Source organism: Aotus nancymaae, unplaced genomic scaffold (assembly GCF_030222135.1).
Source record: "Aotus nancymaae isolate 86718 unplaced genomic scaffold, 86718_ANA_hifiasm-v0.15.2.pri h1tg000067l, whole genome shotgun sequence".
NCBI classification, from domain to species: Eukaryota; Metazoa; Chordata; class Mammalia; order Primates; family Aotidae; genus Aotus; species Aotus nancymaae.
In genome coordinates this window covers 17,449,548-17,508,045 of record NW_026988482.1, presented here as the reverse complement: position 1 = coordinate 17,508,045, position 58,498 = coordinate 17,449,548, and the positions used below count along the sequence as shown (strand labels likewise).

Here is a 58,498-nt window from a genome sequence, read left to right as displayed (position 1 = left end):
GGAGCAGGCCTGGTGCGGTGGCTCAGGCCTGTAATCCCAGCACTTTGGGAAGCTGCGGCAGGCGGATCATGAAGTCAGGAGATCGAGACCATCCTGGCCATGGTGAAACCCCATCTCTACTAAAATGCAAAAAATTAACTGGGCGTGGTGGCGTGCACCTGTAGTCCCAACTACTCAGGCGGCTGAGGCAGGGGAATCACTTGAATCTGGGAGATGGAGGTTGCAGTGAGCAGAAATTGTGCCACCGCACCCCAGCCTGGCGAAAGAGCAAGACTCTGTCTCAAAAAAAAAAAGAAAGAATGAAGAAAAAAAGAAGAAAAAGAAAGAAAGAAAGAAAGAGCAATATGGAGGTGTTTGGTTTGCCAGTGGCCCAGAGATGTTGATAAAGCAAGTTTTCCTTCCCGTCCCCACAACCTTTATCTGATTGTTTAGAACTGTGAGCTTCTAGTCTGTGAGAACACCTATATGAATTTTGTTTGTTATCTCTGAGGGTTTCAGCTAACTCACACCCACAAAGTCCAACAGCCCTCTGAGATTGGCATGTCTCAGCTCTCTCTTTCTCATCCAGGTTCCAGCATCTACCTGTGAGATACTGACCAGGAATCTCTTTCCTAACACCCCTACAATAGGTTGGATCTGCCCCTCACCCCTCGAGTGAGCTGACAGCAACACCAGGACAAGGTTAAATGTTACTAAGCTGACAAAAGATACTCTGCTAGGGGACTGCCCACTGGTTTCTTGATATCAGTCAACTAGAGCTTCACCACCCACCCCCACAGCCTCAAATCTGATGCCCTAATCAGGGAATTACAGCTCAGTCTTCCCTTATGATTTCAACATCGTAAACCTTTTAGGTCTGTTCATTTTTAGAAAAATGCATTTATTTGCCTGGGACTTATTTCAAGTTCAAATATATAAAAATCTTATTCCTTGTTTGAGCAAATCCCTAAGACATTCATTCATTCAGCAAATATTTATCAAGCTGCTGCTCTGTGCCAGGCACTAATTAGCTCTGGGGATACATACAAAGCTATATTTTTAATTCATTGGTTGTACTTACAAGTTACTTTAATTTAATGTGCTCCTGAAAAAGGAATCAGTTTCTCTTCCTGTGTCACCCATGCATTTGCCACATAATATAACACAATAGGCTATTTCTGTTCTTAATTCCAAAGCTGGATGACACGGAACATCAATTTGCCACATATCCAGTCATCCAACACACACATAATTCCAGGCTCTGGGATCAGAATCTCAAAGAAACTAGAAAACAAGTAATATGGCCGGGCGCAGTGGCTCGCGCCTATAATCCCAGCATTTTGGGAGGCCGAGGTGGGTGGATCACCTGAGGTCAGGAGTTCGAGACTAGCCTAGCCAACATGGTGACTCTCTGTCTCTACTAAAAATACAAAAATTAGCTGGGCTTGATGGCACACGCCTGTAATCTCACTTATTTTGGAGGCTGAGGCAGGAGAATCACTTGAACCCAAAAGGCAGAGGTTGCAGGGAGCCGAGATTGTGCCACTGCACTTAGATGGATCACCTGAGGTCAACTCAATCTGAAATACATTCCACAAAATATCTGACCAGTCCTCTTCAAAACGGTCAAGGTCACAAAACACAAGGAAAGCCTAAGAAAGTAATAACTAAACACAGTGCAGTATTCTGGATTGGATCCTGGAAGAAACAAAGATCACTAACGAAAATATCTGGTGAAATGTGAGTGAAGTCTGGAGTTTATTAATAGTGACATATCAGTGTTGATTTCTTAGTTTTGACAAATGTATTGAGTAAACAAATTGGGTGAGAGGTATATGGAAACGTTTTGTACTATCTTCAGAACTTTTCTGTGACTCTGAAATTATTCTAAAATAAAAAAAATTAATAAACTCTCAAGAGAAAAAAGGAATTACCAATATCAGGAATCAAAATGAGAATATGGATATAAATTGTACAACATTAAGAAAATAATAAGATGTTGTAACTATCTTGGTGCAATAATTTGAATAGTTTAGATGAAATTAGCAAATTCTTTGGAAAATACAAGTAAATAAATCTGAGACAAGAAGAATAAAATCTGATAGTCCTATAAGTTGGATTTGTAATTAAAACCTTCCTACAAAGAAAACTCCATGTCTAGATGGCTTTGCTAGTGAATTACTCAAAATATTTAAGAAAGAAAAAATATTAATGTTCTTCAAAATTTTTTTAAACAATAGAGGTTAATGACCAGCCTGACCAACATAATGAAACCCTGTCTCTACTAACAATACAAAAATTAGCCAGACATGGTGGCTCATGCCTATAATCCAAGCTAACTTATGAGGCTGAGGCAGGAGAATCACTTGAACCCAGGAGATGGAAGTTGCAGTGACTTGAGATCAAACTCTTGCACTCCAGCCTGGGTGATAGAGCAAGACTCTGTCTACAAAAAAAAAAAAAAAAAAAAAAAAAAGAGGAAAAGGTAATATATTCCAGCGTGTTTTATGAGGTGGGCAAAATCCTGATATTGAGACTCAAAAACAGACATTGCAAAAAGAGAAAATTGTTGGACAACTTCTTTAATGAACTTGGATATAAATATCCTAAACAAAATATTAACAAATCAAATCTGGCAATACACCAAAAAAAGACTTCACACCTTGCTCAGTAATGCCAGCTTTATTCTAGTAATGTAAGATTAGTATAACATTTGAACATCCATCAGTACAAATTTGACATGAACAGACTAAAAAAAAAAACATGTAATCATCTCAATATGCAAAAAAAAGCACCTGAAAAAAATTCAATACCTGTTAATGTAATAACACTCAGGAAACCAATAATAGAGAGAAAATTTTTTAATCCACTAAATTGTTTCCATCTGCACTGGGCACAGTGGCTCATGCTGGTAATCCCAGCACTTTGGGAGGCCAAGGCGGGTGGATCATGCGGTCAGGAGTTCAAGACCAGCCTGACCGAGATGGTGAAACCCCATCTCTACTAAAAATACAAAAATTAGCCAGGCATAGTGGCAGGCACCTGTAATCCCAGCTACTCGGGAGGCTGAGGCAGGAGATTCACTTGAACCCGGGAGGCAGAGGTTGCAGTGAGCCAAGATCATGCCACTGCACTCCAGCCTGGGTGACAGAGAGAGACTCCGTCTCAAAAAACAACAAAAAAAAATCCATCTTCAAAAAGCCTATAGGTATCATCAAACTTAATGCTGAAATACTGAATACTTTCCCCTGACATCAGAAGCATGGCAATGATACGTAGCATCGCCATGAATACTCAACAGTATACTGGAAGTTCTAGCCATTACTATAAAGAAAGGGGGGAAAGGAATAAAAACTGGAAACAAAAAAACCTGTCATTAATCACAAACGCCATGATATACATAGAAAGTCTGAAAGAATCTGCAAGTAAACTGTTAGATTTTATAAATGAATTTATTAGCAAGTTGTTAGAAAGAAGGTCAATATACAAAAACCGACTGTATTTGTTCATGCTGCTACAATCAACTAGAAAATAAAAATCTTTAAGACATCATTTATAGTAACGCCCAGAGATTCCACATTTTTAGCGGCTTTATCACAACAACCCAAAACTGACAACCACCTAAAAGTCCATCCACAGAGGGCTGAATAACCAAACTGTAATATATTCATATAATGGAATACCACACAGCAATACAAAAGAGTAAGTTACTGTTTATGCCACAGAGTCAATGAATCTCACTGCCCTATGTTGAACAAAGAAACCAGGTGCCAAAAAGTATGTATCATTTTATTCAATTACATTCAAGATGACAAAAGCAGTCGAAGGTGGTAGAAGTTAGAGTAGTTCATCGTTTTGGGGGTTTGGTGTTGACAAGGAAGGGGATGACGCAGGCTTTTGGAGGTGCTGGAGATGTGTGGTGGTGCTCACAGGGGTGTGCATCCAAGCCCACATTCATGGAACTGTACATTTAGAATCGGTGCACTTTGCAGTACCTCCATTGAATAAAAAGAACTGTGGATCAACAGTAGAAACCAATCTAGACAGTGATAATACTGTAGACAGCATACGACGAAAACCTGGACCAAAGCAGGTGAGGGCAGGGATCGTAATTTCTGCGACTGATTCTTCAGGACTTAGAATCTCCTTGGAAAGAAAGATACATGTAAAAGTTACCACCCTATAATGATAAAATAGATTTCTTTGCAATTTTTATCTTGTATTTTAAAGGACACTGTTTTTGTTTGTTTGTTTGTTTTTGAGATGGAGTGTTGCTCTGTCACCCAAACTGGAGTTCAGTGGCGTGATCTCAGATCACTGCAGCCTCTGCCTCACAGGTTCAAGCGATTTTCCTGCCTCAGCCTCCCGAGTAGTTGGGATCACAGGCGCCCACAACCATGCCAGGCTAATTTTTGTATTTTGGGTAGAGATGGGGTTTCACCATGCTGCCCAGGCTGGTCTTGAACTCCTGACCTCGTGATCTGCCCGCCTCGGCCTCCCAAAGTGCTGGGATTACAGGCATGAGCCACTGCGCCTGGCCCACTGTTGCTTTAAACATTTGATATCAGTGGTTTTCAAAAAGTGAATTCCCTATGTGTTACAGCCTAGCTGGGGAGAACTTGCAGGTCTTGTTAATTAGCGAACACACATTGTGTGGAAAACATGCTACTCTCTGTGAGAAAGCAAAAAAGGAGTCTCAGGAAACGAACCTGTAAATTTAAGAAAGCGGGGAAAGATGTTTCCTCCAGGTAGTGGGAAACCTGGAGAGAGGATATAGGTGGCTCTTCCCCAATTCCCACACCCCTGGACTTTTCCCTCAAGGAGGAAGGAAGGAAATGCACATATATTTGCTGGGGGGATTTTCTCTGAAGCAGGATGTAAACAAAATATCGTGAACCAACCTAAGGTAATTTGTTCCTTTATAATCATTGGTAGATAACAGATGAGGTCCACAGATGTCCTGACTCACAACATCATGGCCACAATGGAAGCAAGTCTCAGCCCAGATATGGCCACATACACATAATGTTTATTATTGGGCAGGTACAGAAACAGTTTCAAATGTGTTCTGTGGACATGACGAAGCCCCAGATTTCACGCTTTTTAAGTACTGCTCCGTTTCACTTGAAACAAATGAAGCGCTAGTCTCCAGTGAGGATTCAGCGAGCATCTTGTCAAACTCAAAGGGCCAAGACTCTTTTGAATCAGTGGCTGGATTACAAGAGCAGTTAGGAGTCAAACCTACAGTGTTGTTCTAAGGGTCACTAGGTGTGGGATCCTGGTCCTGCAATGGCAGGGAAAGCTTTTCAGTATTTCCAGAGAATCCACACATCTTGGACACTGCTAACTTCATCAGTGAAACACCTCTAACATCCATCGTGCTGGTTAAAACCTCCCATGTAACCGAACACAGAGCTATCTGAAGCATTTGACTTGCTTCACTACCCGCCCCTAGAGTGTGTGCTCTCGCTTAGGGCATCTGGCCCTGGCTTGCAGCCCCAATCTGATTAACACATACATTTATTATTACAGTGATTCTGCTGAAGTCTTTCCTTTTTTTTTTTTTTCTGAGACCGAGTTTCACTCTTGCCCAGGCTGGAGTTCAGTGGTGCGATCTCAGCTCACTGCAACCTCCGCCTCCTGGGTTCAAGTGATTCTCCTGCCTCAGCCTCCTAAGTAGCTGAGATTACAGGCATGCACCACCATGCCCAGCTAATTTTTGTATTTTTAGTCGAGATAGGGTTTCGCCATGTTGGCTAGGCTGTTCTCAAACTCCTGATCTCATGATTCACCCGCCTCAGCCTCCCAAGTGTTGGGATTACAGGCTTGAGCCACCATACGGGGCCATGAAGTCTTTCAATTATAGACAACGGAACAGAAACCATCACAGAAAGGTTTTCTTAATGGAGGGACATAAAGTCAAGATTAGTGGAAAGGGACAAGGCTCTCTCTTTGACAATGGACACAGAGCTGAAAGGACAATGAGTGACAAAAATTAACAATAAGGGAAAAACAAAACAGGAAAATAGGAGTTACAGTAACATTGTTTGAAGTATTTTGTTTTTGTTTGAGATGGAGTCTTATTCTGTCACCCAGGCTGGAGTGCAGTGGCGTGATCTTGGCTCACTGCAACCTCCATCTCCTGGGTTCAAGTGATTCTCCCGCCTCAGCCTCTCGAGTAGCTGGGCCTACAGGCACCCACCACGATGTCTGTATTTTTGTATTTTTAGTAAAGACGGAGTTCCACCACAGTGGCCAGGCTGATCTTGAACTCCTGACCTCAAGTAGTCTGCCTGCCTCTGCCTCCCAAAGTGTTGGGATCACAGGCAGAAGCCACTGTGTCCAGCCTGTTTGAAGTTTTCATAATGTATTGCATTTAATCAAAGAGGGTTGTAAAATGTTTTTAAACTCAGGTGATCTCTGAAATTGCCTAGCCCTTGGATTTACCCAAACCAGTGTTTAACTCCTACCTCTGCCACTCACGATATGCTAGGTTGCCTACTATTTACTTTCTGCTCCTTAGCTTCTTAATATGCATAATAGGATCAGAAATTATGCTGTGAGGAAATTTGGAAAGGAAAACCCAAACCTGGCAGACAATTGACATTGGCACCCTTCTGCCCCCTGGCGGTAATTTTTAGAACCATGTGGGCAATGGCGAGGGCAAAAATTAAATGTGGAAAGTGTCAAACAAAAACCACGTGTCTTCCTTGTAATGCACAGCAGCGTTTGAATTGGTCATTTTCTTGCCTCCTCAGTGCTCTCTCTCTTCTACTACTATCAGTAGTCCAACCACGCATTGCAGGACGTCTCAGGAGTCATCCACTTAACCTAGAGCAAACTTGTCCAACCTCTGCCCGCGGGCCGCATGTGACCCAGGTGGCTTTGAATGCAGCCCAACACAAGTTTGTAAGCTTTCTAAAATTATGAGATTTTTTTTGTGACTTTTTTTTCCTAGCTCATCAGCTAACATTAGTGTTAGTGTAATTTTTTTTTTTTAGACGGAGTCTTGCTCTGTCTCCCAGGTTGCTGTTCAGTGGCATGATCTCGGCTCACTACAACCTCCGCCTCCCAAGTTCAAGCGGTTCTCCTGCCTCAGCCTCCCGAGTAGCTGAAATTATAGGCATGCACCACCACACCTGGCTAATTTTTTGTATTTTTAGTAGAGCTGGGTTCCACCATGTTGGCCAGGCTAGTCTCTAAACTCCTGATCCACCCTCCTTAGTCTCCCACAGTGCTGGGATTACAGATATGAGCCACCCGCCCAACAGTTTTAGTGTGTTTTTTATGTGTGGCCCAAGACAATTTTTCTTCTTTTAATGTGGGAAGAAAAAAGTTTGGACATCCCTACCCTAGAGGAATTATAGTGTATAGTATTTATTTTCAGTCTTATTTTTCCTTCTCCTCTACTTAACATGGATTTGTGGAGCATATCCGTGTCCTCGGGTCATTAGCATGGCTTTTTAGGGGATGTGATCACAGAGTCAAACCCATGGGAGACGTACAGAATTCAGCTGAAGATCACTTAAATATCTAGCACTGCTGTAGCACTAGTGATAGAAAGAATATGAAGAGAATTCAAGATTGGACAAAGTAGCCAGGCACAATGGCTCATGCCTGTTATTCCAGCACTTTGGGAGGCTGAGGCGGGTGGATCACTTGTGGTCAGGAGTTCAAGACCAGCCTGGTCAACATGGTGAAACCCCATCTCTACTAAAAACACAAAAAGTGAGCCAGGTGTAGTGGTGCATGTCTGTAATCCCAGCTACTCAGGAGGCTGAGGCAGGAGAATCACTTGAACCTGGGAGGCGGAGGTTGCAGTAAGCCGAGCTCACGCCAGTGCACTCCAACCTGGGTGACAGAGCAAGACTCTGTCTTGAAAAAGAAAACAAGGAAAAAGGATTTAACAAAGCAGTGAATAGATTAATTGGATTTAATTGATGAAAGAATTGAGTAATGGAACTTCACTCATTCTAATCAGGTGATAAAGTAGAAAAAAATTCAAAGATTTATTAGGAGTTTAAATTGAGTTTAAGGGAATGGGATTACAATTCCAATCCCATTGGTAAGAGAAGTTTCATTTTTAAAAATTCATATATTTCCCTTCTTTATACAACTGTAATTGTGAGTTTGGAGTTGGAGTGGGAGATGAAAGCAAAGAATGAAGGGAAAGAAGTAGGAGGAAGATTCTAGGAATGGGGGCAGCGTGGGGGAAGTGGTGGGAACGAACTCCTGGCATATAGATGCCAAAATCAAAACTTCTGCCCTGTTTCCTAGCTGCTTGGTATCAGCGCTGGGGCCTTTCCCCCAGCCTGTGACCTTGGCACCCTCTATGTCAACCTGGACTCTGCTCTGTTACTCCACCTGGACGTCCTTTAGAGGGTACTAGCCAGAGTCCTATTGCTCCCTTTAATCTCTGGAGCTTCTGCCTGCTACATTTTCTTCCACTGATGCTGACTCAGGCCTAATCCTGGGTAAAGTCGTGATGTGGCTGAGGTGTCTGGGTGTAATTCAAGAATCCTTGAGGGAGAATCAGAAGTTTTGGGTTCCAGCTCCAACTTGGTAATTTACCAAGTCACAACCTCCTAGAGCCTGGGTTTCTTTGTAAATAAAATGAAGAAATCTGTCTTCTCTAGTTCATAAGTTGCAAAGATCAAATGTGTAAATGCATAGGCAAATGCTTATGAAAGATAAGGTTTCTATCACTGTGAAGAAGTATCATTGATAACTGGTATATGATAATCTGCTACCATCTGCCTTCCCTGTGTGAACCCTATGATGCTCTCAGAATCGCTCCTTCCTGCCTCTTCCCCATCTCCTATCACAACCTGCTTTTTGTATGTGATTGCTCTTTATACCTTGATCATATTAAATCAGAGATTTATACAATTAAATTTGAGATAGTTACCCCTTGTCCAGAAATAGTCACATATTAAGCCTTATCTCTATTTGGGTGGTAAAAGCATTTAGTCCTTGTTCAAGAAACGTTAACCTACAGTTTGGGTTAGGAGGGAGAAGTGAGGCTCATCTTGCATTCTGAAATCACTATATTTCATGCCTGAATTAGCATGTCTGAGCTGGAATTCAGTGAATCTTTGGATCAATGTTTTAAAGGGACAACTATAGAGACTTCCATTGCTCTTTCTATGCACATATTTTTTGTTTTGTTCTTACTGGAATCATATTACAGTTACAGTTACCATTCAATGGACCAACATGGTCCATCGAGGGCCATAGTAGTGAGAGGGTCAGTCAGTACACAGATGCTGGAGCCAGATGATGTGGGCTCAAATCTCAGCTCTCCCACTTACTACCATGTGACCTTGGACAGGCTGCTTCACTGCTCCCAGACTCAGTTTTCTAATTTGCAAAATGGGGGAAATTAATAATACCGTCTCCAGAGGTTCATTGGGAGGATGAAATAATAGGTCTAATGTTAGGTCTAATAATAGACACTTTAGAGCAGTGTCTGGCACTGAGTCCACATTAACTAGAATTTATATCAATTGCATGTTTGAAAAAAGTTTAAACCATTCAGAAATTTAATTTTAAAAATAAAAACTAAAAACTCACTTAAGTTCTCTAGCTCCCACTTTAACTCCACTCCCCTTTCCACAGGCAAACGGTTAACGGTCACTTTGCAAACATCATTCAAGAGTGTTTACTGATGTATTTTGTTGTCGTTTGTTTGTATCTCAGACAGAGTCTCGCTCTGTCCCCCAGGCTGGAGTGCAGAGGCACGATCTCAGCTCACTGCAACCTCCACCTCCCAGGTTCAAGCAGTTCTCCTGCCTCAGCTTCATGAGTAGCTGGGATTACAGGCTCGCACCACCACACCCGGCTAATTTTTGTATTTTTAGTAGAGATGAGGTTTCACCATGTTAGCCGGACTGGTCTCGAACTCCTGACCTGTCTGATCCACCCACCTTGGCCTTCCAAAGTGCTGGAGTTACAGGCATGAGCCACCACGCCCAGTCTATTGATGTATTTTTTAAATCAGGGGATTATAATATACTGCTTGGCAACTTGTTTTCCTCACTTAGCCATGTAGCTAGGAATTATTTCCAGGTCACTGTGCCCAGTGCTACCTTCTTCTTCCTATCGGTTTCATAGTGTGCCGCAGCATGAACACCACACAGTTCATTTAACCAATGTCTTTTTGATGGATATTTGGAGTGTTTCCAGTTTTCCACTATCGTATTCGCTTTTTACACATTCTTTTATTTTTATAATTCAAAACCATCAAGCTGAAGCCCAGCAGGGCTTCCTCATTTCATCATGATAGCTCATTTCCTATTGAGCAAAGCTTTTTCCTCAGGTCAGCTCTTGCCACACTTCTTTCTACAGAAAGAAGAAGTGGGATTATCTGTCCTGGGCTTTGGGAGTAAACACACCCATTCCCTTGATGGTGCTGCCCACGCTGCTTTGCCCACACAGCACCACTCTCCCTGAGGCTCCTGAATAATAACCTGCTGGACAAAATCAACATCCCTTTGGCTACAGCACAGCTGATTGAACTTAATAGGTCATAATAGCCCGGGCAACAGACAGCCTCCTTCCCATGATGTATTTCACCTCCTCATTGAAGAGATGTGTGTTCCAGTGTGAGTCTCTTCTTCTGTGTCATCCCAATAAATACTCCTGTGTTCAGGAGTCGCTGTCAGGATGGTTCCCTTGTCAGGAATACTCTTTCCTCTCCCTTCTAAACAGACAAATCTCCTGTTGAGGACACATTCAACTCCAACTCCTTTTGTGAAGCTTTCTGAGTTGCTCCAGCACAAATGAATCCTTCCCTCCACCAAATTTCTTCAGCAAGAACGCCTTCTAGGCTGACGCAGTGGCTCATGCCTTGTAATCTCAGCACTTTGTGAGGCCGAGGCAGGTGGATCCCCTGAGGTTGGAAGTTGGAGATCAGCCTGACCAACATGGAGAAACCCTGTCTCTACTAAAAATACAAAATTAGCCGGGCGTGGTGGTGCATACCTGTAATCCCAGCTACTCGGGAGGCTGAGGCAGGAGAATCACTTGAACCCAAGAGGTGGAGGCTGCAGTGAGCTGAGATCGCACCGTTGTACTCCAGCCTGAGCAACAAGAGCAAAACTCCATCTCAAAGAAAAAAAAAAAAAAAGAGGCCAAGCGTGGTGGCTTATGCTTGTAATCCCAGCACTTTGGGAGGCCAAGGTGGGCAGATCATGAGGTCACTAGTTCAAGACCAGTCTGGCCATCACGGTGAAACCCTCTCTCTACTAAAAATACAAAAATTAGCTGGGCATGGTGGCGCATGCCTGTAATCCCAGCTACTCAGGAGGCTGAGGTAGGAGAACTGCTTGAACCTAGGAGGCGGAGGTTGCAGTGAGCTGAGACTGTGCCGCTGCACTCCAGCCTGGGCAATAGAGCTAGACTTTGTCTCAAAAAAGAAAAACTAGAATGTCTTCTAAGTGTATAGTACCTGTATGAGGGTGAAACCCTGGCCCACAGAGCCAGTGGTTGTAGAAACATTTAAAATAGAAGGCCATAGTATACCGCAATTGCATAGAAACAAGAAGCCTATAGGCAGAGAGACGCTATGGAATATACTGAAGCTAATATGAGCAGAAGGGAATTGTGTAATGGAACACCAACACCGACAGTAACAATGAAGGGAAGCAAAAGCCTAGCACGGTTTTTCTCAAAGTATTGTCTGGGAGCTTGTTAGAAATGCAAATTCTTGTCCAGGCACAGTATCTCACACCTGTAATCCTAGCACTTAGGGAGGCCAAGACGGGCAGATCACCTGAGGTCAGGAGTTTGAGACCAGCCTGGCTCGTCTCTACTAAAAATATAAAAATAAGCTGGGTATGGTGGCACATGTCTATAATCCCAGCTACTCAGGAGGCTGAGGCAGGAGAATCACTTAAACCCAGGAGGCAGAGGTTGCAGTGAGCTGAGATCACACCACTGCACTCCAGCCTGGGTGACAAGAGTGAGACTCTGTCTCAAAAAAAAAAAAAAAAAGAGCTATGCAAATTCTTAGGCACCAACCCAGACTTACTGAATCAGAAATTCTGGGGTGGGATGCAGCAGCCTGCGTTATCGCAAGTCCTCCAGGTGAGTCTGATGCATGTTGATGTCTAAGAACCACTAGCTTGAGTAGAGATTTAAAGTTGGTGTCTCTAGCACAGAAAGACTTTTGCAACCATGAGTCTCAGGAGGTGTAAAGAAAGTAGAGAGGACTGCAGGTGTTACTCATGCTGCACCCACTGTCCGCTGAGAACATTAGGAGCACCTGCTGCATTCTGGGCTGTGTGGGAAGAAATAGAGACAAAAGCAAGTGACACGTGGCCTTGCACTTTGAGAGAAGACAGGATGCATCAATAGGACAATAATCATACAAGGTAAGATGGCCTTGGTGCCAAAGTGAATGCTAGAAACTAGTAGTTTCCAAATGGGGCCCCTGGGTAATCTCATTTGTTACAAATAAGATTCCTGGCTCCCATCCTGGGAGATTCTGATTCAGGAGATCTGAGGAGTGGCTGAGGCTATCCTTTAAAAAAGCTGCTTAGGTGACATGTTTAAAGAGAAGTCTGATTTGGGAAGCACTGGTATAAAGAGTAGTCTTAAGAAGATTCCAAGTAAGAGAATTCAAGTGTGGGGGTCTGGGAAGCTCCAGCAGGCAGGGAGAGGTCCTAGCAGGTGAGCTACCCACAAGGGCCTGCCCTGGTCAAGTGTATCCTGGAGGGTCTGCTCCAAGAAGGAGAAATACAGGTGTCCAGGGCTAGCGTTCTGACTGATACTTGGCCCTAGATTTCTCTCCTGGGACCACTTGGAGAGGCAAGCCTTGGCTGCCAGAGGAAAAGGCTGATGGAGGCAGCTGGACAGGAGGAAGGCCTGTGGGAGAAGGGTGCCAAAGTGGGAAGAGAGCATGTGAGGAGAGTCTTGAAGGTTAATGCCAATTATCTCTTTTTTTTTTGAGAGGGAGTTTCACTCTTGTTACCCAGGCTGGAGTGCAATGGCGTGATCTCAGCTCACCACAACCTCCGCCTCCTGGGTTCAAGCAATTCTCCTGCCTCAGCCTCCCGAGTAGCTGGGACTACAGGCATGCGCCACCATGCCCAGCTAATTTTTTTGCATTTTTAGTAGAGACGGGGTTTCACCATGTTGACCAGGATGGTCCCGATCTCTTGACCTCGTGATCCACCCGCCTCAGCCTCCCAAAGTGCTGGGATTATAGGCGTAAGCCACCACGCCCAGCCAATGCCAATTATCACTACAAAATTGCCAGGCTTTACAGACTCAAGAGCTACTAACCAAAAGATTGAAAAAACTGCCTTAAAGCTGGGTGCAGTGGCTCACGCCTGTAATCCCAGCACTTTGGGTGGATCACAAGGTCAGGAGTTCAAGACCAGCCTGACCAATATGGTGAAACCCTGTCTCTACTAAAAATACAAAAATTAGCCAGGTGCGGTGGCAGGCGCCTGTAATCCCAGCTACTCAGGAGGCTGAGGCAGGAGAATCGCTTGAACTCGGGCAGCAGAGGTTGCAGTGAGCCAAGATTGCGCCACTGCACTCTAGCCTGGGCGACAGAGCGAGACTCCATCTAAAAATAAATAAATAAATAAAAAGAGATGGTGAAGAAATCCATTATCTCTGGTGGTTTGCAAGTTTGATTTTAGCAGTAGAACCCTTAATGAAGATCTCAGTGGAACTCTGAAATAGGAAACACTTAAACACATAAGAATTGAGCTGCTATGGAGAAATTAGGAGTCCAGTTCCTACCTCCTTATTCTTTTTATCACTCAAGAACAATGAGCATTTTTACATCCCGACCTCAACCCTAGCTCCCCAGGATGGTGCTCCACAGAGGGAGCTTGAAAAACACTGAAGCTAACCTCTCTGGCGCCTCACTGGGCTGCTTTAGGGACAGCCGGGCCACTACTTCACAAAGTCATACTTCTCATTGCTGGCAGTTTTGATCTTCAGAAAGTTCTGTCTTTTCTTTTTCTTTTTCCTTTTTTTAGACGGAGTTTCACGCTTGTCCCCCAGGCTGGAGAGCAGTGGCGCAATCTCTGCTCACTGCAACCTTCACTCCTGGGTTGAAGTAATTCTCGTGCCTCAGCCTCCTGAGTAGCTGGGATTACAAGTACTTGCCACATGGCTGGCTAATTTTTGGAGTTTTAGTAGAGACGGGGGTTTCACCATGTTAGCCAGGGTGGTCTCAAACTCCTGACCTCAAGGGTTTCACCCGCCTTGGCATCCCAAAATGCTATGATTATAGGTGTGAGCCACCACACCCAGCCAGAAAGTTTTGTCTTTTCTTGAGGTGAGAGCTGCCCCCTAAATTTCCGATCACTGTGCCTGGTTTTTCCCTCTAGAAGCACTAATATTCTTCTATATGAAAGATCGTTAAATAACTAAAGAGCTTTAAGAGCAATCTTTTAATTTTTGACTTTTCCAGGCAAAAATCTCATCACTTCTTCCAAAGGATTCTCATATGACATGGCCACCCTCTGTGGGACATACTCCAGTTTGTCAACATCTTTTAAAATGAGGCTCCTGGAAGAAAACATGGCTCCAGACAAGCTCTGACCAGGACAGTGTAAAATGGAGTCATTCCTTTCCCTGATCTGAGCATTAAACCTCAATTAATGCAGCTTAGGCTTACATTAGCTTTCTGGGCAGCCACTCCACAGAGTGTTCATACTGCATCTGCTGCCAATTCGATGCCCTCTGTCTGTTTCACACTGATTGCTTTCAGGTTAATTATTTCCTATCCTGTGCTCGTGCAGTTGATATTTCTTAATGCGAATGCTGGACTTTACGTTTGTCTCCATAATATTTCATCCTGTTGATGATAGTCCGGTCACTCAAAATATTATAAAATATAGATATTGTTTTTCTTTTTTGAGATGGAGTCTCACTCTTGTCACCCAGGCTGGAGTGCAATGGTGCAGTCTTGGCTCACTGCAACTTCTGCCTCCTGGATTCAAGCCATTCTCCTGCCTCAGCCTCCCCAGTAGCTGGGATTACAGGCACCCGCTACCACACCCGGCTAATTTTTGTATTTTTAGAACAGATGGGGTTTTTCCATGTTGGTCAGGCTGGTCTCCAACTCCTGACCTCAGGTGATCCACCTGCCTCAGCCTCCCAAAGTGCTGGGATTACAGGTGTGAGCCACCGCGCCTGGCTGATCTTGTTTTTCCATGAACTGTTACTTCCTAGCTTTAGCTGCCTAGAATTTTAATAAGTGTCACTATGTACACTTGTAAGACAGCTAACATGCTTCTGGAGCTAAGGAGTGGGGAGAGGCAAGAGACTTTTTGTTTTTTCTTTTTTTTGGGACAGAATCTTTCTCTATCGCCCAGGCTGGAGTGCAGGTCCAGGCTGGTCTCAAACTTCTGACCTCGTGATCTGCCCGCCTCAGCCTCCCAAAGTGCTGGGATTACAGGCGTGAGTCACCATGCCCAGCTGGCAAGAGACTTTTTAAAAAAACTTTCACGTATTGAAAATACTTACTCCATGACAGACACTGTCCTATGCATACAGTATCTAACTTCTTTTTTACACCTGCCCAGTGAAAATGGGTATTAACATCCCATTTTACAAATGAGAAAACTGGGGAAAGGAACAAAAATGAAGGCATCATGATTTCTGAGTTTTTCCGCTGTCAGTCTCAGTGATGACTGAGCATGCAGATGTTCCTACACACATAGTCACTGAAGCCCCACCCAGCAATCCTAAGGGAAGAGTTGGGCTCAGCAATGGATGAAAGACTTGAACCACAGGGAGGGAGAGTAGAAGAAAAATCACTCTTGATTCCTTCTCCCTAGGGTGACATCACATCAACCTTTTGAAGAAAGTGAGGCCAGGCACAGGAATGGACAAAAAAATGAAAAAGAGTTAAAGCTGGATTTTTTTTTTTTTTTTTTTTTTTGAGAAGGAGTTTCGCTCTTGTTACCCAGGCTGGAGTGCAATGGCGCGATCTCGGCTCACTGCAACCTCCGCCTCCCGGGTTTAGGCAATTCTCCTGCCTCAGCCTCCCGAGTAGCTGGGATTACAGGCACGCGCCACCATGCCCAGCTAATTTTTTGTATTTTTAGTAGAAACGGGGTTTCACCATGTTGACCAGGATGGTCTCGATCTCTTGACCTCGTGATCCACCCGCCTTGGCCTCCCAAAGTGCTGGGATTACAGGCGTGAGCCACCACGCCTGGCCAAAGCTGGATTTTTAAATAAAGCTTATTGAGCATATAATGTTATGAAATGTGCTTGCTCATGCAGTTGTCTTGGATATAAGATCCTGATATGTGGGAAGTAAAAAAGTTCCTCTTTAAAGTTTCCTAGGCCGGGCGTGGTGGCTCATGCCTGTAATCCCAGCACTTTGGAAGGCTGAGGCAGGTAGATCACTAGGCCAGGAGTTCAAGACCAGCCTGGCCAAGATGCTGAAATTCCGTCTCTACTAAAAATACAAAAATTAGCGAGGCATGGTGGCGGGCACCTGTAATCTCAGCTACTCGAGAGGCTGAGGCAGGGAACTGCTTGAACCCGGGAGGCAGAGATTGCAGTGAGCCGAGATTGTGCCACTGCACTCCAGTCCGGGCGACAGAGCGAGACTTGGGCTCAAAAAAAAAAAAAGTTTCCTTTCTTGTTAAAAAAATAAGTGTGTTAATAACTTTGTTAAGCCCTATCCTGTGTAGCTGTTAAACATGCCAGGCGTATAAGCATGTAGTACGCTTTATGTCCTTGTACTTTAACCAAGATATCTGTACTGGATGTACTCACAGGCATGTCCCAACTCTCCATTGCTTTTACCTGTTTGGAAAAGTTTTGAGTTGTTAGCCAATCGGGTTTTAGTTTAGATTGTGAAGTCTGGCTCCAGCCAACGGAGGTCAGACACAGTAGTAAAGATGATCCCAAATGCGTAAGGGATAAATGTGTCTGTTTTCCTTTGTTCATTGTACTCTCCTGGCAAGATGGCTAGTGAGAGTACCCATCCTGCAGTCCAGGAAGTAAAAACTGCATTGCTGAAAGATCCTTTGTCTCAGTGCTAATTTTTTTTTCTGGGACTGAGCATCTATTTCCAACATGATAGTTGCATACAGTGTCTTTATCAGGCTGAAATTTCTTCTTCCTTGACTTCCTTTTTATTATGTGTTTATTTATTTATTTATTTAGAGACAGAGTCTCGCTCTGTTGCCCAGGCTGGAGTGCAGTGGGGCCATCTTGGTTCACTGCAACCTCTGCCTCCCGGGTTCAAGTGATTCTCCCGCCTCAGCCTCCCGAGTAGCTGGGATTACAGGCACCTGCCACCACGCCTGGCTAATTTTTGTATTTTTGATAGAGAAGGGGTTTCACCACATTGGCCAGGCTGTTCTCCAACTCCTGACCTCAGGTGATCCACCTGCCTTGGCCTCCTAAAGTGCTGGGATTACAAGCATGAACCACCTTGCCTGGCCTTAACTTCCTTTTTAGATTTTGCAGGAGGGAATGGCGATTGAGTGAAGGAGTAACCCCACATAGTCTACTTTATCTACACAGCATTTATGACCACATCATATTTTTCTTTTTCTTTTCTTTTTACCTATAGTTTCTTGTTGGAAAAAGATATTTTTTCTCATTGACTGTTGCTCCCCCATGGAAATGTGAGCTCCATGAAAGAAAAGTCCTGGCTGCCTTGTCCTCCTCTGTATCCCTCTGTATCCCTCTTACCTAGAATAGAGCTTGGCACATATGAAATGCTTTAGACATATTAGATGAATAATTAAATAATGGTTCTATGTATGGCACAGACAACCTAGCATTTTAAAAAGATTAATTAAAAATAATGTAAATTCTGAGCAAGGCTCACTCTAGATGTAGAGGTAGTCACATTTAAATTATGAGAAAAAATGGCAGCCAGTCACGGTGGCTCACACCTGTAATCCTAGCACTTTGGGAGGCCAATGCGGGCAGTTCACTTGAGGTCAGGAGTTCCAGACCAACCTGGCCAACACTGTGAAACCCCGTCTCTACTAAAAATGCAAAAATTAGCCAGGTGTGGTGGCACATGCCTCTAATTCCAGCTAGTCAGGAGGCTGAGTCAGGAGAATCGCTTGAACCCGGGAGTTGGAGGTTGCAGTGAGCCGAGATAGCACCACAACTCTCCAGCCTGGGCAACAGAGCAAGATATTATCTCAAAAAAAAGAAAAATAAATAGAAAAAGAAAAAATTGCTAATACCCAGTCCCAAGCCAGAGCTACCTTTTGATAAGTTAAAGAACAAATACTGCCCTCTGATGGTAGTAGTTTTTTAATTTTTAATTTTAGCAGCAATAAACGTCCTCATTTCCTTCATACCAAACTCTGGCTACCCACAGTGGCAGAGCCATTGGGAGGGACTTGAAGACGCACAATGTGCTTGCTATCTATGTCCAAGATAATTCTCCTAGCCACTACCCACACACGCCAACCTTTCCAACTAGATTGCTGCCCCAGCCTCTCCTATACAGAAATTCTAGCACCCCACTGATTAACTTGGCAGTGCTAGTGTAGGCCTCCCCAGAAGCAGTGACAGGAAGATAGTGACACAGCTTACTTGCTTGGGCCAGCTGGAATCCAGAGGTGGGTAACCCATAACATGGCAATTATTCTTTATTCTGTCTGGCTTTTCAACTTGGCCTCTTCTGTTTTTGCCTCCAGCTTTCTACTCTTTTCCTGCTTCCTGTTCTCAGCTCCTCTCATAGTTAGAAATGTGGAAAGTCTAAAATATATTAGTCCATTACATCAAAAGCATACTCCAAAAGGGGGTCCAGGCACAGTGGCTCACACCTGTAATCCCAGCACTTTGGGAGACCATGGCAGGCCAATTACCTGAGCTCAGGAATTCGAAACCAGCCTGACCAACATGGTGAAACCCCATCTCTACTGAAAATACAAAAATTAGCTGGGCGTGGTGGTGCTTGCCTGTAGTCCCAGCTACTTGGGAGGCCAAGGCAGGAGAATTGCTTAAACCTGGGAGGTGGAAGTTGCAGTGAACTGAGATCGTGCCACTGCACTCCAGCCTGAGTGACAGAGTGAGACTCCGTCTCAAAAAAAAAAAAAGCACAAAAGTATCCAAGCATGCACCAAAAAACTAAAAGATTTTTTTTTACATCTATTATTTATTTATTTTTGAGATAAGGTATTGCTCTGTCACCTAGGCTGGAGTGCTATGGCTTGATCTCAGCTCCTTGCAGCCTTCACTTCCTGGGCTCAAGTGATCCTCTCACCTCAGCCTCCCTAGTAGTTGGCAACCACAGGTGCACACCACCACATCCAGCGAATGTTTTTTGTATTTTTTGCAGAAATGAGGTTCTCACTATTTTGCCCAGGCTGGTCTTGAACTCCTGGACTCACTGATCCTCCTTCCTCAGCTTCCCAAAGTGCTGGGACCATAGGCATTAGCCCTGTACCTGGCCCTAAAAAGATGTTAATCTCTTTATCATACAGGCTATCAGTGCCAAGGTATAATTTTCAAAATTCAAAAAAGCATATTTCTCATATAAATAGAAAATGAATCCATGTTTAAGACTTATTAACTCATTGGGGAAGAAGACCAGTAAGATGTAAAGCTAGTTTGAAGAGTATTTACAGCTATTCACAAAGGGATGTTAAAATAAGACTGTTAGGTTAGCTTTAAAAGGGGTTAATGAACTGGACATGGTGGCTCACGACTATAATCCTTTGGGAGGCCAAGGCAGGCAGATCACTTCAGGTTAGGAGTTTGAGACCATCCTGGCCAACATAGTGAAACCCCGTCTCTACTAAAAATACAAAAATTCAGTGGTTGTGGCAGTGTGCACTTTTAATCCCAGCTACTTGGGAGGCTGAGGCAGAAGGATCGCTTGAGCCCGGAAGGCAGAGGGTGCAGTGAGCCAGGATCAGGCCATTGGATTGTATCCTGGGCAAGGAAGTGAGATGCTGTCTCAGGGAGGGGGGCGGGGAATGGGTTAATGTCCTATAGGGAAATGAACCATAACATTCACAGTTATATTTTTTACTGGGCAGAAATCTTCAAGTTAATATGTAGCTGCACTACGTCTAGGCTCTAATCAAATTGTAAATAGCAAAGTCAAACAGTTACATTTTTCTAGAAAATTAAATAAACCTTGTGCAAGCTTTTAAATAATGCACTAGTATGACATTGAAAAGACATGTGGCCCTCATTTTTGCCTTATTTGTAAGTTTCAGATAGTTAACACGCTTATATATTTTTCTTTTATTATTATTATTTTTTTGAGATGGAGTCTCGCTCTGTCACCAGTCTGAAGTGCAATGGTTGCAATCTAAACCTCCGCCTCTTGGGTTCAAGAGATTCTCCTGCCTCAGCCTCCCAAGTAGCTGGGACTACAGGTGCGTGCCACCATGCTCAGCTAATTTTGTATTTTTAGTAGAGACGGGGTTTCACCATGTTGGCCAGGCTGGTCTCTAACTCTTGGCATCAGGTGATCCACCCGCCTCAGCCTTCCAAAGTGCTGGGATTACAGGCGTGAGCCATCACAACCAGCCAAATTTGTATATTTTCCAAGGTCTTACCTTCTTCTATTAGTCTTTCCATTTGGAAGTATGTTAGTACTTCTCAAATTAAACAGTGGATATGAAAAACAGAAAATGTAAATATCCCAAAACTACTTTTGTTACTAGTTCACAATTCTAATTTCAGGGAGGGGAGGAAAAAGGAAAAGTGAGAGAAGAGATTAAAGTTTTGGGTTAAATGGATTTTTTTTTTTTTTTCGAGATGGAGTTTTCTTCTGTCACACAGGCTGGAGTGCCGTGGCACAGTCTTGGCTCACTGTAACATCTGCCTCCTGGGTTCAAGCAATTCTCCTGTCTCAGCCTCCCGAGTAGCTGGGATTATGGGCACCCACCACGCCTGGCTAATTTTTTTATTTTTAGTAGAGATGAGGTTTCACCATGTTGGCCAGGCTGATCTTGAACTCCTGACTTCGTGATCTACCCACCTTGGCCTCCCAAAATACTGGGATTACAGGCGTGAGCCACCTTGCCCAGCCATAAATTTTGAGGATTATATGTAATGAGTTTCAATGTATCCATTCTATTTCTATGGTTCATTATTAGAGATAACAGATACCTCTAAGTTTCTTGAGGGTAGAGAAGGCCTCTGGCCAAAAATGTGAAAATTACCTAGTATCCAATATATAATATCAGGGAATAGGGACAATGGAATCAAGAAATATTTAATAGTAGTGATGACAGATGTCTTGGCTCTGGCTAGAGACATACGGCAATCTTATTGGCCCAACTACACAAGACTACAATTAATTAGGCCACAGGTGGAGAAGAAGGCAGCCCTAAAATGTTCCTGGATTAGGTGTCCATGTTTAAGTTAGGCCCAAGGAACATCATTCCATTTGAAGAATACGCTATCTGTCTTGAACATGTACTACCATGTTTTTTTCCTTTTGGTGGAGCATGTAGAGATATATGTAGAAATTTTTGATATACATGTATTTATATTCTGATTAGATCTTTAAATATATATATATTTTAAATCTAACCTTCCTAATCTTTTATTGCTTCTCTCCTCTGTACTGTTTCTTTTCCTAAACATCTATTATAATTCCATCTTTTTACATTTTCTTCTTCAAGTTGGTGCAGTTGCCGAAACCATAATAAGCGTTTTGTACCCACCCAAGTGACTTTAGGATCTGGCTGATTTTTTTTTTTTTTTTTTTTTTTTGAGACAGAGTCTTATCTGTCACCAGGCTGGAGTACAGTGGCGTGATCTCGGCTCACTGCAACCTCCACCTCCTGGGTTCAAGTGATTCCCCTGCCTCACCCTCCTGAGTAGCTGGGACTACAGGCACCCGCCACCACGCCCGGCTAAGTTTTTGTATTTTAATAGAGACGGGGTTTCTGAGATCATGCCACTGCACTCCAGCCTGGGTGACGAAGTAGACTCCGCCTCAAAAACAATTTTTTTTTTAACTTCTGGATTATCCGTTTTTGTTTGACCCCCTAGAATCTACTTTCTCCATCTATGTTGAACACATCCAACCTTAGCCTTCCATCTGAAAAAAGGTCCTCTGCTCACCTCTACCTTTTACCCTAACTACTCCCTCTCTCCTATGCTTCTCCCCAGTCTCGCTCTAATCACATGGCTCTGCTTGTGCTATTTAAGAGAAAGCAGAAATCGTTAACCTCTTATCCAGCTCTTGGCATCATAACTGACCTGACCATAACTACGTCAGTCTTTTGTCTTGTTCTTCCCTCTCCTTGAAAGTTATCTTTCTCCAGACATCCTGGGGAATTTTCACAGAGTAAATACTCGAAAGTGTTTACTGAATAAATGCATTTATTCTGTCCCTTCTCCAGCCTTTTTTAACCTGCACCTCTGTGTGGGCTCAAGGAGGTTTTAAATGTATCTTTGGTCCCCCTTGCTCAGTCTTAAAACAATGGTCTGCAGATATTTGTTTCCTATTTTTTTTTTTTTTTTTTTTTGAGGCGGAGTTTCGCTCTTGATACCCAGGCTGGAGTGCAATGGCGCGATCTCGGCTCACCGCAACCTCCGCCTCCTGGGTTCAGGCAATTCTCCTGCCTCAGCCTCCTGAGTAGCTGGGATTACAGGCACGCGCCACCGTGCCCAGCTAATTTTTTGTATTAGTAGAGACGGGGTTTCACCATGTTGACCAGGATGGTCTCGATCTCTTGACCTCGTGATCCACCCGCCTCGGCCTCCCAAAGTGCTGGGATTACAGGCTTGAGCCACCGCGCCCGGCCTGTTTCCTATTTTTTAACAGCTTTACCGAGACATAATTTACATAGCTCAATATATGCCATAACATTTACCTGTTTCTAAGTGCACAAATCAATTACTTACAGTGAATTTATACAATTGTGAGAACAAGACACAATCCAGTTTTAAAGTGTTTTCATCAACCCCCCAAATATCATCTCCCATGTCTACTTGCAGTCAATTCCCATTCCTTAGCCCCAGGCAGCCGTAATCTGCTTTCTGTCTCTACCGAGTTGCCTTTAAAAAATATTTCATATAAATGGACCATATAATATAGTCTTTTCTGTCTGGCTTCTTTCTTTTTTAATTTTTTAAGATGGGGTTTTACCATGTTGGCCAGGATGGTCTCTATCTCCTGACCTCATGATCAGCCCACCTTGGCCTCCCAAAGTGCTGGTATTACAGGCAAGAGCCACCGCGCCCGGCTTTTCTTTCTTTTTTTTTGAGATGGAGTCTCCCTCTGTTGCCCAGGCTGGAGTGCAATGGTGTGATCTTGGCTCACTGCAACCTCCACCTCCTGAGTTCAAGCAATTCTCCTGCTTCATCCTTCCGAGTAGCTGGGATTACAGATGTGCACCACCACACCCAGCTAATTTTTGTATTTTTAGTAGAGACAGGATTTCACTGTGTTGGCCAGGATGGTCTCCATCTCCTGACCTTGCGATCCGCTGGCCTTGGCCTTCTAAAGTGCTGGGATTACAGGCGTGAGCCACCACGCCCAACCTGTCTGGCTTCTTTCACTTAGCATAGCGTTTTTGAGGATCACCCTGTATTGCTAGTTCATTTTTCTTTTTTTTTGAGATGGAGTCACAGAGTCACTATTTCTTTTCTTTTTTTTTTTTTTTTGAGACAGAGTCTCACTCTATTGCCCAGGCTGGAGTGTGGAGTGCAGTGGCACGATCTTGGCTCACTGCAACCTCCGCCTCCCCATTCAGGCCATTCTCCTGCCTCAGCCTCCCGAGTAGCTGAAACTACACATGCACATCACCACGCCTGACTAACTTTTGTATTTTTTTGGTAGAGACAGAGTTTTGCCATGTTGGACAGGCTGGTCTTGAACTCCTGACCTCAGGTGATCCACCCGTCTTGCCCTCCCAAAGTGTTGGGATTACAGGCATGAGTCACCGCACCCTGCCAGCTTCTTATTATTGCTGAATAATATTCTATTATATGGCTATCCAACATTTTGTTTCTCCATTCACCAATCAATGGACATTTGTATTGTTTTCATTCTTTGCCTACTTTGCTGTTATAAATAATACTGTTATGAACAGTCACATACAAGTCTGTGTGTGGACATATGTTTTCATTTCTCTGTGGCAGATTCCTACAGGTGGAATTTCTAGATAGTACAGGAATTGGGGGAAGAAGGGAAAGGGTGAATTTCCTCATTTTACTTTTACATTTTGGTATTTGTTTAAAATTTTTAAATAATGAATATGTATTAATTTTATAATGAAAAAAGTAAAAACAGCTCAGCTTAACTTTGGAAAGAGCAAGATACATGGAGGAGGCCACGCATGGTGGCTCGTATCTATAATCCCGGCACTTTGGGAGGCCGAAGTGGGAGGATTATTTGAGCCCTGGGGCTTGACTAGCCTGAGCAACACAGAGAGCCCCCATCTCGACAAATATAATAAAAAATATTAGCTGGGTGTGGTAATGCACACTTGTTGTTGAAGCTACTTAGAAGGCTGAGGTGGGAGGATCACTAGAGCCTGGGAGGTCAAGGCTGCAATGAGCTGTGATCTTGCCACTGCACTCCAGCAAAAACAAAACTCCTCAACTCATTCATATGATCTCCCCATCCTGTTTTGGCTAAGCTATGTAACACCTTGAAGGCAAAAGTTAAGATGATTTTGTAGCTTTCTTTTGCTCCTAACCTAGCAGACAAATGGGATGTGCTCAATAAACATCAAAAAACATTAATTTGGGCCAGGAGTGGTGGTTCATACCTGTATTTCTAGCACTTTGGGAGGCCAAGCTGGGCAGATCACCTGAGGTCAGGAGTTCGAGACCAGCCTGGCCAACATGGTGAAACCCTGTCTCTACTAAAAATACACAAAATTAGCCGGAAGTTGGGGCATGTGCCTGTAATCTCAGCTACTTCTGAAGCTGAGGCAGGAGAATTGCATGAACCAGAGAGAGAGAGAGGTTGCAATGAGCCACAATCACGCCACTGCACTCCAGCCTGGGCGACAAAGTGAGACTCGGTCTCTTAAAAAAAGAAAAGAAAAAAACATGAATTGGGAAGTCTGCTACAGATGATATTAACATCATCAAAAGATAACTACTTTGATACATATGGGAATTTAGTATATGATAAAAATGACATTTCAAATCAAATGGGGAAAAGATAAGTTATTCAATCGATAGTGGTGTTGGGACAATTGAATAGGCATCTGGACAAAAAAGTTGGATTCACATCTCACATCGTATTCCAAAATAAATTTGTATATAGAAAAAGAGACACTTAAAAAATAATCTTGGCAGGGCTCAGTGGCTGCCCTTTGGGAGGCCAAGGCAGGTGGATCACCTGAGGTCAGGAGTTTGAGACCAGCCTGGTCAACATGGCAAAACCCTGTCTCTACTAAAAATGTAAAAATTAGCCAGGCATGGTGGCGGGCACCTGTAGTCCCAGCTACTGAAGAGGCTGAGGCAGGAGAATCACTTGAACCTGGGAGGCAGAAGTTGCAGTGACCCAAGATCACATCACTACACTCCAGTCTCAGTGACAGGGCGAGACTCCATCTCAAAAAAGAAAAAAGAAAAAAAAAGAAAAATCTTGTAAGGAATGGCTTTCTATATATGACCAAAGGTGCAGAAGTGTAGAGAAAAATATTCATCAATTTTACCACATTAAAAAATCTACCTGAAAAATATATTCAATTTTTTAAAATGACAAGGTGGAAATATTTGCAACTTATATCATAGACTAAGGACTATTTTCCTTAATAAACAACTTATATATATCTGTAAGAAAAAGACCAGCAACCCAATAGAAAAATGAACAAAGGACTTATTTCATTAAAAATGGCTGTTGGCCAGCTTTGGTGCCTTATGCCAATAATCCCAGCACTTTAGGAGGCCAAGGAGGGTGGATCACGAGATCAAGACCATCCTGGCCAACATGGTGAAAACCCATCTCTACTAAAAATACAAAAATTGGCCGGGCATGGTGGTGCTTGCCTATAGTCTCAGCTACTTGGCAGGCTGAGGCAGGAAAATCGCTTGAACCCGAGGCGGACGTTGCAGTGAGCCAAGATCACGCCACTGTTCTCCAGCCTGGACTACAGAGCGAAACTCCATCTTTAAACAAAAAAAAAAAAAAAAAAAAGGGCTCTTAAATGCATGATACGCATCCCCCTCAAAATAAGGGAAATGCAAATCAAAACTATAAGATACCACTTTTATATTGAAAAATTGGCAAAACTCAAAAAGTTTTATAAACATTCTCCATTGATGAGTATTTGGGGATGGGTATCGAATGTATTGCTGATAGTTTAAGTTGGTACAACCTTCATGATAAGTACTATGCCTTGGTAAAATACACTCCAACCTCATCTACCATTTCTTCTCTTGCATAATTTGTATTAGCCACATTGGCCTCCTGTTCCTCCTCAAATGTGCAAGGCACACTCCAGTGGCAAGGCTAATGCACTTGCCTTTCCCTGCTAACCCTGAAATGCATACCAATTTTTCCTTACCTCCTCGGGACTTTGCTCAAATGTCAGTGAAGCCTTCTCTGATCACCTGATCTAAAACAGCGGCTCCCATCCCCTCTATCATTCTCCTTTGCACCCCATTTTTTTCCTTTGAGCACTTATCATCTGACAACATTATTCTATGCATTTATGTTTACTGTCTCTGCTTTCCAATTGTAAACCTAGGACTTTGTTGTATATACTGCTGTAACCCCAAACTCCAGAACATTACAGGCTTAGAATGTAGTAGGTGCTCATTAAGTACAAATAATGAATGAATGAACGTCTATTGAGGACAACTTAATATCTATTAAAACTTAGAATGCACATACTTAGTAAGCCTCCTTTAGGCATTTATCTAACAGATATCCTTGAACATGTGTAAAACAGAGAATGTAAAGGTTATTTGTTGTAGCACTGTTTGTAGTAATGAAAGAAGAAAACAACCTAAGGACATTTTTTTCTTTTTTGATACAGAGTCTCACTCTGTCGCCCAGGCTGGAGTGCAATAGTGCGATCTTGGCTCACTGCAAACTTGCCCCCCAGTTTCAAGCGATTCTCCTGCCTCAGCCTCCCGAGTAGCTGGGACTACAGGCGCATACCACCATGCCCAGCTAACTTTTTATATTTTTAGTAGAGATGGGGTTTCACTGTGTTAGCCAGGATGGTCTCAATCTCCTGACCTCGTGATCTGCCCACCTCAGCCTTCCAAAGTGCTAGGATTACAAGTGTGAGTCGCCAAGCCTGGCCGGACAAATTTTAAAATAAGTTACGTATATATAGCCAGGCATGGTGACTGATGTCTGTAATCCTAGCACTTTGGGAGGCTGAGGCAGGCGAATTGCTTGAGCCCAGGAATTTGAGACCAGCCCAGTCAACATGCTGAAACCCCATCTCTACAAAAAATACAAAAATTAGCCAGGTGTGGTGGCGGGCACCTGTAATCCCAGCTACATAGGAGGCTGAAGTGCGAGGATCACTTGAGCCCAGGAGGTTGAGGCTGGGGTGAGCCGTGATCATGCCACTGCTCTCCAGCCTGGGTGACAGAGTGAGACCCTGTCTCAAATAAAAAATAAGCTACCTATACAATAGAATAAAGACATACTATGTAGATATGAAAAGATCTCTAATTGAGAAAATTATTTGGCTCTCTTTGTCAACTGTACTATCTCAAAACTCTGGTGATATCACTACAAGAATGAGCTCCCTTATAATGAAGTGCTTAATGGTAAGGAGAGTGGAAGTGAACAGGTAGAAACAGCGAGTAATTATTTTCACTATAGTTTTATTTAATAAGCATCAGTTTCCTTGTAGAAAACATAGAATTGCTACCAATTAAACAATATTCTAATAAGAATAAATGTATCAAATCACAGATAATGTTGTTAAACAAAGATGCTCTCTTGCAGATCCAGTCACGAATAGGCCTAAACTGGCAGTGCCTATTGTTCATTTATTATGGGTGGATTTCCCATTTTACAGGCAAACCTTTATTTATGGGAAGAGGTTCAGCATTTCACAATGTCTTTAGTATGTATTTCCTGATGCCGGAGGGGCAGAATTCCCCTTTTGTCCATCAAGTGACATCTACTTGCAGCTGCAGGGCATTTTGCAGGGATACTCTTTTCCAGAGTTAAATACATACAAAGACATAACACACACAATTCCCTAGTAACCATATATGGCCCCCAATCTTGTCAAACTATAATTTGCTTATTCCTCAAAAAAAAAATTCTGCTTCTTATCCCTTTACTACCTCTCCTTTCCTTCTTTTCAGTTGCTCTTATCTGGAATCCTACACAAGCATCTACCTAAATACTACTATTTCAAGGGCCAGGCCAAGTTCTATCTCTTTACTAACAGACAAAGTCTTCTCCTACTGTTCTACTCTACGGTAATATAGGCTCTGAATTTCTTTAGCCTTTATCATGCATTTGGCTCTAATCTTTTTGTTGTTCAATACTGCCAATTAGCTTTTCACGTTTTTTACATCTTCCAGTTAGATTGACTGTAAGCTTTTCTTTTTTTGAGATGGAATTTTGCTCTTGTTGCCCAGGCTGGAGTGCAATGGTGTGATCTCGGCTCACTGCAACCTCCGCCTCCAGGGTTCAAGTGATTCTCCTGCTTCAGTCTCTTGAGTAGTTGGGATTACAGGTGCCCACCACCATGCCCGGCTAATTTTTGTATTTTTAGGAGAGACAGGGTTTCGCCACACTGGCCAGGCTGGTCTCAAACTCCTGACCTCAGGTGATCTGCCTGCCTCAGCCTCCCAAAGTGCTGGGATTAAGGCGTGAGCCACTGTGCCCAGCATGATTGCAAGCTCCTTAAAGACAGATTCCTTTATTCTGTTTTTCCCATATTCCTCATGCACCTACATAGCACATGTTTTAAATGTCTTGGTTTGGAAAAGTAACATGGTCAATCCCCTATCACCCAACATACATATTTAGTATTCTTTAAAGCTTTTTCCAGAACCAGCCTGGTATAAATATAGGTATTCTGCTAGCCCAATACATTTTTTGAGTGTTTGGTATCAGAACTCATCAGCTGACTCTGTGTCCCAGCCACACGACTGCAGTGGTTCGTCCTGTGGGAATTCAACTTCAATGTCATAAACAAAATTTGGATCATCCTTCTTCTTCTGATTTTTCTCAAACAGTTCATCCATGATGCTCTTCCTTTTGGCAAGCTCCTTGTCATCTAGTTTGTTTAGATCTTCCTCAGGATCAATGGTTGTTTCCCGACGAATCTGTTCGATTGTTTCTGCCAAACTCTGCCCCGACAAGTAACCTCGTAAAAAACTGAATAGCTTCTCTAGCTGCCTCAGGGATACTTGTTCCAGGTAACTCTTGTGTCGTGGATTATTCTTTAATTGTTCAGCAGCCCTGGTGCAATCTAGGAGAGAGAAGAAAACTATATACCACATACACACTGCAAACATTATATACACCACAAACTACTGCAACAGCCAAAATAGAACCAAAAACTCTGAACCCTGAAAGTGTTATCTCCATTATAGTCAAACAGCTAAATGGTTTTATTGGAATGAATTATTTTGTAGAACTATTCCTTTAGATTGAGCTTTCAGTGTAGAGGGAGAGGGAGAGATATATTTTTGACTTCTTTAACTCACAAACCACTTTGTAGAGGTATTAAACACTTTCAACTGGAGAATATGTCTGAGAAGAAAAGTGATATTACAGATTTTACATAGCAGTAGTGGTATTAATAAAATATTAAGACTACAAATAAAAAACATTTGGAAGGAGAGAAGGGAATTGATATTATTAATAATTGCTGTATCATTTAACCTAGCTAGTAATCCCAAAAGGATTATTAATTCTCAAACTGGGGGAAAAAAAACCCAATTCCCTTTTATAGATTAGGAAACCAAAGCTCATTGACCGTAAGTAATTAATCCAGTGTCACACATCCAGTCCCGAACCTGTATTTAGAGAATATTTAAGACAGGAGGCAAGATAAGACATGAGGTACCTGAAAACTTTGAAAAGTTTCGAACTGGCATAATGCGCTGGCGAATTTTCCCCTTGATTTCATTCTCATAGATTAAGATAATAGCTGGAGGCTGAAATCTAATCCCACATTTCTTGGCAGTGCACATCATTCCCACATACACGTCAGGGTAAATCAGAGGAAATCTGATGACAATGTGTAAGCTGCATAATGACTTCCTGCTAAAGAGAAAAAACAACTAGGTGTTAGATAAATGTCATTCATTTCCCTCACCCCTTTTCCCCAGAAGATCTGGTTCTAGTCCAGTTCTGGCAACACATGCTCAGCCTGTGAAGCTTAATATTTTTTTCTTTTCTTTTTTTTTGAGATGGAGTTTCACTCTGTCACCCAGGCTGGAGTGCAATGGTGCAATCTCAGCTTACCACAACCTCCGCCTCCTGGATTCAAGTGATTCTCCTGACTCAGCCTCCTGAGTAGCTGGGATTATAGGCGTGAGCCACCATGCCTGGACTTCTTTTTCTTTTTTCAATTAAAATATGGAATGCTTCATGAATTTGTGTGCCATCTTTGCGCCCGGGCCATGCTAATCCTCTCCGTATCATTCCAATTTTGGTGTCTGTGCGCTGAAGCGAGCACAAAGCTCAGTTACTTTGAGAGCTGCCAGGAAAGTTCAGTTTGGCCCTGGCTTAGTTTCAATCTGTTGGACTCCTAAGACTCGGGTTCCCTCAAGAATATAGACTTGTTCATATGTGAATCTGGGGATGCAATCCAGTTTGAATCTCTTAGTCAAAGGTTGAATATGAATCCCTAAGTCAGCCCAATAGCTGACCTACAAGGTCTTTACTATTTATCAATTAAGAAAGGATGTATCAAGCATCCTCTATATCAAGGTACTATGAGCTTTTTAACCTTAATCATTTTGTCCTGAGGGGTTCACCAGTCCAGAGCTGCCTCCTTTGTACTTTCCTAATTATTTTACTAGAGTTTTTCATTATTACTTATTTAATCATCTATCTTCCCTTCTAGTCAATATGGTACATGAGGGTGGGGGGCATATTCATTTTTCACCACAATATCTCAGCATAATAACTGGAACATAGTAGGCATTCCACACATTGTTTAATGAATTAACATGATGGTCCCTGAGCACTTTCGTAAACATTTACAGTCTAGAAGCCTGATCAAAAAGCGGACCTGATGCAGAATCAGCTTCTTCATATACAAGTCAGTAACGTTTCCATGGCTTTTATTTTGGCTTATTTGTCTCACTATATGATATTTTTCTAGCTACAAGAAATATAGCTATTTGTAGATTAATACTTACTATTCTCTCTTCCTTTCCCCATCCTCAATGCCCAAATCCTCTTAATCATAAGCACTGCTTTAGACATGACTATGACATTCTCAGAAAGATTCATCAATGTCAAGAAACATTGAGGTAAAGTGACATAGGGTGATGATATCTCCGTGAACTCAGTTCTGTTGGAGAATCACTATTAGGAACATACTTTTTTTTTTTCCCCCACTCAAAAACCTAGTGTCTATATCTAAGGAACATACTTTTTATAAAACACTTAGCAGGCCGGGCGCGGTGGCTCAAGCCTGTAATCCCAGCACTTTGGGAGGCCGAGGCGGGTGGATCACGAGGTCAAGAGATCGAGACCATCCTGGTCAACATGGTGAAACCCCGTCTCTACTAATACAAAAAATTAGCTGGGCACGGTGGCGCGTGCCTGTAATCCCAGCTACTCAGGAGGCTGAGGCAGGAGAATTGCCTGAACCCAGGAGGCGGAGATTGCGGTGAGCCGAGATCGCGCCATTGCGCTCCAGCCTGGGTATCAAGAGCGAAACTCCGTCTCAAAAAAAAAAAAAAAAAAAACACTTAGCAGTGATTATACACATTCATTGTAGAATAATGGGGCAACAGACAGAAAATAATCACCCTTGATTGTGTCTTTTTTCTTTCTTCTTTTTTTTGGGGCGTGGGGCGGGGTGAGACGGAGTCTTGCTCTGTCGCCAGGCTGAGTGCAGTGGTGGGATTTCAATTCACTGCAACCTCTACCTCCCAGGTTCAAGCGATTCTCCCTGCCTCAGCCTCCCGAGTAGGTGAGGCTACAAACACGTGAGTCACTGTGCCTGGTCACAAAAACCTATTTTAAAAATTACTGTGCTCTACTTCTAATCTGATGCAATGATCTCACACCATTTTCTCCTCCTTCTCCTTTTCTTGTTTTTTAAGTGAATGCTACTCCCAATTCACCTAAAATTTGATGTTAGTAAACTAGAACCTACTGAGCACAATATAAACTCTCTACGCTAAAGCAAATGATTGTCCTCGTAAAAGATGTATGCAATTGGTATTCAAATAATGTAGTTTTACTACCCTCTTTTCTTTTTAAAATTTAACTTTAATTTTTGCTAAAATAATGGTTGTATTTGGAATATAAAATAATTCTATAAGGCTTATAACAAAAAACTACAGTCTGCACTATCCTCTTCATAGGGAGCCAGACTGAATTTTAAAAGGCATGTCTTCCAAAACTTCTCTCTCCATTTCTTAAAAAACATGCTTATACTACCATTTTCAGTGTTTTTGTTTTTGTTTTGAGACGGAGCGTTTCTCTGTCGCCCAGGCGGAGTGCAGTGACGCGATCTCGGCTCACTGCAATCTCCGCCTCCCAGGTTCAAGCTCGTGCCTCAGCCTTCTGAGTAGCTGAAATTACAGATGCCTGCCACCACCCCTGGCTAATTTTTGTATTTTTAGTAGAGAGGGGGTTTCGCCATGTTGGTCAGGCTGGTCTCGAACTCCTGACCTCAGGTGATCTGGCCAAAGTGCTGGGACCACAGGCGTGAGCCACCTTGCCAGGCTATTTTCAGTTTTAGATAGTTATCTTTTGACTTACACTCTCTTTCCTCTTTGCGACACCAGTCCTAGAGCCCTCTGTTCCACTCCAAGCCACCTGGATGCTCTCTAGGCCTGCTTACAGATTCTACTCTGTTTAGGAAGGAGGACGGCACGTTTACCGGATTATTCTTCCTGAATACTCTTCTCCCCAGAGATCAGTAACTGCCCACAATTTTGTTAGGAAGCCCCACAGCACCTAAGGCGTACGGATGTCCCCTAAGGGTAGACGATTCTCTCCCTACTCACGTCTCCACTAGTGCAAGGCTGGCTTTCTTACCCTTAGAGAAATACAGAAATGACATCTTCTGCAGGCCAACGTCTAAACAGCCAGGAATGGGTTTTTTTCCACCCAACCGCAGTGCACAGAAAGCACCTAAGCCGACTTTTGAGGGCGGGCGGAGCCTGGCGCTGCAGGAAGAGGCGACAGCCACAGCCCTACTGACGAGCCCGAGGGGTGAACTCCCCGACTGGAGGCCCGAACCCGGAAATACCGGGAAGCGGAGGTGTGGGCCGGCGGGGGGGCGCGGTCCTCCGGCTCCCACCGCTGCGTGGGGGGGGAATCCCAGGTCCCGCCCGGCGCTGGCCGAGCTGTTTCCACAGCAACAGGCCGGGCGCGCGTCCTCGCGCGTGCGCAGCTCCTCGCCCGCCCCCGGGTGGGCGGGAACGGACGCCTCTCGTCACGCGTGAACGTTTGGGGTCCGGGGCTGCAGGCAGCGAAGATCCGCCGAAGCTAGGCGCGCGCACTCAGCGCCGGATCCCGGCCGCGAAATCCGCGGTAGCGCGCTGTAGGAGCGGCGAGTGGCCAGTGCACGCCCCTTCCTGCTCCCGCAGCTGGCTCCTTGCGCCCCTCTCGGGCGTCCGGCCTCTGGCGTCCTGGCGGCTTGGGTGGCAGCGGTTCGGGCGGTCGCCTGGCTGCTCCTCGGGGCGGCGACCTGGCTCACGCGCGGGCCCGCCGCTGCCTTCACCGCCGCAAGCTCTGACGCCGGTAAGGAGGGCCGGGCTGCGGAGTGCGGGCGGGGCTCGAGGGCCAGAGCGTGGTGAGCGGTCCCGGCTCCCCTGCCTCTCCGCGGGTGGCTGGGACGTGGGGACCGGGCGCGGGACCTAGATCGATAGGGCGAGCCGGAGGAGGTCAAACACCAGAGCCACGTGCCCTCCTCCGTCCCCTTGCCCTCCCGTGCGCTTTGCTCTGCGGCGGATCCCGGGTCTCCGGAGAGTCGGGCTCGGGCTCTGTGGTTCCCAGGCTGGACTGGCCGCCGTGTTACTAAAGTACTGAGAAGGAAGGTCAGCCGTCAAGCGTCTTGGATGCTCTTGGGTTGCACGAAGCTTCTGATCACCAAGGGGCCAGCAAGGCCTTAGCGCCCTGTGAGGCATGAGAGTCCCCAAATTGAATATAGGGACTCCGTGGCAAACTGCTAGTTGTTCGTGCAAGAGTAGTTGGCAAACTGCTTGACTACTGCTGGACAAGTGCAGGAGTAATTACAATAAAGTAGTAAGGTTTGACGGGGGAAGGAAAGCACAAACCTGGCAAGTTTCTCCATCTGTAAAATGAGAATGTTTCTGTCATCCTTCGTACCATTTAGATCCATTTATTATCTGTCAATCAGCGAAGCTCTGCTTTTGTGTGTTTACATATTGGGTTTCCAAGTTTATCTAAAGAAAGGATTATGAGGCCAAGAAGAATTTTTAAACAGTTGGATTTGGTGATCTCTAGAGGCTTCAAACATTGGCATTTTATAATTAAAAAGGGGTCAGAATTAGCCGGGCATGATGGCGTGTGCTTGTACTCGGGAGGCTAAGGGTGGAGAATCGCTTGAACTCGGGAGGCAGAGGTTGCAATGAGCCTAGATCACGCCATTGCACTCTAGTCTGGGTGACAGAGTGAGACTCCGTCTCAAAAAACAAAAAATAAATACAAAGGAGTCAATTTCCAAAGCCACACCACAACCAAATTCACCACAACCAAAGTAATATTTAAGAGGAAAAATGTTGAAGGTAAATTCATGTCCAACAAATTCGTTTTCAAAATGGTACTTTTGCCTTTAAAATAATAATAGTTTTGCTATACTGTTTGTAAATATTAGCCTTTCTCCAATCCCAATGATCAACTGCTGTCTAGTGTACATACCCATAGGATTTAAGCCTGTTAATCATTTTTCTTCTAATTTGATGTATAGGTAGGTATTGGCCCTCATTTCCCACCCTACCCCCATTAAAATTAAACACGATGAAGAAAAATCTGGATTTGTGCTGGGCACAGTGGCTCACACCTGTAGTTCTTTTTTTTTTTTTTTTTTTTCTGAGACAGAGTTTCGCTCTTGTTGCTCAGGCTGGAGTGCAATTCATGATCTCTGCTCACTGCAACCTCCGCCTCCCATTCAAGCAATTCTCCTGCTTCAGCCTCCGGAGTAGCTGGGATTATAGGCATGTGTCACCATGCCTGGTCAATTTTTTGTATTTTTAGTAAAGACAGGGTTTCTCCATGTTGGTTGGGCTGGTCTCAAACTCGTGACTTCAGGTGATCCGCCTACCTCAGCCTCCCAAAGTGCTAGGATTATAGGCATGAGCCACTGTGCCCGGTCTCATATCTGTAATTCTAACACTTCGGGAGGCTCTGGTGGGAGGATTTCTTGAGAACAAGAGTTCAAGACCAGCCTGGAAAACATAGCAAGACCCTGTCTCTACAAAAAAATTTAAAAGTAGCCATGTGTGGTGGCATGGGCCTATAGTCCTAGCTACTTGGGAGGCTGATGCAAGAGGATTGCCAAGTTCAAGGCTGCAGTGAGCTGCGATCATACCAGTGCACTCAGCTTGGGTGACAGAGTAAGGCTTTGTCTCTGAAAAAACAAAACAAAACAAAAAAAATTAAAAAAGAACAAAGAGGCCAGGCACAGTGGCTCATGTCTGTAATCCCAGCACTTTGGGAGGCTGAGGCGGGCAGATCACAAGGTTGAGAGAGCGAGACCATCCTGGCTGACATGGTGAAATTCTGTCTCTACTAAAAATACAAAAATTAGCTGCATGTGACACGCACCTGTAGTCCCAGCTACTTGGGAGGCTGAGGCAGGAGAATCACTTGAACCTGGGAGGCAGAGGTTATAGTGAGCTGAGATCGAGCCACCGCACTCCAGCCTGGTAAAAGAGCGAGAGTCTGTCTCAAAAAAAAAGAACAAAAAAAATCTGGATTAGTACAAGATACATACGGGGTGTGGGGATTTGTTTTTTTGGGAAAAGATCATATACTTCTCCAAAGCAAATACAATTTCTTTTTTGAGGGTTGGAGGTTTTCCAGTGAAACATAACGAGATAAATTCTAAAAGAGCTGTAACACTAAAATTTCTTTCAATTTTATTGTTCAGAGTGGAAGTATCTTAGGCTTTAAAAGTCAGGCAAACCTTGCTTCTAATCGGTCACATAGTTAGTTGTGTGACCCAGGGTCAGTTACTGATGCTTTAGAAGTACACGTTTCCTCCTGCAAACAAATAGCAGTAATTTTGCTTACTTTACTAGATTGTGAAAATTAAAACACACATGAAAGCACCAAGCAGAGGATCTGGCATGCTAGATATTATTTAACAAATGTTATTTTTTCCTATTCTTTTTTCATTCCTTTAGATAGTTTCACCTTCACATCATTTTTCTTTTCTTTTCTTTTTCTTTTGTTTTTTTTTTGAGACAGAGTCTCACTCTGTCACCGGGGCTGGAGTGCAGTAGTGCGATCTCAGCCCACTGCAACCTACCCCTCCCAGGTTCAAGCGATTCTCCTGCCTCAGCCTCCTGAGTAGCTGGGATTACAGGCACAAGCCACGCCTGGCTAATTTTTGTATTTAGTAGAGATGGGGTTTCACCATGTTGGTCAGGCTGGTCTCGAACTCCTGACCTCTATATCTGCTGGCCTCAGCCTCCCCAAGTGCTGGGATTACAGGTGTGAGCCACTGTGCCCGGCCCCACATCATTTTTCTTAATGCATCTTTTCAGAAGCACATCCGATGGATTCAGCAATATTCAATGATAATAATAGGATTATGTAAATAATATATAGTTTTCTGTGTGTGTGTGGGTGTTTTGTTTGTTTTTGAGACAAGGTCTGGCTTTGTCACCCAGGCTGGAGTATAGTGGTGCAATACTGGCTCACTGCAGCCTCCCTCCGCCTCCTGGCTTAAGCCATCCTCTCACCTACCCTCCTCAGTAGCTAATTTTTGTTTTTTTTTTTTCATGAAGATGGAGTTTCACTATGTTGTCCAGGCTTGTGTGTTTTTTTTAATGTTCTTCCCACAGATTTACAGCTTTTGAAAGGGGACAAAGTTCCATAGCAAATGCCTCGCAGAGTTGCTGGCCAGTAGTAACTGAATTTTTAGTTTTAAGATGCTTACATTGAGTAATAGATTTTCTTTGTCTTTAGAGACAAGGTCTCTCTCTCTCTGTCACCCAGGCTTGAGTGCAGTGGTGCAACCATAGCTCACTGCAGCCTCCATCCCTTGGGTTCAAGCAATATCCCCACCTCAGATGTGAGCTAGCACATCTGACTCTGAGTAATAGCTTTAATGTCTGGATTCTTGATGAAGTCAGTATGCTGAGATTTCTGGTTATTCTAAGTTTACAGTGGAACCCATTGAACCTTTAAGTGCCTCCAGCTTTGCTTTTTTTTTTTTTTTTTCTTTCCTTAAACCTTCCAACATCTCCACAAGGCATAAATGTATCATCTTCCTGGTTTTGTAGGCATGGATGTTAGAATATAGAAGTTGCCATTATGTATCTGATAACACACTTTCCATGAACTGGGATTAAAATGGAGATTTCCTGGCTGTTTAGCCATCCTGTTCCTTTTTGGCATTTTGGGATCACCTGAATAAAGCAATATTAATAACAAACACTTACATAGAATGCTTACTATGTGGTCGGTAGGGTCTGTTCCAAGTGCTTCTACATATATTAAATTCTCATGAGAGCTAATAGAGAGATAAACTATCTTTCCCAAAGTTGACACAGCTGTTAAGTTACAGACTGGGATTTGAAATTAGGCACTCTAACTCCAGAGTCATTGTTCTCAACCACTGTGCTATATTGGAAGTAGATTTATATATATCTCTCAAATTGCTTAAATTTTGAAAGTTTTTGTTTTTAGGTTGGATAGATTTTCTAGGCAAGTAAAGCCTACTAAAATAACTGTTTTCTAATTATTTAAATATTCTTTTATTGAGTGCTTTTGTTTTTTTTTTTTTTAAATATCTTTGGTTCTTATAGGCATAAGGGCCACATGTTCTGAAATTACTTTGAGACAAGAAGTTTTGAAAGATGGTTTCCACAGGTAAGTTGCCCATTATTTCTATTCCTATTAAAATAATGTCTCATATAATTGTGTACAAAAAGTTGATAGTTGAAATATGTATAAACTGAAAAATCAAGCTGGGCGCAGTGGCTCACGCCTGTAATCCTAGTACTTTGGGAGGCCAAGGTGGGCAGATCACGAGGTCAGGAGTTCAAGATGAGCCTGGCCAATGTAGTGAAACCCCATCTCTACTAAACATGAAAAAATTATCTGGGCGTAGTGGTGTGTGCCTATAGTCCCTGCAACTCAGGAGGCTGAGGCAGGAGAATCGCTTGAACCCTGGAGGTGGAGGTTGTGGTGAACTGAGATCATGCCACTGCACTCCAGCTTGGGCAACAGAGCGAGACTTTGTCTCAAAAAAAAAAAAATAAGAAAAGAAAAGAAAAATCACTTGCTTTTTCAAAGTTATTCAGTGATGGCATATGTGGTTCACTCTTTGAAATAGTGATTAAAATAACTGAGTAGAGCAAAAAAGAAAACAAATATATATTTACCATGTACAATTGTCCCTTGGTATCTGAGGGGGATTGGTTCTTCCCGGACTTCCCCTGAAGATACCAAAATCCTCAGATGCTCAAGTCCTCTGTATCAAATGGCATAGTGTTAATATAGAACCTACACACACCTTCTCATATATAGTATATTTTTATATATACAACCAGTGCCTATATATAATATTCCACTTAATCTTCACAATGGCATGAGATAGATGATTTTTTCTTATTTTTCGGATGAAGGAGGTAGAGCTCAAAAAATTTAAATAATTTGGTAGAAATTAGAGTGATAGAGCTCTGACTCAAATTTAGTATTATATGAAAAAAAAATTTTTTTTTTGAAATGGAGTCTCGCTCAGTCATGCCCAGACTGGAGTGCAGTGGCGTGATCTTGGCTCACTGCAACCTCCACCTTCCAGGTTCAAGTGATTCTCCTGCCTCAGTCTCCCAAGTAGCTGGGATTACAGGCGTGCACCACCAAGCCCAGCTAATTATTGTATTTTTAGAACAGATGAGTTTCACCATGTTGGTCAGGTCGAACTCCTGACCTCAAATGATCCTTCCACCTTGACCTCCCAAAGTGCTGGGATAACAGGCGTGAGCCACTGCGCCCGGCCTAGACCACATTATTAAAAGGATGGTTTGTGAACACAGAAGAGTTGGTATAACCGTGCTTTTCTTGGGGTTGTGCTGCAGTCCAGTGAGTACGTAGTGAGGGCAATACTGCTAATGCTTACACAACATGTATGCATCAACTGGAGCTTAGCTTTACCTTGGTGCAATTTTTGGTAAAATGAAAAACCTCTTTTTCATGAAAAATAAATAAATAGTAGTGATCTTTGAGAATTTGCATGCATGTATTACAAATATTTTCTTTACAGAGTTACTTGATAGGTAGATCAGGGAAATGCTATAATTATAGTATCTCTATATACAGATTTTCTAGAAGACTTTTGACCAAGTTTTACATCTTACATTTGTGAACAAGATGAAGAAATGTGTATTGGAAGACAATAGAGGTGAATGACTTCATAAAGATTCACAAATATATCCAACATCTTCTGATTAATGGATTGAATGTGATCTTGGAGGGAGGTCCTGAAGGGTCTCCGTCTTTTTAAAATACATATGCTTTTTCTGATTATAAAAGTATTACCTGTTCATAAATACGTGTATAGTGTCCAGGAGAATATAGATTATAGATATATTCTGCATTTATAGAAAATATATCTATATGGCTAATGATGTGGGCCTTAGAGTAAAACTATGATAATTTGAATCTTGGCTAGATAAGTTACTTAGCCTCTCAGTGCCTTGGTTATATAAGTCCAAGGAATTATAATAGAATTATTTCATAGTTTAAAAAAATCAGCTTCATTGAGTTTTGACACATGTATACACTCATGTAACCACAACCAGACCAGAATCAAAATTTAGAACATTTCTATCCTAAAAAATACCTGTATGCTGCTTCCAATTATTCTTCCTCACATACCCACTCACAGCCAACCACTTGTCTGTTTTCTGTCACTATATAGGTTTTCTAGACTTTTATATAAATGAAATCACACAGTATATGCTTTTTTTATATCTGGCTTCTTTCAGTGTTATGTCAGTGAGATTCATACATGTTCTGTATAGAAGTAGTTTGTTCTTTTTTGTTGCTAAGTGCTGAAATGTGTTTATCCATTCACATATCAATGGCATGGGAGTAGTTTCCAGTTTGGGGCTGTTATTATAAAGCAAGCTGCCTTGAACATTTGTGTACATGTCTTTGTGTGGGCATGTTTCCATTTCTCTTGGGTAGATATTGATGAGTGGAATTTCTGAGTATATGGTAGATATATGTTGAACCTTTTAAGAAACTGTCAAACTGTTTTCCAAAGTGGTTATACCATTTTACATTTCACCAGCAGTGTGTGAGAATTCTTTCTCTCATTTCTTCAGCAACACTGGATATGATTAGTCTTAGACATTCTGGTGGCTGTGTAGTGGCATTTCATTGTAGTTTTAATTTGCATTTCCTTGATGACTAATAATGTTGAGCATCTTTCCACCATGCTTATTGTATATCTTCCTTTGGGAAGTGTTTGCTTAAATGAAAACACTCATTTTTAAGTTGGGTTGTTTATTATCTTATTAAGTTGTAAGAATTCTTCATATATGTATTTTTGATATAAGTCCTTTGGCAGATGTATGCATTGAGAATATTTTCTCCCTGTTTATGGCTTGCCATTTCATTTTCTTAGACAGGGTCCCACTCTTACCCAGGCTAGAATGCAGTGGCACAATAATTGCTCACTGCAGGGTGGAACTCTTGGGCTCAAGTGATCCTCCTGCTTCAGCCTCCTCAGTAGCTGGGACAACAGGTGCATACTATCATGCCCAGCTACATTTTTTACATTTTTAAAGATTAAAAACAAAAGTGGGCCAAGTATGGTGGTACACATCTGTAATTCCAGCACTTTGGGAGGTTGAGGTGGGCGGGTCACTTGAGCCCAGGAGTATGAGACCAGCCTGGGTGACATGGTGAAACCCCATTTCTACCAAAAAAAAAAAAAATTAGCCAGACATGGTGACATGCAGCTGTAGTCTTAGCTACTTGGGAGGCTGAAGTGAGCAGATTGCTTGAGTCCAGGAGATTGAGGTTCCAGTGAGCCAAGATCTTGCCACTGCACGACAGCTTGGGCAACAGAGTGAGACCCTTTCTCAAAAAAGAAAACCAAAGCAAAGAAAAATATGCAACAGATACTATATGTGGCTTGCAAAGCCTAAATTATTTACTGTCAGGCTCTTTACAGAAAAAGTTTTCCAACTCCTGATCTATATGACCATCTTGATAACTATCTTGACCATCAGAAAGTATGAATCCACCAACTTTGTTTTTTTTTTCCCAAAAAATTGTTCTGGTTATTGTAGATCTTTTGCATTTCCATATAAATTTTTAAATCAGGTTAATGATTGCTTCAAAAAAGCTTCATGAAATTTTGATTGAGATTGTTGAAATGCTAGATCAATTTGGAGATAATTGATGTGTTAACATTAATTAATGAATGTTTTAATCCATGAATATGGCATCTTCATTTATTTAGATTTTTTTTTCAGCTTATCTTAACCATGTATTAGGCTGGTGCAAAAGTAATTGCTGGTTTTTGCTATTAAAAGTAATTACTTGGCTGGGCACCATGGCTCACGCCTATAATCCCAGCACTTTGGGAGGCCGAGGCAGGCAGATCACCTGAGTGTCAGCAGTTTGACATCAGCCTGGCCAACATGGTGAAACCCCATCTCTACTAAAAATACAAAAAATTAGCTGGGTGTGGTGGCAGGCGCCTGTAATCCCAGCTACTTGGAAGACTGGGACAGGAGAATCCCATGAACCCGGGAGGCTGAGGTGTCAGTGAGCCAAGATCGCGCCACTGCACTCCAGCCTGGGCAACAGAGCGTTACTCTGTCTCAAAAAAGAAAAAAAAAGATAAGGGTATAGGTATTTCACCATGAAGTATATTTGTATTAGGTTTTTTGTAGTAGCTTTTATCAGTTGAGGACTTTGTCTTAATTTCTAGTTTCCTGAGAGGTTTTTTCATGATTAGGTATTAATTTTGTCAGATACTTTTTCTTCCTCTGTTTTGAGAGGATCATGCAATTTTTATACTTTATTCTGTTAATATGTTGAAGTACACTGATGTTTCCAATAGTAAACCTACCCCTTGGTCATGCAGTATTATCTTCTTGAAATATGTCTGTATTTGTTTTGCTAATAACTTGCTAAGTATTTTTACTTGTATGTTCATGAAGGCTATTGGTCCATTACTGTGTTGTGATGTCTTTTTCTGGTTTCGCTGTCAATGGCATTGTTGGCCTTATAAAATAGGTTGGGAAATACATTCTTCTCTGTTTTCTGCTTGTGTAGCATTGTTATTATTTCTTCCTTTAATATTTAATAGAATTTAACGATGACTATTTTGAAGCTCTGTTTTTGGGTGTGTATGCTACATTTAGGATTGTTCTTGATGTTCTTGATATGTTCTTGATGAATTGGCCCTTTTATCTTTGTATAATGTCTTTCTTTATGACTGACCATATTCCTTGTCCTGGAGTCTCGTTATTCTAATATTAATATAGCCATCCCATATTTATTATTAATATTTGCGTATCTTTTCTATCCTTTTACTTTAAACTTTCTGTCTTTACCTTCAGTGTGTTTCCTATAGATAGCATATGATAACATATAGTTAAGGATGGCCTTTTTTTCTTTCCAAATCCCAAGAGCCTGTGAAAGGAGTTGCTCTTTTGTCCATCTGTCAGTCTCTGCATTCTAATTGGAGTGATTAGACCATTTATTTTTCATGTAAATATTAATATGGTTGGTTTGGTTTAAATCTATCTTGCTACTTTTTTTCTGTTTTTCTATTTGTTCCATCTAGTATTTTCCTTTTTTTTTTTTTTGCCTTATTTTGGATGTATTGAGTATTTTTTAAGCATTCTATTTTATCTCAATTTTTGGCTTATTAGCTGTGCTTCTCTCTGTTTTTAGTTTGTTGCTTTAGGGTCTACAATGTGCAGTTGTTACCTATCACAGTCTACCTTCAAATAATTTTATTCCATGTCACAGATACTGTTCTATCAGAATGATTTCATTTCCTTCTTTTCTCTATGCTATTGTAATTACACATTTTACTTCATTTTTCACTTGTGTTATGAACCCCACGATATATTGTTATTGGTTTTCCTTTAAGCAGTCACTTTTTATATTATTTATTTTAATTGTGACAAAATACCCATAACATAAAATTTACAATTTTGTTTTATTTTATTTTATTTTTTTTGAGATGGAGTCTCACTCTGTCACCCAAGCTGGAATGTAGTGGCACCTTCTCAACTTACTGCAACCTCCGCCTCCTGGGTTCAAGCAATTCTCCTCCTTCAGCCTCCTGAGTAGCTGAGATTATAGCATGCACCACCACGCCGGGCTAATTTTTTGTGTTTTTAGCAGAGATGGGGTTCCACCATGTTGATCAGGCTAGTCTCAAACTCCTGACCTTGTGATCCACCCGCCTCAGCCTCCCAAAGGGCTGGGATTACAGGCATGAGCCACTGCACCCGGCCAACAACAATTTTAACTGTTTTTAAGTGTCTAATTCAGTGGCATCAAGTACATTCACATTATTGTGCTACCATCACCACTATTCATTTACAGAACTCTTCATTTTGTAAAACTGGAACTCTTTGCCTATTAAGCAATAACTACTCATTCCCCCTTCTCCCAGCTCCTGGCAACCACCATTCTACTTTCTGTCTCTGTGAATTTGACTCCTCTAGGTACTTCATAAGAATGGAGTCATATAATATTTGTGACTAGCTTATTTCACTTAGCATAATGTTCTCACAGTTCATGCATGTTTTAGGGTATGTCAGAATTTCCCTTCTTTTTAAAGCTGAATAATATTCCGTTGTATGTTAATACCACATCTTGCTTATCGATTCATTGTTGATGGGCACTTTGGTTGCTCCTGCCTTTTGGCTGTTGCAAATAATGCTGCTGTGAACAGGATTTACAATTGTCTCTTAAATGCCTGCTTTCATTTCTTTTGGGGATATACCCAGAAGTGGAATTGCTGGATCATATGATAATTCTATTTTAATTTTTTGAAAAATTGTCACACAGTTTTCCATAGTGGCCACATCATTTTACAGTCCCACCAACAATGCACAAGGGTTCCAATTTGTCTATCAATCATATTTGAAAGCAATTAAAACATGAGAGAAAAGTATTTCATTTTCTCCCACATATTTACCATTTCTGATCTCTTCTTTCTTACAGATTTATGTTTCTATCTAGTATCATTTACTTTCTGTCATTTCTTGCAGTGACAAATTCTCTTAGTTTGTACTTGTGTGAATTTTTATTTTGCCTTTATTTTTGAAGGGTTTTCCTCCTGGTTATAAAATTCTAGATTGACAGCTTCTTTTCTTTTAGTACTTTAAATAGGTTGCTCCATTATCTTCTAACTTATTCTTATCTTTGTTACTCTCTACATAATTTTTGATAGTTTTTAAGATTTTTTTTTTCCATTGACTGGATAATAATGTGCCTTGATGTGATTTTCTTTGTAGTTATCCTGCTTGGGGTTGATTGAGCTGCTTGGATTTATAGATTTATAATTTTTATGAAATTCAGAAAGTTTTCAGCCATTATATCTTCTTTTTTTTTCTGTTACATTCTCTCTTCTTATTTAGGAACTCCAATTATAGGTATACTAGACTACTTGATATTGTTCAAAAGCCATGGAGGCTGTTCCTTTTTTTCTTCCTGGTCTTTTTTCCTCTTTGTGCTTCAGTAGATAGTTTCTGTTCCTCTGTCCCCAAGTCACTGATCTTTTCTTCTTCAACATCTAATGACTTTTAATTACATTTGGGTACGCTTTTATTTCAGAAATTATATTCTCCATCTCTTAAAGTTGGATTAATTTTTTTAAAAAACATCTTCTCTCTCTCTCTCTCTCTTTTTTTTTTGAGACAAGATCTTGTCTCTGTCTCCCAAGCTGGAATATAGTGGCGCTTTCAGAGCTCACTGCAGCCTCAACCTCCCAGGCTCAAAAGATTCTCCTACCACACCCTCCCTTGTAGTTGGGACTATAGGCATACATCACCACACCTGACTAATTTTTTTATTTTTTATAGAGACAGGAGTCTCCATGTTGCTTAGGCTGGTCTCAAACTCCTGGCTTCAAACGATAATCTTGCATCGGCCTCCCAAAGTGCTGGGATTATAGGCATGACCCACCATTCCTGGCCTCTTTTTTTTAGGACGGGGTTTTGCTTTGTCACCCAGGCATGATGGGTGATCACCCAAGTACAAAGGCGTGATCTTGGCTTACCGTAACCCCTGCCTCCTGGGCTCAAGCAGTTCTCCTGCCTCAGCCTCCTGAGTAGCTGGACCACAGGCATGTGCCACCATACCCGGCTAATTTTTGTATTTTTGGTAGTGATGGCATCTTGCCATGTTACCCAGGCTGGTCTCGAACTCCTGAGCTCAGGCAATCAGCCTGCCTCGGCCTTCCAAAGTGCTAGGATTATAGGCGTGAGCCACTGTGCCCGCCCTCTGGCCTATTTTTTTCTAAGTAAATATCCAGTTGTTTCAGTACCATTTATTGAAAAGACTATCCTTTCCTCATTAAATAGCATTGGTACCTTTATTGAAAATTGTGTGTGTTATTGGATTCCATTCCTTTCCATTGGTCTTTGTCTATTTTTACAGTAATGCTATAGTGGCTTATGACATGAATTATGAAATATCTAATGGATGATTCTGACATGTTATACATATTTCATTTGACCTTATAATCTACTTTTGGAAAATGAATTTGAAATACAGTGTTTTCACTAATAGGAACATAGTATTATGTTACCTCATTTAACAATTGAATGAAGAGATTTACTTTAAATGCACTTGTCTTACAGAGACCTTTTAATAAAAGTGAAGTTTGGAGAAGGCATTGAGGACTTACAGAGGTGCCGACTCTTAATTAAACAGTACATTCCTACAGGACTTTTTGTGGATCCATATGAGTTGGCTTCGTTACGAGAGAGAAACGTAACAGAGGTACAGTTATTTGGAGATTTTTTGTGGAGAGAAATTAATTTAGAAGTGCCATGGTTTGGATTAAGGAAAAATAGTAGGTTTTCTTTTCATTTTGTTAAAATATATAAAGTGACGTTTTTAGAGATAGAATGGGCATAGTCTTTGACAAGTGAGTGACACTTGTCAGGGATAAGCCAGCTAAACTCAGCTAGTTAAATGCTTTTTAGCAAGGTGGGCTATAGTTCAGTGACTAAGAAAATTATCTGTGTATATGTGTATGTCTTGAGAAAATTAATGATTAATAAATAGTACCTCAACAGTAACTTTGTTCATGAGAATGACATATACCCCAACATCTGGATAAGTTTGATATGTGAGGAGAAAGAAACTAATATTTACTAGATGTCTATATGCCAGGTATCTTCATTTTCTTTTTAAAAGAAAGTAAGGTGGCTGGGCACAGTGGCTCACACCTGTAATCCCATCACTTTGGGAGGCTGAGGCAGGCAGATCGTGAGGTCAAGAGATTGAGACCATCCTGGCCAATGTGGTGAAACCCCGTCTCTACTAAAATAAAAAAAAATTAGCCAGGTATGGTGGTGCATGCCTGTAGTCCCAGCTACTTGGGAGGCTGAGGCAAGGGAATTGCTTGAACCCAGGAGGCAGAGATTGCAGTGAGCAAAGATCAGGCCAGTGCACTCCAGCCTGGCGGTAGAGCCAGACTCGGTCTCAAAAATAATAATAAATAAAAATAAAAGAAAGCAAGGTAAAATTAAGTATTAGAAAAAGATCCCGTCCCACACCCTTTATATAAATTAATCTATATAACTACTCTGGAGGTGTAATCGCCATTTTATATATAAGGAAACTGAGGCACAAAGAGGCCAAGTAACTTATGCAAAATCATATACCTAAATGGAAGCACCAAGAAATGAATCCAGGATTCTCTAGTTGCAATGTCGTTGCCCTTGCCAGACCTGAATCTTACTCCTTAGTTAAGAGTTTCCCCAGCTTTGATAAGAATTGCCTGGGGGCACTTTCATACAGATTATTCTCATCCCAGGAAATCCTGATTCAGTAGGTCTAGATTGGGCCCCAAAATCTGGTTTTAAGAACCCATATGACTTATTTTTATTTTTATTTTTTAAATTATTGTGGGCATGCAGTAGGTATATATAACCCAGATGATTTCTGGTAAGAAATTTTGGGAGACACTATCATATTTGATAAGATTATAATCGATTTAGGTATTTTTAATACTGTAAAATTGATGTATCTATAGTTACTCATGATGGCAGTTTCTTTCTTTCTTTTTTTTTGACAGAGTCTCACTCTGCCTCCCACGTTGGAGTGCAGTGGTGCAATCTCAGCTCACTGCAACCTTTGCCTCCCAGGTTCAAGAGATTCTTCCACCTCAGCCTCCTGAGTAGCTGGGACTACAGGTGCTTGCCACCATGCCCGACTAATTTCTACAATTTTAGTAGAGATGGGGTTTCACCATGTTGGTCAGGGTGGTCTCGAACTCCTGACCTCGTGACCCACCCTCCTCGGCCTCTCAAAGTGCTGGGATTACAGACATGAGCCACCTCGCCTGACCCGATAAAGAAAATCTTTAAAGTAGTAAGAGAAAAAAGATGTTACATACAGAGGAGCAAAGATAACAATGACAGATGGTAACTACATGGGTAAATATGTAAGACTTTTTTTTTTTTTTTTTACCATTTCAATCTCTTTACAAGATAATTGACAAAAATAATAACAATGTAGCACAGCATGTATACTATATGTAAAAGTAAGGTGTGTGACAGAAATATCACAAAGGGCTGGGCTCAGAGACTCATACCTATAATCCAAGCACTTTGGGAGACCAAGGTGGGAAGATTGCTTGAGCCCAGGCAACACAGTGAGACCCCATCTCTACCAAAAAAATTAATTTGACTGGGGATAGTGACACACACCTGTCATCCCAGCTACTCATGAGGTTGAGCCAGGAGGATTGCTTGAGCTCAGGAGTTCAAGGTACAGTGAGCTGTGATCATGCCAGTACACTTCAGCTTGGGTGACAGAGACCCTGTCTCAAAAAATAAATAAATAAATAAAATAACAATTGATAAAACAGACAGAAAATTGGTAAGGATATAGAAGATTTGGACAAAACTATCAAACCAACTTGACCTTCTGTAGTTGGCATTTATAGAATCTACACCCAATAACAGTAAAATACACTTTGTTCTTAGGTGTACATAGAACATTTACCAAGATAGACTATATTCTGCCCTTAAAGCAAAATCTCAATAAATTTTAAAGAAATTGAAGTTTTACAAAGTATGTTCTTTACCACAATAGAATTAAATTAGTAATTGATAACAGATCTCTAGAAAAACATCAAATATTTGGGAACTAAATAACATACTTTAAAATAATTCATGGGTCAAAAAAGAAATCAAAAGGGAAGTAAGAAAGTATTTTGAACTGAATGAAAATGAAAACTCACCTTGGGCAACATGGAGAAACCCTGTCTCTACAAAAAATTTTAAAAAATTAGCCAAGCCTGGTGGTGCACACCAGTAGTCCCAGCTGCTCGGAAGGCTGAGGCAGGTGGACTACTTGAGCCCAAGGGGGTTGAAGCTGCAGTGAGCTGTGATCATGCCACTGCACTCCAGCCTGGGTGACAGAGTGAGACCTTGTTTCATAAAAAGAAAAAGAAAAAGAAAAGAAAACTCAACATAGCAGAATTAGTGGGATGCTACTTAAACTGTACTTACAGGGACATTTATAGCCCTAAATGCCTATATTAGAAGGAAGAGGGCAGGGCAAGGCGTAGTGACTTATGCCTGTAATCTCAGCAGTTTGGGAGGCCAAGGCAGGCAGATCACCTGATGTCAAGAGTTCAAGACCAGCCTGACCAACATGGTGAAACCCTGTCTGTACTAAAAATAAAAAAGTTAGCTGGATATGGTGGCACATGCCTGTAATCCCAGCTATTTGGGAGCTGAGGCAGGAAAATCACTTGAACACGGTAGGCGGAGGTTGTGGTGAGCTGAGATCATGCCATTGCACTCCAGCTTGGGCAATAAAACTCTATCTCAAAAAAAAAAAAAAAGGCCAGGCACAGTGGCTCATGCCTATAATCTCAGCACTTTGGGAGACTGAGGCAGGAGGATCGGTTGAGCCCAGGAGTTTAAGATCAGCCCTGGAAATACTTTGTCTCTACAAAAAAATTTTCAAAAAAATTAGCTGGGCGTGGTAGCATATGCCTATAGTCTCAGCTACTCAGGAGGCTTAGATAGAAGGATTTCTTGAGTCTGGATGGTTGAGACTGCAGTGAGATGATCACACCACTGCATTCCAGCCAGGGTAACAGAGTGAGACCTTGTCTTAAAAAGAAAAAAGATGAGGCTAGATATGGTGGTTCATGCCTGTTATCCCAGCTCTTTGAGAGGCTGAAGTAGGAGAATTGCTTGAGCCCAGGAGGTTAAGGCTGCAGTGCACCATGATTGTGCCACTGCACTCCAGCCTGGGTGACAGAGTGAGACTCTGTCTAAAAAAATAAATAAAATAGGGCCGGGCGCGGTGGCTCAAGCCTGTAATCCCAGCACTTTGGGAGGCCGAGGCGGGTGGATCACGAGGTCGAGAGATCGAGACCATCCTGGTCAACATTGTGAAACCCCGTCTCTATTAATACAAAAAAATTGGCTGGGCACGGTGGCGCGTGCCTGTAATCCCAGCTACTCAGGAGGCTGAGGCAGGAGAATTGCCTGAACCCAGGAGGCGGAGGTTGCGGTGAGCCGAGATCGCGCCATTGCACTCCAGCCTGGGTAACAAGAGCGAGACTCCGTCTCAAAAAAATAAATAAATAAAATAAATAAATAAATAAATAAAATAAAATAAGCCTGTCGCGGTGGCTCACGTCTGTAAGGCCAAGGCGGGTGGATCATGAGGTCAGGAGATTGAGACCATCCTGGCTAACACGGTGAAACCCCGTCTCTACTAAAAATACAAAAAATTAGCCAGGCATGCTGGCACACGCCTGTAGTCCCAGCTACTTGGTAGGCTGAGGCAGGAGAATCGCTTGAACCCAGGAGGTGGAGGTTACTGTGAGCCAAGATTGCACCATTGCACTCCAGCCTGGGCCACAGAGCAAAACGATGTCTCAAAAAATAAATAAAATAGTATATATAAAGCATAGTGAGATAAGGCTGCCAAAAAGCTAATGTAAGTTTGGCTTAAAGAAAGTAATATTGCTACTATACTCTATGAGTATTTCAATGGCAGCTAATATGATGAATGATTTGGAAACTATGTCATGAGAACCCAAGAGAACTGTGAATATTTCCCTTGTTAGGAGAAGACTTAGTGGTGGTGGTTATGGTTGCCTTCAGATAACTAAAGGATCCTTATTGGAATAAGGAATGGATTTAATGCAGACATTGTAAGCAAGAACAACTGGTAAATGTTATAGGCTGGTAGATAAAGTTTCTACTTAATGAAAAAGAAATAACCTTTTAACAGTAGGCAGATCGAGATGACTCATAGTAATGAGCTTCCTTCCAGTTACTGAAAGTATTCAAGTAGTGGCTGTATACCTGAAAAATGCCTTTATTGGTACAGTGGTTTAATTTGATTACTTCTAAGGTCTTGATTATGTAATTCCTTGGCTTTTGCCAATGAGTTCTGTTACTGCTGTGATTAACTGAAAAGGAACAACATGTAATAAAAATGTAGCATTTGGTATTACTGTCACAGAAAAGTTAGGATGCTTGATGTGATGGGAAGGAGTTAATGCTGTTTGTTTCTATGAGTTATACCAGGGTTTTGCATGGACAATCTGAAGAGAAGTTGTATGTGTGTACATCCATACATATGCACATAGGTTATGTATATAATGCCTATATGTGTGTGTGCATATACATGTGTGTATACATGAATATGTATGTATATGTGGACATATATGCATAATAAATACACACATTATAACTCAGGCCTAATTTCTGTCACATGGATGTTTTCACTGTTGATGTAGAATACTATACTTTTATTTAAAATAGTTTTTACTATATTATTTTAAAAAATCATTTACTGTTTTTTCCATTAACTTTTTATACCCTCTCTAGAAAGAGTGCTGACCTTTGCTTTGACTTCCTGACCGCAGTGCTCTTACTCATTGCCATCTCACTTGCTTCTCTGAAGAACAGGAAATTATCAGATGATACCAGTCATTTTAACTCAATACAGGTTTAACCTTTTGTCATAGTTTTTAGTTACTGAATAATGCTATAGTCACAAAATTTCTCTATTCTTAGGCACCTGTTTTGTCACCTAAACAAAGACTAATAAGAAAATATCACAGAAATAATGTTTTTAAATTTTTTTATTTTTATTTTTTGAGATGGAGTCTTGCTCTGTCACCCAGGCTAGAGTGCAGTGTCGTGATCTTGGCTCACTGCAACCTCCACCTCCCAGGTTCAAGTGATTCTCCTGCCTCAGCCTCCCCAGTAGCTGGGATTACAGGTGTGTGCCACCACACCCAGCTAATTTTTGTATTTTTAGTAGAGATGGGTTTCACCATGTTTGCCAGGCTGGTCTAGAACTCCTGATCTCGTGATCTGCCCGATTCAGCCTCCCAAAGTGCTGGGATTACAGGCATGAACCACTGCAGCTGGCCAGAAATAATTTTTTATTATGGGGAAATTTGGTACCTTAGAATATAGTTTCCCCAGTTTACTTTTAGTGAGCAAACTTTTATTAAATATAGATGATCTTGTGTTTTTCTCCTTAAAATTGAGGCTGGAAGGGGAATGAAATTGTTTATAAAGAAGGCAAATTTGATACTGTTGTTTATCTGTATAGCAGTCTTCTGGTTTTAACTTTTTAAAAAATCTTCCTCATTCATTTCTTCTTGATTAATATGTATTTTCTTTTTGAACAGGCAATGATGGTTTCAGAAAATTTTGATATAGAGGCCCCTAACTATTTGTCCAAGGAATCTGAAGTTCTCGTTTATGCCAGACAAGATTCACAGTGCATTGATTGTTTTCAAGCCTTTTTGCCTGTGCACTACCGCTATCATCGGCCACATAGTAAAGATGGAGAAACCTTTACTGTGGTCAGTAACCCAGATTTGTTGATGTATTGTGACCAAGGTAAGGGTTGCAAGTGTTTTCTGAGGGTTGAAAAATAAGAATAAAGGCATGGTGGCAAGTTGCAGTCAAGGACAGGGATGGCAAAAGCATGTTTCTTTTTCTTTTAACTTTTTGATTATAAAATAAAGCACACATAAAAATCTCAAAAAAAAAAAAGAGTCACGTTCAACTTCTGCAATACTTTTGTAATTTTCTAATTTCTTAGGCATTCACATAAAAAGGATGCTAAAATAACAGTATGTGATAGATGGGTCCAAATCATATACATAATGTGTTAAAATATTTGACTACTTCTGTCTGTTGAGGTTTAATACAAGCCTAGCTTTGAGTCCAAATACAGGTTTTCTGACATCATTTTCTACCACTTTCCTCAGAGTTCCCAATTTTGAAATGCTGGGCCCACTCAGAAGTGGCAGCTCCTTGTGCTTTGGAGAATGAGGATATCTGCCAGTGGAACAAGATGAAGTATAAATCAGTAAGCTCATATTTTATGTTGCTTTTTAGATTATGCTGCCTCATTTAAACATCTTTCTATAATGTTTCTGCCACATTTAAGGGATTAACATTTTCCTTTTTTTTTTTTTTGAGCCGGTGTCTTGCTCTTGTTGCCCAAGCTGGAGTGCAATGGCACAATCTCGGTTCACTGCAACCTCCGCCTACCAAGTTCAAGTGATTCTCCTGCCTCAGCCTCCCAAGTAGCTGGGATTACAGGCAGCCATCACCACACCTGGCTAATTTTTGTATTTTTGGTAGAGAGAGGGTTTCACGCTGTTGACCAGGCTGGTCTCAAACTCCTGACCTCAGGTGATCCGCCCACCTCAGCCTCCCAAAGTGCTGGGATTACAGGAGTGAGCCACCACACCTGGCTGGGATTAGCATTTTCTAACATAAAAAGCTGTTTGTTCTTACAGCAAAGGGTTACTACAAAGCACTGCTATTTTTTTGTTAGGGAACTTTCTTTGAACAGACAGTTGGGAAGATGGTTGACTGTGCAATCTTATGCAATGTAGAATTGTTTTTGAGTAGGTTGCCATTTGCCATATGGTACCTGAAAATTTTTCTCAAACTCTAAAATACATCTGGAGACCTGCATGTGATTGTTTATGTCAATGAAGAGTATGCTTAGTATTTATGATTTATTGATTTAGCAAATTCTTGGTGTGCATTGCTACAAGATAAGTAGTGACCATATTAAAACATTTTGAATTCTGTTGTCTTTTTATTTATTTATTTATTTGAGACAGAGTCTTACTCTGTCTCCCAGGCTGGAGTGCAGTAGCACGATCTCAGCTCACTGCAACCTCTGCCTCCCGGGTTCAAGCAATTCTCCTTTCTCAGCCTCCCGAGTAGCTGGGACTACAGGCACCTGCCACCACACTCAGCTTAGTTTTGTATTTTTAGTAGAAATGGGATTTCACCTTGTTGCTTAGCTGATCTCAAACTCCGAACCTCAGGTGGTCTACCTGCCTCAGCCTCCCACAGTGCTGGAATTACAGACGTGAGCCACCACGCCTGGCCTCAGTTGTCTTTAAAACTCTGTAACTTGCCATAAAAGATAATAATTTAACACTTTAAATATAGTTTGTTTGTTTGTTTGTTTGTTTATTTTGATACGGAGCCTCACTCTGTTGTCCAGGCTGGAGTGCAGTGGTGCAGTCTTGGCTTACCACCACAACCTCCGCCTTCCGGGTTCAAGCCTCAGCCTCTCAAGTAGCTGGGACCTCAGGCATGGCTGATTTTTGTATTTTTAATAGAGGTGGAGTTTCACTATGTTGGCCAGGCTGGTCTCGAACTCCTGACCTTGTGATCCGCCCACCTCAACCTCCCAAAGTGCTGGGATTATAGGCGTGACCCCCCACACCCAGCCAACTTTATATATATTTCATCTTTATATATACCAGAAAAATAGATGACCATTACTAAGGTGGTATTCCATCCCAAGGTTTGTTGAAGGTGGCATTTTTTGAATGATGGTTTTCAGATAGCACTTTGTTACTTATTGGGTTGGTAACTTTTATTTTTTGGGTTGTGAAATCATAATTCAGGTATTTATAGAAAGAAAACAAAAAGTATTGCCAAGTTACCTACATTTTAATGTTTTTTAAAACTTATTTTTAAAGTATAAACTTTCCCAGTATTTTTAATTGAACCCGTTTATCTTTAAAACCAAATAGAAAATAGAAACTGAGTTGAATATAGGAGCTTTTGCATTGCTGGTCATGGGAAAGATCATATTCAGTTGTACAATATGTGAATAACAAGGTTTTAAAAGCTATCTGGGGAGAGAAAGGCAAACAGGAATGAAAGGATAATTTAGTTTTGTGTTCTAATATTTTTCCTCTAAGTCTTCAATTTAGAGAGAATTCTGTGTTCTAATTTGAAGCATGGTAAGAGGAAGTCAATGTTTATATTGATTCCAGAGGTGACAATAGGATATAGCTTCTCTTTTTCTTTCTTTCTTTCTTTCTTTTTTTTTTTTTTGAGACAGTGTCTCACTCTGTTGCCCAGGCTGGCGCACAGTGGTACGATCTCGGCTCACTGCAACCTCTGCCTTCTGGGTTCAAGCGATTCTCCTGCCTCAACTTTCTGAGTAGCTGGGATTACAGGCTCACACTACCACATCCAGCTAATTTTTGTATTTTTAATAGAGATGGGGTTTCGCTATGTTGGCCAGACTGGTCTCGAACTCCTGACCTCATGATCCACCTGCCTTGGTCTCCCAAAGTGCTGGGATTACAGGCATCAGCCACCACGCCTGGTGGATATAGCTTTTCTTAAAAGAATATACTTAACTCTATGTAAAAAGCAGAAAAATCAGAACTAATGAGATTTAACAAATTATTGTGGGAATTGAGTCTGATTCTGTAACATTAAATGAAATGTTAGATTCAAAAGTCATTCAAACCAGTAATATTACATGTAGTGTAGCACTGGCTGAAAGATAATTAAAAGAAAAAAGAAAGAAAAAGATCCAATTAAAAATCAAAGAAATATTGGTCTCACCTTATGACATACATTTTATTGATTGATTGATTGATTGAGACGGAGTCTTGCTCTGTCGCCCAGGTTGGAGTGCAGTAGCACTATCTCAGCTCACTGCAAACCTCCACCTCCCAGGTTCAAGTGATTTTCTGCCTTAGCCTCCTGAGTAGCTGGCATTACAGGCACCTACCATCACATCTGGCTAAGTTTTGTATTTTTAGTAGAGATGGGGTTTCACATGGTTGGCCAGGCTGGTTTCAAACTCCTGACCTCAAGTGATCTGTTTGCCTTGGCCTCCCAAAGTGCTGGGATTACAGGCGTGAGCCACCATGCCTGGCCCATGACATGCCTTTTAAATATCTATTTTTTTCTCTCTCTTCTCCATAGGTATATAAGAATGTGACTCTGCAAGTTCCAGTGGGACTGACTATACATACCTCTTTAGTATGTTCTGTTACTCTGCTCATTACAATCCTGTGTTCTACTTTGATCCTTGTAACAGTTTTTAAATATGGCCATTTTTCCCTATAAGTTTTATGTAGTTAAATGCTTCCTAGAAACCTACATAAGATCTATTAAATTCTGACGAGAGGTGTTCTTCTAGAATTGAGCTAATAACTTTTATCATTTGTCTTCATTTGTGTATAAAATTATGTTTACTAGAGGAAATCTGGGATCATTCTTAGCTAATTCCAAAATTTAGTGCTCTATTGCATAGATCCTTGGTAATCCTCAAGCATCAAATGCCGTAAGAGGAAACTTAATTCTGCTAAATTGATGTTTATTTTGTGAGAAGTGACTTTATCTTCATTTAGGATAGAAAAATTATTTTTTTATGTAGTAGAGACAAATTATTCTCATTTTGTGAATACTTTCCATTTAAGCTACAAATTGTGAAAACCATACATACAAGAATAAAATAGTCCAGGCACAGTGGCTCACGCCTTTAATCCCAGGACTTTGGGAGGCCGAAGTGGGTGGATCACTTGAGGACTGGAGTTCGAGATCAGCTTGGTGAAAACCCGTCTCTACTAAAAACACAAAAATTAGCTGGGCATGGTGGTGGGTACCTTTAGTCCTAGCTAATTGGAAGGGAGATTCGGGAGAATCGCTTGCACCTGGGAGGCAGAGGTTCCAGAGAGCCAAGATTGCACCACTGCACTCCAGTTTGGGCAACAGAGTGAGACCCTATCTCCAAAGGAAAAAAAAAGAATAAAATCACTTGGGATGAAAATCATGTTTATTTAAATATTAATATCATGAGAATATTAAATACATTTGCCAGAGTTTCAACAAAAATCATTAAAGTAGGACAGCTAAGAAATTATTAATGTTAAAATTATTGATAATCTTAAATTGTTGATTATTCTTAATGCACTCCATTCTCCTTTTACATTTTATAATGTTTCTTTTGAATATATGAATTGGCAAATGGCTTGATGAAACTGAGTACTAAGATTTAGTACAGAGTGTGTCAAGAAGAGAACTCAGATTGCCATTTTAAAGTTGTACATGAACAATAATTGGAATCATCAGGTAATTTTTTAAAACAAAGGTTCTAATTTACTGTGATGCTTGGGAAAAAATTAGCAAATAAAGTAAGTGCCATAGGCTAATTAAAAAATAAAACTTTAGAGCAAGTGTGTTCCAGAAGAGAAGCCATCAAACCAGGGTATGTTGGCATTATTTGTTTTATATAGAGTATTGAGATGTGATAAACCTTTATATATGCTATCGCTGCTCAATTTCCTGAAACATTTTGGTGTTTTCATGGGACCATATCTTGTATAATTTGACATGTGTGACTTGACTAGTCATAACAGTTCTTTTTAAAGGTGTATTTGAGACTTAAATATTGGAAAAGGCAACCCAGTGCCATAAAGCAGAAATAGTGACCTTTAAAATGACTAAAATTTCAACCCAGTATAGTTTCATGCCTATTTCATGCTGTCTCATAAGAAAGAATTTCATGTTTTAGAAACATTTCTTTCACTATGGGATTAATAATGTGACACTGAAATGGAATTATATGTCAGTTAAAATTCACTAACATTGACAGGCAACATTTTGGCATATGGTTAGACAGGTAGGGGAACATGGTACTGTTTAACGTCTTAAGAGTATGGGCCAGGCGCAGTGGCTTACGCCTGTAATCGCAGCACTTTGGGAGGCCGAGACGGGCAGATGACGAGGTCAAGAGATCAAGACCATCCTGGCCAACATAGTGAAACCCCATCTCTACTAAAATATAAAAAAATTAGCTGGGCGTGGTGGTGCACGTCTGTAGTCCTAGCTACTCAGGAGGCTGAGGCGGGAGAATTGCTTGAACCCGGGAGGCAGAGGTTCCAGTGAGCCAAGATCGTGCTACTGCACTCTAGCCTGGCGCCTGACAACAGAGCAAAACTGTGTCTTAAAAAAAAAAAAAAAAAAATGTATGTGGGGCATGTGTATATAGTATGTTTTTATTTTTGCTCATCACAACCAGGTTTCATCAGTATTTAAAATAAGATTGTGGCTTGGAATGTGGTTCAGCCATTTGCTCACTTATACAAATATTCAGAAGTGTAATAAAAATGTGAATGAAGAAAGCTTTGATATGACTCTTCTTGCCTGGATAAATGGTTGCAGATGACATCACTTTTAGTATAACAGAAGATTTCTGGTTTTGACCTCTTTTTTTGTCTTCTTTGGATACTTAAACAGTAAACAAAAGCTTATTTCAAAATCAGTTTTAAAATTCGGTGTATGGTCTTTTTTAAGGGAAAGAGAATGGGTACCATTTTCTTGGTCATTATGCTCCAATATTTGTCCCACTTTTATGGTTTATTTTTCTTAAGTTATTGTTTTTGGTTCTTTTGCATGCAGAGAACAAAGAAACTGGTTACCTCAACTAAGGGCGATAGCAGGGCAGCAGAATAGTGTGTGTGTATATGTCTCTATCTCAGCCACCTACCAAAACCGGCCGCGGTGGCTCTGGATTACACCTGTAATCCCAGCACTTTGGGAGGCTGAGGCAGATGGATCACCTGAGGTCAGGAGTTCCAGACCTGCCTGACCAACATGGAGAAACTCCATCTCTTCTAAAAATACAAAATTAGCTGGGCATTGTGGCGCATGCCTGTAATCCCAGCTATTTGGGAGGCTGAGGCAGCAGAAT

General features: G+C 41.7%; 2 protein-coding genes and 2 non-coding genes across 5 annotated transcripts; 2 read left to right on the top strand and 2 right to left on the bottom strand.

The window, feature by feature from the left end:
* Window positions 1-27,451: 27,451 nt before the first annotated feature.
* On the bottom strand, window positions 27,452-33,417 carry CEP19 (centrosomal protein 19). Of its 2 annotated transcripts, none has more exons than XM_012435056.2 (3): window positions 33,089-33,417; window positions 29,928-30,127; window positions 27,452-29,327 (listed from the first exon to the last, which is right to left on the bottom strand). In XM_012435056.2, exons 2-3 carry the CDS (start codon window positions 30,055-30,057, stop codon window positions 28,966-28,968), a joined length of 492 nt encoding a protein of 163 aa, XP_012290479.2. In that variant the 5' UTR covers window positions 30,058-30,127; window positions 33,089-33,417; the 3' UTR covers window positions 27,452-28,965. The 2 variants fall into 2 exon arrangements, with proteins under 2 accessions (XP_012290479.2, XP_012290480.2); XM_012435057.2 differs by having other exon boundaries at window positions 29,928-30,124.
* LOC135270903 (U6 spliceosomal RNA) lies at window positions 30,437-30,542 on the bottom strand. The gene has a single exon (XR_010339057.1). It is a non-coding gene; the product is annotated as a U6 spliceosomal RNA (small nuclear RNA).
* Window positions 33,145-57,936, top strand: PIGX (phosphatidylinositol glycan anchor biosynthesis class X). Its single transcript, XM_064366774.1, has 8 exons — window positions 33,145-33,314; window positions 33,412-33,586; window positions 33,643-33,796; window positions 38,053-38,116; window positions 46,096-46,237; window positions 52,146-52,359; window positions 52,734-52,834; window positions 55,729-57,936. The coding sequence occupies exons 1-8, from the start codon at window positions 33,145-33,147 to the stop codon at window positions 55,870-55,872; spliced, it is 1,164 nt and encodes a 387-aa protein (XP_064222844.1). The 3' UTR covers window positions 55,873-57,936.
* On the top strand, window positions 39,299-39,424 carry LOC135270858 (U4atac minor spliceosomal RNA). The gene has a single exon (XR_010339018.1). It is a non-coding gene; the product is annotated as a U4atac minor spliceosomal RNA (small nuclear RNA).
* Window positions 57,937-58,498: the final 562 nt, after the last annotated feature.

Bases quoted from the DNA above. Each gene is read 5' to 3' on its own strand.
- CEP19 (XM_012435056.2), bottom strand. From the start codon at position 30,057: ATGATGTGCACTGCCAAGAAATGTGGGATTAGATTTCAGCCTCCAGCT. The intron at 29,328-29,927 runs GTACCTCATGTC...TCTCTCTCCTAG, and splicing joins AAACTTTTCAAAGTTTTCAG to ATTGCACCAGGGCTGCTGAA.
- PIGX (XM_064366774.1), top strand. From the start codon at position 33,145: ATGGGTTTTTTTCCACCCAACCGCAGTGCACAGAAAGCACCTAAGCCG. The intron at 46,238-52,145 runs GTACAGTTATTT...CTTTTTGAACAG, and splicing joins GAGAGAGAAACGTAACAGAG to GCAATGATGGTTTCAGAAAA. The intron at 52,360-52,733 runs GTAAGGGTTGCA...CACTTTCCTCAG, and splicing joins GTTGATGTATTGTGACCAAG to AGTTCCCAATTTTGAAATGC.